The sequence below is a fragment of the Cucumis sativus genome, chromosome 3, assembly GCF_000004075.3.
Source record: "Cucumis sativus cultivar 9930 chromosome 3, Cucumber_9930_V3, whole genome shotgun sequence".
Classification (NCBI taxonomy): Eukaryota; Viridiplantae; Streptophyta; class Magnoliopsida; order Cucurbitales; family Cucurbitaceae; genus Cucumis; species Cucumis sativus.
Genome location: NC_026657.2, coordinates 19,134,051 through 19,206,139, shown reverse-complemented (window position 1 = coordinate 19,206,139; position 72,089 = coordinate 19,134,051). Strand labels below are relative to the sequence as shown.

The following is a 72,089-nucleotide window of genomic DNA, read 5'->3' as shown; positions in this document are numbered from 1 at the left end:
CATTGATACCTTTGGTTGTTTGTTTGTTCTTCTACAAAAACAACCTAACATTTTAGTAAAAAGAATTATATTTGGAAAATTGACATAACCTACCGTGAGAAGAGTTCATATATGAGTTTTTGGTGGAGTGTACACAAAGTTAACAAATATTGATTAACGTGGTTAATGACTTTAGCTAATTAATCTCAGATCGTTGCAGCTTCTGATTTGTAGATCCATTAGGCCCCCTTTCCAACTTGTAAATGGTAATGATATTTATTTATACTGGTTGTGATTTGAAATGTTCAGATTTACAATGGTAATTAATTTAATGTATAATTATACATTAGGGATAGTTGCAAATTTAGCAATTAAATTCAAATTAATTAAGTATATAGCACAATTTTAAAAAATTTGCAAATATAGCAAAATTTGTCAAATTCTATCAATGATATAAGTCTATCACTGATAGACCATGTTGCAAATATTGGTCTATCACTGATATACCATATGAAGTCTATCAACGATACGAGTCTATCAGTGATAGCTTTGCTATATTTGCAATTTTTTTAAAATGGTGCTATATCCTTAATTATTATTGCTAAAATAGCCATCAATTGCAATTTCCCTATACATTATAGTATAAAGTTTATAACCTTTATTATATAAATTTAATTTTGGATATGATTCAAAATTAATTTACAAGAGATATTTGAATGAGTTTAAATATTAATTTAATATAAATTGGATTCATATTAAAATTATTGGTTAGGAGAGAAACTTATATTTGAATATGATTCAAAATTTAATTTAAGTTGAATATAAAATATTTAATTTAGTTATTAATTAATTGAAGAATTGACTAATAATTTAGTTTTATCTAATTAAATCTATAAGATATCAGATAAATATTCATTCAAATAAGATATTGTACTCTTATACCTAGTCTAAACAAACTTATAGCAAGTTTAAATGATTTTATACTAAGTTTAAATGATCTTGTACCAAGTGTAAACGATCTTGTACCCTGTACCTATTCTAAACGATCTTGTACCCAATCTAAATGATCTATTAGTGACAATGCATGATTTATTTCTATCTATTTGGAATAAACAACTGATTGTTTAGATATTGTTATATGATCGTTTAAATCTTGTACCAATATTATTTAAATCTTGTACCAATATTATTTAAATCTTGTACCAAGAAGATAAAAAATGAAGAAAAATGAAGAAATTTTAGAAGAGAAAATAAAGAAATTGGTAAATATTTACATAAATAATCATAATATTGAAAACTGAATAAGAAGTAATTAGGAAGAAATTAATAATATGAAGAGGAAAATAAATCACAAAAAAGAAGAAGAAAAATAAGTAAAAAATTGTCCACACTATTAAAGGGAAACTTGAAATTTATGAAAATATTATGAATTTTTTTATTTTGTTACCCGACACGTAAATATTTTGATTTTTTTGTTATATTTATGAAAATTAACTATTAATTAATTACTAAATTAAATATCTTATATTTATTTTAATCCAAATATGAATAATATTCATATATAAATTTATCTCATAACCTATAGTTTTTATGTGTATCATGTATGTATTAAATTTTAATCCATAGTTTTAATATGAATCTAATTCACATTAAAATAATATTTGAACTTATTCAAATATTTTATTCTCTCATAAATTAATTTTGAATCATATCCAAAAAATAAATTTATCTTATAAAGTTTAATTAAAATATAAACTTTATATTATAATGTATCACCATTCATTATATTAATTCAAAGTAAATATGAACATTTCAAATTACAATCAATATATATTAACCTTACACTTTTTTGCTAGGAAGGGGTTCTAATGGATCTACGGATCAGAAACTACGACGATATTAGATTAATTTGCTAAACTAATTAATCTTATTAACCACATTAACCAATATTTGTTAACAATAACAAATAAGTTAGTCTTTTACAAGTGTTCATAACACCAGCTGGGTCAAATTACCATTTTACCCTTAGATTACTTCTAATCCTTACTAGTGCTCATCTAATGAACAATCTGTTTATGGTCCAACCAATAAAAAGAAACCCCTCTCGTGCCATAGATAAGGTAGAGCTCTTTGTTCAAGTTCCGAACACACAATTTAAAGGAATACTCATCTACTTTACATAAAGTCGGGAAGGAATGAATTTCACCTTGTGTGATTATGTTTCCAGCTCCCCACTCGATCTTGTCCCCGAAATGATAAGCATATTGAGTCGAAAAATTGACCACTCTCATCCATACAAATCAAAGGACAATCATTCACGAACAGAAGTTCATAATATACTTAGGATTAAGACGAGAAGTTACATAGGTCATCCTAATGAAATAAAAACCTAACTAGTTAACGAAGTTACTTGTAGTGGTTAATATTTCGTGATCTGGTCTTATGCAAACTCATTGCATAAGATATCCTCACTCGCGTGTCACCTACGTGAATGTATTAGATCATTGCATTTTGTATCAAATACTAAGTGAGTCGTATTCATAGTGTTACCAGAACAAGATACCTAACCTTATTCCTCATATACTATAGACTTTTTATGTTGTATCTTAAACATTGATCCCTGTATGTCTCTGCATACAGCTCAAGACTCATCAAACAACTTAGAATGTTAGTTTATTAGATTTAGACTATTAAGACAAAACTAATAATCAATAACACTTTATTGAAATGACAAAAATAACACTTAATGACGGTCAACGAATTACATTTACTATCTACGAGTTTTATGACAAAAAATCGAATACGTAATTGGCCAACAATTGTTATAGAAAAATGGTAGATGAAAGTTAGCCGACAATGATCATCGAAAACAGTCAATGAAAGTTGACATGCAACGATTATTGAAAAATGGTTGACGAAATTTGGCCGACAAAAGTCACTAAAATACGATCGACAAAAGTTGGTCGACAATGGTCACCAAACAACGATCGACGAAAGTTAGTCAACAATGGTATTCAAAAAATGGCTGACAACAGTCACCAATAAAGGGTTGAAGAAAGTTCACCGGCAAAGGTGACTGAAAAACATTCAATGGTTAACGAACACTGGCTAATAACAATAACTGAAAAATATTCAATGAAAGTTAGTCAACAATGCTCATTGAAAAAGATAGATGAAAGTTGGATAGCAACGATCACAAAAAAAAAAAAAAAAATCGATAAAAAAATATTAGCTAGAAATGGTCACTAAAAAACTTTCAATGAAAGTTGACTGACAATGCTCGCCAAGAAATAGTCGACGAAAGTTGACTAGCAATAGTCACTGAAAAATGGTCAACAAAACTTAGTCGACGATAGTTATAGAACAAAAATCAACGAAAGGGTTGGCCATGGTTACTGAAAGAAGTTGATGGAGTTGTCTGATGACAATGAAGGAAAACAATGACTTAAGGTTGATAACAATAGTTTTTAGAGTTTGACAGATAATTGTCACTGAAAAACATTTGTCAAAAGTTGGTCGACAATGATCATCGAAAAATGGTTGTCGAAAGTTGGCCATCGGAGGTCATCGAAAAGTAGTTCTTGGAGGTTGGTAGAAAATTGTTGTAGAGGAAATGGTACAGGAAAGTTGATAGTTAGTGGCAAAAAAAAAAAACAAAAACAATAGTGTTCCGTCGACGATCAACAGTGGTCGTGTAACGCCCAAGATTAGGAGGGAGACATGAATGAACCGGTATCACATCTGAATGAGAGGGTTCCAAAGGACATGAAAGTAATATTAAGAAATATTTAAAAGAATTAAAAATTAATACCTATACCAACAAGGTGTATCTTCCTTTTCGGTGGCTTAATCATAAAAACGGTAAAGTTAAGTGTGTTTAGCTTGGAGCAGTTCTATGTTTGGTGATCATCTTAGAAATATTTCTAGGATGCATGTAAGTGAGGACAAGTGGTAGTTGATCACTAAATCGACTCTAGTTTGATTTTTAGGTAAACAAGTCCAACAATATATGGAAAGGTTTTGGTGAAGGAATTAAAGAACAAAAAAGGAAGGGTAATTGTGTGTTTTTTCAATAGGGGTGAAGAGTTTATTTTAATAGTGGAGGGGAGAATTAATGTAAAAGTAAATTTGATGTGGAAACAAAATAAGGAAAAGTAAGAGTGTAGGATGAAGGGATGAAGGGATGAAGGGATGAAGGGATGAAGGGAACGTTATTGGAGAGTGGGGACCGACAACAAACCTGAACCCAACCCGACATCGTCGCAACGCAGCCGCCGGCTAAACTTCTGAGCCAAAAGAATAAGAAAGAAAGAAAAAAAAAAAAGGAAAAAAAACTTTTGGAAAGCGACCTCTAACCGCTTCCCATTTCCCTCCACTTCCACCCCCTCAATGCCACATCACCACATGTATCCTTCACCTCCCATTTTTGGGCCTTCTCCCTTCTCTCTCCACTCTCCTCCTCAACCCCATCCAAACAAATATTTCTAATATATTCAAATCAAAAACATCATGCTACTTTACCCCCTTTCCTCCAAACAATAATAACCATGACCAACTAAAACAACTCGAGTTTAGCTCAACTCTTGTCCACAACCAAAATTGGATAGAGTTATTTAAATTTGAGCAATGCATTTATATTATTATTAATTAAAAATGTCTTTTATTTATTTATTGAAAAATCTTATTTCTCCATCTATGTTTATGCAAATGTTGTTTTCCTTTTCTCTCTCTTCTTTTGCTGCTAAATTTGCCATTCCTCTTCCATAACTTTCTCCTTCTCCACAATATTCTCCATTTTTTCCTTTACTAACTTTTTCAATGTTTCTGTATGTTTTTAACACGATTGCAGCAGTTGACCCATATGAAATGGCCAAAACACATAACATTCACTCTTTTATTCAATACATGGCCATGGTTGGGATGAACAACACCTATCAACTAACATCAACTTCCATTCCTTGTCAATGTAACCTTCAAAAGGTCTCTCTTCCAACCATCTATTAAAACATCCTTTGTCCTTAATTCTTCAGTCAGATTTCAATCTTACAAATATGCATGTTAGATAAAATAATATCAATTTCCTTCTATATTCTTCTGTAAATCATTTTTTTCTAAAAGAAAATGTTGGTGATTAACTTTTATGAAACCGTAAGTTCTACACTTTAGTTACAAGTTAACAATTTATTTTATAAACTTTAACAAGTAATGGTTTTTTTTTTTGGTACTATTCAACTTCTTCTAACAAATATTTAGTCTCTAACATGTAAAATGTTATTATTATATTTAATGAAAATTGTTACGCATGTACATGATTAGACGGACACTTAATTTTTAATATTGTACATTTCATTTTCAACTATATTGTAACTCTTGATGTAGTTACAATTAGTTTATATTTGTAATTTATAGTATATATAAAAGAATTGACGTGAACAAATTTTTTAGCCCAATTTTTCTTTTCATTATAACTTTTTTAGTATTGCTTTAGTGGCAATTTTGTTATTCATATAGATTTAATGTTTGAGGTCATTTTCTTTGTAACTTTTAATGTTTGTTTTAGTGGAAATGATTTTTTTTAACTTTTTCATCTTTTTTTTTATAATTTTTCTTAAAATTTTAAATTTTTTCTCTCCAATTAATTATGTCAATTTAAATTTATCAAAATCCATTCACATTCCTCTCTCTCCCTTAAGCTTCCATCTCCCAACTATTCATGTTCCATTATCTCATATTAACAATTTTGTATCTCTTTCAACCTTTCAAATTCTTTCTCTTTAAATGAGTATAAATATCTCATTCTTTTTTTTTTTCATTCACGTTCACAAGATACAACAAAATGCTAAGAATAAAGAAGAAATCAAATCATGCTTTTTTATTCTCTTCTAATTTATTTAAAAAAAAATTGTTGTCTATTTCATTCACTGGTTTATTTATAGTACACAATAAAAGTTAGAGAAACATGAACCACCAACTTACACGTACATATATCTATGCTCTTTATGTTTAAATTATGTAATGTTAAAAAATATATTTTTTTATTTAACAATGGAAATCTTGTACATATTTTTTTCTTTATTTAATTTTTTTATTAAAGTTATTTTATTAATAAAATAGTTGAGTGACTTATACTTTGATGATTTTGTTAAAACAATGTAAGTATTGGTGGAATTTATTAAGTATACATAAAAGAGTAATAAAATGTATAAAACAAGAAATATTAAGTTATTCTTTTAATTTTTTACCTACAAAATCATTAAAAAAAATTATGATATAATAAGAGTTAAGTTGTTGAAGTACAAATTAATGATTTACCTAATGACATATTTTTAGCATAAAAAAAGAAAAAAAGAAAAAAAAGAAAAAAATTATAATATTATTATGATATTTATTTTAGAAAATTACCAAAAATAAAATTATTTTTAAGACTATAAAGAGTTGGATGAGTTTTTAAAAACATGATTTTTAGGACAAACAAACATGTAAAAAGTCTATATTGGCCTTAAGTTTAAAAACCTCCTAAAAATCAACTTTATACCATTATTCTCCTCCTCCCCCACTCTTTTTCTTCTTGCATGCGACTGCTTAATGAACCGAAAAGTTTAAACGATAACCATTGATCACATACTTCATATGGCAGCGCACAGACTATTGGAGGAAGTTGGCTGGTCGTGTGGTACAAAATTTAGGGCAGGGCGTGACATATTAGATGAGACATCTCTAAGATAGTCTTTAAGAAATATGAAGATTACAAAGAGATATGAGTTGTAAAATAATCATCGAGAAATCATTGAGATTACAATGAGAGATATGGATGGCACCAAAAGAGATGCAACAACAAATATGGATGACACCGAAAATACACTAAGAGATGCACCAAGCGAGATGTGTAGTTGGATAAAAATATAAAAGGTATTTTGTGCATTAAGATTGCTTGAATCAATCACCAAATCACCAAATTTAGAAGTGATTTCTCAAAACCATCAAATTAATCCTTTGAATAATTGCACAACTTTAGAAGTTTTGCAATCCTTGCTGTAATTTGATTCCAACGGTACTCTTAGCTTTGAGATAGATCTTCTACAAACACTATGACATTTTTCTCATCGTCAGCTATTTGGACTCCGAATCTTGAATACAAAGCATGGAAAAGATAGGATCGTCTTATTTCCTCTTTGCTTCTTGGCTCGATGAGTGATGAAATCCGCAATTAGATGCTACACTATATGCCTACAAAAGAAATTTGGAAAATTCTACAAGGTATTTTCTCATCTCACTATTTAACTCAAACAATGCAATTTAAAAACAAATTTTAAACTATAAAAAATGGTTATTCCATCGAAAGAGTACTTCATGAAGATACAAAAATTTGTAGATGCCCTTACATCTATTGATAAACCTGTATATCTAGAGATGACCATATCCTGTATATTTTTATCGAGTTGGGATCTGAATATCAATCTATGATATCTATTATATCTACTCTTACTGGTTCACCCTTTGTACAAGATGTTATTTCTCTCTTACTCACTTAGGCATCGAATAATGTGAATAAAATTAATATTGAAAATTCTCTACCTGGTGTGGTCGTTGCTACTTAACTACCTGAAAAAGAAGGGGAAACGTCTGCAAGACGAAATCAAAGTAACAATGCTCAGTCCTCTCATTACAATGACCATCATTATAATCAGTATAACCAACGTGGTAGTCGTGGTGGAGGACGATCAAACAGAGGAGGTAAACGAGGTCAAAACAACCTCAATTTTAAAATTATACCAAGATTGGACATATTGCTGACTGCTATTTTTTTCACCATGTTCTATAGTCCAATCCATCAACTTCTTCTCAAAACTCTACTATTTAAATGTTTACTAATATGTCTGGTCATCCAAAGATGTCAACTGTGGTTACATCCTCATATCTAAACTTAGATAGCAATTGGTATCCTAATATGAGAGCCACAAATCATCTTACTCATAGTCCGAATAACATATCTACTGAATTTGAGTATAGTAGAGGAAATCATATCTATCCAGCAAATGGGTCAAATTTGTCAATTCACCATTATGGTTCCTTAGCTTTTAAATCATCTAGTACCCCTTCAAAATCACTTGTTCTTAATAGTCTATTTCATGTTTTATCAATTACTAAAAACCTGATTAGTGTGTCTCAATTTTCCAAGAATAATAATGTTTTCTTTGAATTTCACCTTCATGTTTGGTATGTTAAGGATTGGGATACTGGGCAAACGCTTCTTCAAGGTTTGCTCCATGATGGACTTTATTGGTTTGATATCACACCATGCCGAGGAAAGGAAGAGGACAAGATATGTCGCGCACTACCATGGATGCGAAAGCTCACTCAATCAATCAGGATGCAATAAGAGAAAGGGGAGAAATGCTACTTGAGAAAGTTGCGTAAACGTTAAGAAAGTTAGGAAAGAAGTTTAGTATCGAAAGGTTGAAGACGTTGGGAGCTACGACCTTCGAAGGAACTACAAACTCAGCAGATGCGGAATAGTGGTTGAGTTTGGTTGAGAAGTGCTTTGGAGTAATGGAATGTCCTGGGAAAGGAAGGTAAAGTTGGCAACGTGCTTGTTTCAAGAAAATGGCGAGGATTGTTGGATCCTTGATTGTTTTCACTCGTGTGCTATAATTTCTCAAGTGTTATATATGCTCTTAGAATTAATATTAATGGTTCTTCGTTATAGACTAAAGAGCGACTGAATAGGGCCATGTGATAAAAGGCGCACTCCTATTCATGCGTTGCTAACGTGATAGTCAAACTTTGTCTTGTAAGTTTTCCTCTCTATCGTCTAAGTATAAGCGAAGAGAGGTTTTCTAGTAAGTCCAAGGTTGACTACAGAAAATTTTGGCTCCTAGTTTATCTAATCACTTATTAAACCGTGCATTATACAATACACAGTAAAAATATGAACAAAATACTAAGTATCTTAACTATTTACACGGTGGTATAGAGTAATGAAATATGAACTCAGCGTAGACATGGTGAGGAAAGAAAATTGAATCAACTTCTTGTGATAAACGATGCTCCAATAACTCAAGGCGATACAAATCATTTATTAACTAAGAATTAAAGTGAGCAACCTCTCAGCACTTTAGTCATACTTTCTCGCCTTTCGGGATGCAAATACTCATAGTTAAGTTATGCTTTGTATCTACTCATCTTGAATGTACTAACAGTAGCTACTCCTTAATTAAGATGGACACCTTTTAGTGCTTTCACCTCACACATTAACCTCTTAGTAATGTTTGTAAAGGATGAGCTTGACGACATGAATGCATTGCTACATTCTTCTCGCCACTTACTTAGCTAAAAGTGGTTCTCACTTGTTTAATGATTACAATCTATACCATGCCCTTCTCTCGAATGAACAAGGTTACGATACTGACGCTTAACTAAGCAACACTCTTACTGCATTCATTATGATTCTCAGAGTATCAAAAACATAATTTATTACTATTTAGTTAACCAACTACGTAGAAAAGAAATATGGGAAAGTGGAAGAGGAAATGCATTATTTTCGTAAATAATATGTTAGGCTTTTCAGCCATGAAGATCTGCTTACAAAACAACACAATATAAAAATTACAAAATGGAAATAACAGATGTCTTACGTCGCAGAGTTTGATCTCTCATCCTCTTTGGATTTGATTTTTGCCTATATTTGAGGGGGAAAATGGAAATGATGAATCTCTCTTTCTCTCTTTTATTTTAGGCTCTCACTTAGAACTCAAAGTAAGAGAGAAGGGTGGACAATGTGAGAAGCTTGCTTTTCCGGCCAAATGTGCACACCTTGTTCTAGAGTGAAAAGCTCTATTTATATACAAAGATTGAAGAGGTTGGTTGGGTCTCCTTACGTATAATGTGCTATTCGTTGAGCTTCACTCTTCTTCGCTTAGAATCTTGCGATATGAGCATTGAAACATAGTCGAACAGGGATAAAATTTTTTGCATTAAGCTTTCTGCTGAATAATCAAATCACATAACTTTTCTCTATGTTTTCTTCTATTTTCATGTGGTAAGACTTCACTATTTTACTTAAAAGGCTATACTAACTTGTATTTCTACAAGTTATCAATCCTACATGCGACAAGCATAGAAGGTGCAAAATTTATCACGTGGGAAGGATTTTTGAAAGGATTCAAGGAGAATTTTTATCCTCGTTCGTTTGTTGATGCAAAGAGGAGGGAATTCTTATGTTTAGAGCAAGGTGATGTGACTATCTCAAAGTATGAAAGGAAATTCATGAAACTCACGAAGTATGTGATGTCCTTTGTAATGGATAAAGAAGTAAAGTGTAAGCATTTTGAAGGAGGTCTAAGGACGGCCATCCGAGTGCCAGTGACGACAAGCGCGAATTGTTTTGACTTCTCCAAGTTGGTGGAAGTAGCCATGCATATTGAAAGAGAATTGGATGAGGACAAGAATAGTTCTAAGGAAAAGAGATTAGACACAAAAATGGGCGTAGTAAAGAGAGGCTATGAAGGGTTTGGTAAGCAAGCTAAATTTGGTTTTGGTTGTGGATCGCATTGGATCGACGATAAAGAAGTTCTTTGAGTGTGGTAAGCAAAACTTGGGAATAGCTTCTCACTCTGTTCACCAAGTTTCGCGAGAAGGTCTTATGTTGTACAAATGAAAGAGAACTATGGAGAAGAATTTTAAGGATAAAATTCCAAAAATGAAGGACTAGTTATGAGGTCGTGATTTACGTGAAGGGTTTTAAACAGAGAATAGGTGATGCAAAGAGAAAAGCGCGAGTTACCAACCTAGAAGATGGTAAGTGGAGCGTTAAGAATGATTGGCGAGAAGGAAGCATGTGTTGGATGCCAAGAACGAGGCGTTTAGCGTGGTACTGCGAGAACAAGTATCTGCACCCTAGCAAATGAGGCGAGGAAGTAAATGTCTTATTAAGATGACTTGATAACTCATTGTGGGAAAGTGAACGACTGTGACTTTTTAGGAAGAGAAAAGAACGGTCAAGAGATTTAAGAGTTTGGTTTCCCAAAGAGAAAAGGTGTGCATCTCAAGAGAAAGTCAAATACCAACTGATGGTTAGGCTACATGTTAGAGTTTGGGTTGGCTACATAGTGCGGTGAGTTAGTGAGGTGATACTTGTAAAGCGTAGAAGTAACCCTTGGATGAGAAAGGCCACTATAAATAGGCCTAAAAGCTAAAGAAAGAAGAGAAGTTTTATCCAGAGGTGTTACATTTTTTTTTTATAAAAGTGAGAAGAAAGAGTTTTGAATGTTGATCAACCAGTTGGAGGAACCGTTATTGGAAGGGAGGAGAAAGTCAAAAGCCAAGATAGAAAGAGTTGAGGCTAAGTATTTTTCGTGAGTGATAAAAATATGGTTTATAAGTTTTGTTTCTGTAAGTGACCCTTGTAAAACTGAAATGATTGTGAGTGACAAAATAAGATTTTAATGTAATTTCTAAGATAATATTAAGGGGGTGCTTGGCCCTAGAACTACGGAGGAGTGAAGTGGGTTATGTTAGCACATTCCACATTTGGGGGAGGATTATGGAAAACATAGGATTAGGTTTTCCATAATCCTTCATTTCTCTCTTTTTCACTATTTCACTCATTCCTCACTCCTTCTCCAATCCTTATCACTCCTTCCCCTAATCCTCCCCCAAACACATACTATCATAGCACTACTATCATAGCACTACTATCATAATCCTTTCCCCAATCGCATACTCTCATAACACTACCTATCGTAATGATTTCCTCAAAACACATACTATCAAAACATTATCTATCATAATCCTTTTCCATACACATACTATCATAACCCTACCTATCATAATCTTTTCTCTAAATGCATACTATCATAACACTAGGACTATTATAATACTAAGATTATCATAACACTAACCCTCCCAAAAATCACTCCTTCTCCTAGACGCCCTCTAAATGTTTTCTATGAATAAATATAACTATTTTTCTGTAAGTGATAAAATGATTTATAAGCATTGTTGTGAATGATTCTCGTAATAATCGAATGTTTTGTGAAAGCTTTATGATGAATAAACGTTTGTGACTGACAAATGGGATTTCAAATGTGATTTTTAGACCATTGTTTATGACTCTCATTTTGAAAAAGAGATTATTTATAAATGTGGTTTTGTAAGCAATTTTTCCTCTGTGATTATGTTTGTGAGATGCCTTTGTTATTTTATGATAATATGTGCTAAGAGTAAGCTATGAGTTATTGTTCCTTGTTGTATCCTCCTGGTTTGGCGTTGTGGTATGGTTGATCTATCGCACGATGTTGTTGAAAATTTTAGGTAACTCGTGTAATGCTAGTTGGGTGTGAATCTCAGGTTTAGGCGAGGGAAGAATCTCAGGTCAAGAAATTTGTGATGTGTTCTTATTGCTAGACACTGGAAGTCCCAGGTAACTCACGTGATGCTGGTTGAGTATGAATACCATGTCTTGGAAATGAGAGAATTCAGGGTCTAAGCAAGTTGTGATGAGACGTTGGTTGAGTGTGAATTCCAAGTATGAGAATGTTTGAATATGATGGGATGCTGGCGAAAATCCCAGGTAACTGCCTGAAGTTTTTTGAGTGTGAATCTCAAGTCTAAGCAAATTAGGGAGAATTCCAGGTCTCATAGTTGAGCTTGTTGCGAATGACTTAAGCACACGGTGCTTGTGACTGATAACTTGTAGACATACAAGTTACTGTAGTCTTTTATGTAAAATAATGAAGCTTAATCGCATGAGAATAGAAGAAAACAAAGGAAAAAGTAGACGATTTGATTAATCTATGAATAACATAATACAAAAGAATCACACCCCTGTTAAGTGTTCTAATCATAGGATTTTAGGGAAAAGAAATGGAGCTTGGCGATATAACGTCTATGCGAGGAGCCGCATTCAACTACTCAATGACAAGAAAGTTTTTTAAGCTAGTGGATATGAAGAACTAGAAAACAAAATAGGTTGACTTGAAAACCAGGAAAATGACAAAAGGATGTCTGCACAAAGCTGATACAGCTTCTTAAAGGCATGAATGATGTGTGGCATCCTGTCAACATCAATCCTCGCTTATAAATAGAGCCTCTCACTTCTGAACAATGTGTGTAGAAAATTGCCCAGAAGCAAGTCCATCACATCGTCCATCTTCTCCTTTCTTTTATGTTCGAGGTGAGAGCTTAGAACAAGAGAGAGGGAGAGTTCATCTCTTCCAGCTTTCCCTTTTTGAACTTGATCATGAAATCATTCAAACATAGTGTAACTTGAAATAACTGTTTATAAACATTTATCATAAACCATAACTTGAAATAACTGTTGGAATTCATGCATGTCCTAAAACTCATAGTTTGTAATCATATTCTATTCAATAAAATCGTTATTGATATTATAATCTTAAAACCAATAAACTAAGGACCCGAGGCTATTATTGAGTAAACTTGAACTTTATGTAGATATAAATGTGGATCAAGTTTGAGTATATAGCCTGAATAGTCTATAGTATACGAATACGGTTAGGCACCTTATTCTGGGGACACTATGAATGTGGCACGCTTTGTAGTTAGTACAAGCGATGTGATCCTAAATCGTTCATGTAGATACATGGAAGTAGGGGCATCTTGTGTAAAGAGTTTACATAAGACTAGAACCATGAAATAGTCACTTTTAGGTTATAACACCGTTAACTTTGTAAAACTGACTATTTTGTTTAAAGATATCAAATGTACCTTAATCTTAATCTTGAGCTAACTATGAACATATGTTCACATGAAATTATCCTTAGATCTGCATAGGTGAGGGTGACTGAATGGCGCTGACCTAATAAGCCTATCATTTCAGGGGTAAGACCAGGTGGATGGCTAGAGACATAGAAAACGGAATTCACTCCTACCCACTTTAGGGTTAGTAGATAGGTTGTTCCCTTAAAGACTGAATCCAGGTCTTGAACAAGGGGCCCCACCCTCTCATTGGCCCAAGAGAGATTCGGTTTATAGGTTAAACCTAAAACCAATTATTCAATAGTGGATTAGTGGGACTTAAGAAGAAAGATATAATCTCGGGGGTAAAACGGTATTTTGACTCAGCAGAGGTTATGAACATCCTGTGAACAATTAACTTACTTATCATAGTTATATCATATGGACACAAATATATCTAAAATGAGGGGAGTGCTACTACAGGACTTTAGTTGAATGACCGGTTAGTTAACGAAGATTGATTAACTCGGACTAAAGAATTTAGATAGTTAATCTCGGATCGTTGGAGCCCATGATCTATAGGTCTATTAGGTTCTCCCGCTAGCTCATAAGGAATCAACTTAAAACATTATAATGGACTAATTTGAACTGTTTGAATCAAGTAAAGAGAGAGAAATCAACAAATATATTTGATATAGCCGTCAGTTATAACTTAAGGTAGAACTTCAAGTTTAAATGTGATTTAAATATGAATATGGATTCATATTTGGAAGCTCGAAATTGATGAAAAATGTCAAAGATGTAAAAAGTCAAAATGTTGACTTTTGACTTTGAAATTTTAAACTTTGACTGACTTTATATTCAAATATGATTTGAATTTTGAAAAAATGAATGTGGATTCATACTCAAGAGGTCAAAACTAGTCAAGACGGATAAAATGGTAAAAGTCAAAATGTTGACTTTTTGACATTTTTAATGTAAAATTACCATATTACCCTTGGAAGAACATTGTATGTAATTAACAAATGGCTTCATGCATGTGAGACACCTACTTGGTCATATGCCAAGTGTGGAGAATGGAAGCTCACTCACTACATGCAATTTTTGCTTGTAGTTTGCTTATAAAAGGAATGGATTGGAAATGAAAACTTAGTGTTTTTTTTTTTTTTTGTTAAAAATTGATTTTGTAATGTGGAATTGCAAAATCAAACCAAAATTTCTTTTCTCTCCACAAGTTCTAAAGCGCCAAGTTCATCCTCCTAAATCCATCTCTCTCTCTATTTTCTCCACCGTTTGAATTTCACAACTCGGTTCTAAGTTCGAAGAATAGCGGGTCAACACTAGTGGTAGTCTCGACATTGATTTTGTAAGGAGACTGTGAAGAGTATGTAAGGAGATTACAATAATAGAAAAGCATCAAAGGTGAGTTTTTCTATTAACCCTATGTTGTTTCATTTTAGGGTTGTAATGCATGTTAATCAATAAAGTGTTTGGTTGTAATTAGAGTAAAATCTGATCTTTATTCCGCTGCGCATGTCTTTCGTTTCCCACAATAACAACCTGAAATCATGTTCATAATTCATTTTACAAGCTATTGCTTGTAAAACTTGAACTCATGTTTAACAATAACATTTAGAAATCGATGTGTTACTCACAAGCTATTGCTTGTGGAGCTTGGAAACATTATTAATAAATACTTTAGAAATTAATCATGGTGTTACTCATGGATACAAGACGAAATCCTTGGCTTATAAATTTGCCCGATCTTTTCTTGACCTGAAAATATGGTGAAATAATCCAATTAATTCCCTTTCACCGAGAAAATAACAATAGAGTACTTAAACTTTCCAAAATTATCTAGAAAGACCCAAAATAATGTCATGACACTGCTAGCGTGCACTAGGTGGGCGACAAGGCCTTGACCGTGTCTGGCATCCCGCGAAACCCTCCTCGCGTGCACCCTTGACCGCTTGCATCTCGCACATAGATCATGCATCCAACATTAATCCATGCTTAAAATAACCTCTATGACCTCAAAACGAACACTCATCTCACTTAATCTTACCTTGTCACTTGGCCGGCCTCTAACATGGCCAGAAACTTATAATTCGTGTAGAAAAACAAACCGATTTTAAAAATCATAACATAAAATCCATAACTTCTTTAATAAAACTTTCTTCTACAACGTTGCTCTAAATTGTCTTAAATTTCTTACATCAAATTTGCAAAGAAAAATTCCAAGTAATGAGTCTTGTAGCCCTCTAGAAGTGCACCTTGCTCAAATTCTTCTAGAAAATGACCTCCTCGCCTAATCTTTAACCAATCACCGACCTTCTCGAATCCAAATTGATTACCATCCCTTTCTCACAAAGTAGACTCAATTTTTGAACTTTCGAGACCAATTTAAGTGATTTTGCACAAGTAAGTTGTAAGAAACTCAATGTTGAAGCTACCTATTTATAGAAGTCCTTGCATGAGATTAAGGTGACACTGAATCTTGATTAGACTCACCTCTTAAGCTCCCATTTACACCTCATCATCTCCTCCACGTCTTCCTTGGCTGCAAAAATGCATGTTTGTATGGTTAAGAAACCTGGATTAGTCCTTAACCGATTGCTTACAACATGACACATACTTGTCTTAATCGCATAGCCAACCTCTATGGCCTTCTCGCATAGCTTGGTCGCCCAACTAACCTATTAATTGCCTAGCCTTGCTTCCTCACCTAACAAGTCTTCCTCGCGTGACTAACCTCTCAAGGCATACTTCTTCTTCGAATAGCCATGTTTTTCACCCATGTCTTCTCGCCAAACATACTTCTCGTCCAAGCTTACTTGCTCGCCTAACCCATGCCTAGATAGCCTCTTTCGAGGTTATCTCGCCTAACTTCAAGCTTCAGGCATAACCCTTGCACCAAACATCAAAGCATGTCAAATGCCTAAGTTTAGAGGTTCTCAAACCTCATCTTGTCACCTAATGACACTTCTTTATAGGTTTTTTTGGCCTTCCTTTACCATCCACATTAATGGAAAACGATACATACACAACGGAAATACGAATCAAAATTACTCTAATTGCCACTAAACTATTTAGTAATTAACATGCTTAAAAAGTTCTAATTAAAGCAAATTAGGGTTAAAAAAAAAAGTACCCTCGTAGCTTCTCGATTTCTCAATAACTTCTCATGAACACGAATCGAAACCACCATTAGTGTTGACATGCTATTCTTTGGACTAAGAAGTGAGTTGTGGGACTTGAAATGTGGAGAGATTTGAAAGAGAGATATGGAAATTGGATGAGGGAATTAGGTTGAAGATTTGGGAGAGAAAACCAATTGGTATGATTTTGTAAAAAAAATATCATATAAATTTTTTTAAAATTCTTTTAATAATTGAAAAAAGATATTTAAATAGTCTCATTACATGCAACTATTGCATGTACTTGTTCACCCAAATTCGACACCTCACTTTCCACTTACAATTAAAGGAATTAGTCCCCTTGCATTTTATATTCAACTATTGCATGACTCATCACCATGAGCTTCCACTTAGCCCACTAAGAGTTAGTGGGATTATCCAACAAAATGTTGGATTTTTTCACTCACTTTAGTCAAGGGGAAAAAATGGTCATTTGACAATTTAAGTCAAAGTCAAACTTTGACTTTTAAAAGTCAAAAGTCAACATTTTGACTTTTTATGATTTTGTTCGTCTTGATTAATTTCCACCTCTCGAGCATAAATCTGCATTAGTTTTTCTAAAATTCAAATCACATTTGAATATAAAATCGGTTAAAGTTTCACTTTTCAAAGTCAAAAGTCATTTTGACTTTTAACAACTTTGACTACTTTCATCAATCCTGAGCTTCCGAATATGAATCCTTATTCATATTTAGAATATTTAAATCCTATTTAAACATAAAGTTCTATCTCAAACTTATAACTGATGATTATATCACATATAATTCGTCGATTTCTGTCTCTTTACCTAATTCGAACAATTCGAATTATTTCAACATATTGTTCTAAGTTATTTCCATATGAGCTAGCATGTGAACCTAATAGACCTATAGATCATAAGCTTTAAAGATCCGAGATTAGCTGGCTAAATCTTTTAGACCGAGCTAATCAACATTTATTAACTAAGGGGTAATTCCACTAAAGTCTCGTAGTTGCACTCCCCTCACTATAGATTTTGTGTCCATCTGATATAATCATGATCACAAAGTTAATCCTTCACAGGTTGTTCATAATCTCGACTGGGTCAAAATATCGTTTTACCCCCGAGATTACATCTTACTCCTCGAGTCCTACTTATCAGCTATTGAACAATTGGTTTAAGGTCCAACTTATAAATTGAATTCCTCTTGGGCCAATAAGAGGGTGGAGCCCCTTGTTCAAGACTTGGATTCAGCCCTTAAGAGAACAATCTATCTACTATCCGTAAAGCAGGTAGGAGTGAATTTCATCTTGCACTCTATGTACCTAGTCTTACCCCTGAAATGGGAGGCTTATTGGTCTAGTGTCGTTAAGCTGCCCTCACCTTGCAAATCTAAGGATAATTTTGTGTGAACATAAATTCATAGTTAGGTTAGGATTAAGATTAAGTTACCTAGGTCATCAATAATCAAAATAGTTAGTTTTATATAGTCAACGGTGTTATAACTTAAAAGTGACTATTTCATGGTTCTAGTCTTATGTAAACTTTATACATAGGATGCCCACACTTTCATGTTTCTACATAATAAACTCAAGATCACATCGTTTATACTAACTACAAAGCGGGTCGCATCCATAGTGTTCCCAAAATAAGACGCTCAACCTTATTCGTACACTATAGACCATTTGAGTCATATAGTCGAACTTGATGCACATTTATGTCTCTAGATAAAGTTCAAGTCTATACTAGATAGCCTAAGAATCTTAGTTTATTGGATTCAAGATTATAATATTCTTATCTTCACTAATAAATCCTCAATAACCACTTTATTGAATATGATCTAATTTTTAACTATAAACTATGAATTTTAGGACATAAATTCCAACACACATAACCTCTAAACATCCAATGTCAAACCTTTTGATACTCTTTTTCTCAAAACTAAACCTAAATTCCAAGTATTTTCACAGTCTTTTTATTTTTTCTTATAAATTTTACTTTCTTCTGTCCTTGACAACTTAATAATTTCCAAACCACATACATGATCGTGTTGATATAATCTAAATAATCATGTACTGATGCACCCAATTTAGTCTTGTACAAGATTGTGTACCAATATCGTTTAAATTTGGTACAAGATCGTTTAGCTATTGCTATACAATCGTTTAACTATTGGTACACGATCGTATATCATGCTCATTTAGAGGAAGACTATTTGCGCGTGTGTAACCAATTAATTGTTTGTTGACTGAGGTATTTTTCGTATTTCACGTTATGGACTTATGGGCTTTTTTTATTTTCAATTGTTCTTTGCAATGTAACTATTTTATCAATTTATTATATTTTTTAAAAGAACCAAATTTTAAAATGATATGTTTATACTTTTTTTTCTAATAGTTACATATCCTACAGAAAATTCATTGTAAAGAAACAAACAAGACATCACAAATGATAATAAAATGAAAATGAAATAAAGGAATTAAATAATAGCAACAATCCTTTTCTTTCTCTTATTTTTCAAGGCCTTTATGAGAGAGAATAAGGTTGAACAATGTAATCTTGAAAACCGTTGTGTGAAATGTGGATCTTTCATATAAGTTAAAAAGGACTTTGTGTTCTTAGAATTTTGGATTTTTTTAGGGTTTTTCTCCAATTCTTTAATCTAAATTCCTAGGTTTCATCTGGATGGTGGTTTGGGTTTTTTTTATTATTTATTTTTGGAGGAGAAAGAAAGGAGGAGTTTGTTAGTTTTGGAGGGTAGCTCTTCTTTAGGGGTTTTGGATGAGGATGAAGAAATGTGGAAGTTGTAAATTGCTAGTTTATTGCAAAATTCACATGTTGATTCAAAATAATTAAAAAGGGATCGATAACATTATAGGTGGCTACAACTGCCTAGCTTAATTTATGTCTCATTACAGCCGTTCCAATTTTGAATTCTTTTTATTTAACTCCTCCATTTATGGTTTATTTATGTAACTAAACTTTTACTATCGATCCATATGTTGATAATGGTCTAAGGTACCATCGTCTAGCTTGATTTTTAACTAAATTTTTCAATATATTTTTGTGAATATGAGCTAAATTATTTTTATTGTGATTTCAATTATATTTTCAAAAGATATTATTCATATTGTTGGACGCTTGTGTGGTCTTTATAACGTACGCTTTCAATTGATGTGTAATTTTCTTTGTTAGGTTGTATGCTAATCCCAAAGTGACAACAAGTTAGGTTTGCTTACTAATCTAATTGGATAAATATTGTTCTAATCAACTTAGAATTTAACCAAACAATTGTTGGATAATTAGGTGCTAAAATTTTTTCAAAATATTCAATCTAACTTCCTAAACTTAATGTAATTAGGTCGAATTGAAATTTGTATGCTTCTCGTTGGATCAACTCGTATTAGTTAGTTGTTGAACACAATTTATTTAGCTTTTCTTGTTAAATTAGTTAAGGTATACCAATTACTTAATTCGGTGACAAGAATTCAAGGATCGAGTACTTTAAATTGGAAAATATCTACACAACTCAAGCTAGGCTGTCTATCTTATTTATTTAAAGCTTTTAATTTTTTTCATTTATTTTATGCAATTTTATTCTTTTGCATTATCAATCTTACAAAACCCTCCCATACGTTACCTTGACCTACAAATTATACAATCGAGAAAATGTTCGATCTGATCTTGTCACTCGTACTACTTAGCACTATAGGTAGCATTCACTTATATAATATAAATTTAATTTGATTGACAATTTATAGGCGACACAAAAAGTTTATATCAATTTTATTTAGCTTTTTTCAAATAACACATAATCTTACCCAAATTTTATATATTTCAAATTTCCTTCAAATTTGGATATCTTTAATAAATATTATACCCAGATCTTATCTTATTAAATATGATAGACCAAATTTTGTTTAACAAGGTTTGAGAGTTGAAATTTATGTCCTAAAACTCATAGTTTGCAGTTTAAAATAATATTTTATTCAATTAAAGAATTATCGGTGAAATTGAATACTATAATATTGAATCGAATAAAATAAGGTTTTAAGGCTATCTGGAGTAGACTTGAGCTTTATGTAGAGATATAAACATGGATCAAGTTCGAGTATATATATATCCTAAATAATCTAGTATATGAATAAGGTTGTGCACTTCATTCTAAAAACACTATCGATGCAATCCGTTTTGTAGTTAGTACAAATGATGTGATTTTGAATCAGACATGAAAGTGGAGACATCCTATGTAAAAAGTTTACATAAAATTGGATGTGAGGCCATTCCTGAATAACAGGTGATTTGGTTAAACAATCGTATAAGAATGCAAACGAGCGTGTAAGACAAGCTAGACGATCGTATAAGAAAAATATAAAGATAAAAGATCGTGTAAAAGAGATAGAACAATTGTATAAGAAAATAGATGATCATGTAACAAGTTAAACAATTGTATAAAAGGTTAAATGATAGCGTAGAATGTTAAACGACCATCTAGAAAATTAAAGAGGTTCTTGAGGTTAATTACTAAATCAGTGGGGTGGTCCAGATGTCATGGCATGGGAAGACTAGAATTATGACTCATAGGTTTACTGTGTTTACCCTTTACCTTAAAATTTTCCTTTTAAATTTTTTGTTTTTGCTTTTTTTTGTTTGCAATTGAGCCCAGATTTCTTAACAATAATTATTGAGAAATTATGGCCCATGGGTGTAGTATGTTTACCCTGATAATTTAGGGTGAGTTTACACATAAAGTGATTTTATTTGTTTAGATGATCTAAGGAGACACATGGTTTATAGAGAAGGAGACACATGGTTTATAGAGTTTTTTTAGTTACTATCTTTTAATGTATTTAGAATGTTTTTTTTGTTATTTTCTTAATATCTAGAAAGTGTCTTATAAATATCAAACTTTAAATGTTCAATATCAAATCAATTATATACCTTTTTAGGTACTTATGTTTTATATTGGACACATCTCGCATACATCTTGCACATTTCAAACTTTTACTATGCATTTCAAAATCAAATTTCTACCTCTAAGTCCATTTAGGTACTTGTGTTTTTTTAGATTTTTAAGTTTTCTAATTTGTAAATTGATCTTAGCCTGAAAATGAAAGAGTGAATTATTATTATTATTTTTTTGCTTTGCTTCTTTAGATTATTGTTATTGATTGATTTTATGTTGGGTGATTTACAGATAATTTAGATGGTTTAAAATATGATTTAACCAGTTTTTAGTGACAACTTTTTATTGTGCTACTGCCTCATACCTTTTTCACAACTCCTAAACAAGCGTAAAAGCACTCAAAAGAGAACTTAAGAGAGGTAGAAAATTTGATATTGGAACGCATAGTAAAAGTTTCGAGTGTGCCAGATGTGTGCGAGATAATACATATGTGCTTAAAAGACTCCCTAAACATGCGTAAAAATACTCTAAAGAACTTAAGAAAGGTAGAAATTTGATTTTGGAAAACATAGTAAAAGTTTGGAATGTGCTAGATGTGTATGAGATGTGTGTGAGATGTGTGCGAGATAATACATATGTGCCTAAAAGGCTTCCTAAACATGCATAAAAGCACACCAAAGAACTAAGAGAGGTAGAAATGTGATTTTTAAACACATAGTAAAATTTGGAATGTGCGAGATGTGTGCAAGATAATACATATGTACCTAAAAGGCTTACTAAACATAAAAAAAATCAAACCAACCCAATCAAATTTATATCCTCATCAACCGATACTTGTTTGGCCAGAATGGAAGGAAGAGAAGTTAAGAAGCCTAGAACTCAGGTCATCTCAGGGTTGAGATCAATTGAGATTGGGCTATTGGGCTATGAGATCAGTTAGTTCGATTTCTATAGTTCGTATTGGTTTTTCGAGTGTCGATGCTAACCCCTACTCTTAAGTTCTTTGGAGTGCCACACATGTTTAGGAAGCCTTTTAGGTACCTATATATGTTATCTCGCAGGCATCTAGCACATATCTCACATGTATCTCACACTCATCTCGTAGTCTCGCACACATCTTGTACGTATCTCACACATCTTGCAGTTTCACACATACATCTCGCACATTCCAAACTTTTACTATGCATTCCAAAATCAAATTCTTAGCTCTCTTAAGTTCTTTGGAGTGCTTTTACACATGTTTAAGAGTTGTAAAACGGGTATAAGATGGTAACACACGATAAAAAGTTGTATCTAAAAACTAGTTAAAACGTGTTTTAAACCATCTAAATAACCTTTAAATCACCCAAACATAAAATCAACCAATAACAATAATCTCAAGAAGTAAAGAAAAATAATAATAATAATAATAATTCACCCTTCCATTTTGGAGCTAAGATCGATTTACAAATTAGAAAACTTAAAAACCTAAAAAAACCAACAAAAATAGAAAACGAATACATCAATAGCAACAACAAAAATCAATAAACAACCTAGAAATTATCTCCTAAAACCAAAATAAAGATTAAGTTTTTGCTGATGTTTGAAGATGAAGTATCATCCAAATTGTCGAAATTGTAGTGGATGATGTCTAAGTTGCCAACTCCATCCAATAGTTTTTGTGCCACCATATGAAGTGTGTGGTCACTGGTTACTGTTCAAGAAGAAAAAGTGAGGGAGATGGAGAATAATTGTATAAATTTGATTTTTAGGATTTTTTTTAATTTAAGGGCAATGTAGACTTTTCACATGCTTGTTTGTCCCAAAAATCATCTTTTTAAAAACTCATCCTTAACTCTTCATACCCTCAAAATAATCTTATTTTTGGTAATTTTCCAACTTGAAGAAAATGTAACAAAGTTTAAAGATAAAATTATTACCTTTTAAGATGTAGTGATCAGATCTAAGAAATTGAAAAAGTAAATTTCTTAAAGAACTATTGCCATAATTACCCATGTGAAAACGATCTAAATAAATCTAACATGAAAATTGGATCCTTTTGTTGATTATTTTTTATGTTGTGAGCACTTCCAAGTCCATAATAAAAAAATGCAAAGTGTTTGACGAGCAGAAGAAGAAGCTCAATCTAGTTGCATCTAAAAAAATTACATTGTATTGCTAACGTTGTATTAATTTTCCAAAGAAGAAAATTATAAATTTTGACATATTTGTTGTTAACGTTCCTCTTTTACCTTTAATAATAAAGATAAGGATAACAATAATGGTATGAAAAAAATTGTAATTCTAAGTAAATATAATTAAAATCAATTCAATTACCCCAACAAAAGGTAAACTCAATTTATACTCTTAAATTCTCACTCGTTTTATCAATTTAACTAAAAACTTGTATGAATGTATCAATATAAAATCTTTATGATTTTTTATAAACATATGAGACCTATAATTTTGTAAATTAAAATTTTAAATTTACACAAGCAAATCAATTAATATCAATTCGTTTAATCTATAAATTTAACTTAAAAATTAAAGAGTTTGCATAAGGACAATTATCAAAAAAAAAAAAAAAAAAAAAAAAAGTAATATGGGTACATGTGTAAATAGATTTGTCTTTTTCAGTAAGTTTTCTTATATGGTCACTGCAAGAAATAAAAAATCTCCTAATGGAGCACTACGCGTCAGGACAAACGACGCTCTAAGAAAAAGGGTTATAATGATGCATTGAGGACAACGTCGGCATTGATCATCAATGATGACGTACAATGAAGACGTCACAATATCATGAGGCTTCCATGATGCAATGCATGACGACGTCGTGAAAGCATTTTATTTTAAAAAATCATATTACCTTTTTGCAACGCCATGCATACATGTTATCGTTGCTCCAATAACAACAATGTGGGAGAGCAAAGCGTGGCGAAAAGTGGTAAACATTATTAAAAAGGTGGATCAACTGCGACATCTACATGATGGCGTTGGGATTGGCTAGCTATGCCGACATACGTTGACCACGTTGGAAAAAACCTAACATTTAAATCATTATGACAAACCTTTTGTCGGTATAAGGGTTAACGACATTGCAAGATAGTATGACGATTTGACTGATTTTGAAAACTTTATGACGACACCATAAGTGACTGCACGACATTTGTTAGAGAACTAATGACGTAGTTACTCATGGCGTCGTGAGAAGTTGGTTCTCACAACGTTTTCGAGGTGCGTCTCGAAAACCCTAGTTCTTTTAATGTTTCGTGTTCACATAACACATAACAACGAATAAAAGAAGAAAAGAGATAGATGAAAGAGAGACCGAGACGTCAGCTGTGCTGTCTGTTCGTCGTCATCCGTCGAGTGCTTGCCAGTCGCCATCTCCCATCCTCCTATCGTCGAATGTTGTATTTTATTTTTCTATCATTTCTAAATAAATATATATTAATGTATGTATATTATATATTGTATGTATAATTTGTAGATTATATATATATTGTACGTGTATTGTATGTGTAGATTGTATAACGTATGTAGGTTTATTATAAAATTTATTTTATGAATAAGTTAAATTAAATTAAAATTAAAATTGTTATTGTACGTATGTTTATTATAGATTGTAAATTGAAATTGTTATCGTTTTTAAATTAAAATGTATATCAAATTATATGTGTGAATGAAATTTTTTAAATTGTAATATGTTAGGGTTTAAATTATTGAAATTGTGATAATAATTAGTGACATTGTGATTCTGATTGTTACGATGATATTTAAATGAATTGAAATGGTTGAATTCATGAATTTGATGAAATTTCTAAATTGTTTAAATACTTGAAAAAATTTATTGGTTGGTTGTGGTTGTGTGGTACTCTCATATGTTTAATTAATTTTGGTTTATTATTCTTAAGTACTACCATGCTAATTTTCGTGCCAGTTTCGATGATATTGATGATCTTTTTTATTTTAGTGCCTAGGAGTTTAATAAGATAGGGGGTTCGTCATCAGTGGGCGATGCATCATGTTAGTCACCGTTACATAAACAATTAATTGCATAAGCCTGAAGTTTTATTTACAAAATTATTATGTTTTCACAGATGGCTCTCAAACAACTCACACTCCTAAGAGATGCGAGAACTCAAGTAACCTGGAGTTGGAACGATATATGTTGCACAAAAAAATGGAAGATTCTCATATCGATCACTCTAGCATAGGATAAGTCGATCTCACCACACATTGTTCGCTTCAGTTGCACCATCGACGTGGTAACGCGAGATATTTTCCAGTTTGCTTTCTTAAGTGAATTGACGTTAAACCAGAGTATATCGAGCTCATGAAGGACTCTTTACAGGTAAGTTTTAAAATCACGCATACATATATGTTAATTATCTATGTATATATATAGAATCATAATACCTGTGTACTTTGCTTTTATAGCAATTTTTCGTGCTGAATTTCACAGATTTAACACTTAATCGATTCGTTAGACAGCAAATGTTCACCAACTAGAAAGAGTTTAGGGGTAGAACCATCACGATTTCAAGAAGTTTAGTATCCGGAATAGGGAACGTGCCAACCCACCACAAAATTGAAGAATTATGTGGAATATTGACACTTCCTAAGTGATCACTACCTTACTCGACAATTTCAAATTATTTAGAACTTTTAATGTTCTCAAACGACAATTCATTTTTTTATGTAACATTTTGATTGTTTGCGTGTAGAAGCAATCAATAATGAATAGGGTTGCTAGAGCAAAAATGTTTGCATGTTGAAGAATTATGACGCGTTTTATGATATGGTGCCAACAGGAATCGATGGAGGCACGATCTATCTAATTGGAGATGGAAATGTGACAACTGATTTGTCATCAAATTTATGGTCTTATAAGAATGGATTAAATGGAGAAATGAAGCAAATTTACAACCCGATGTTCTCACAAAGAACAAATTGGATTCCGCTAAATCAAAAATCTATTGGAAGGCGAATGACATGGTACAAGACTAGCTTTAAGACACCTGCTGGAATTGACCCAGTAGTCTTGGACATGCAAGGAATGGGAAAAGGCCAAGCATGGGTAAATGGGCAAAGCATAGGCCGATTTTGGCCATCTTTCATTGCTGGCAATGATAGTTGCAGCGCAACATGTGACTACAGAGGTGCATACAACCCTAGCAAATGTGTGGAAAATTGTGGAAATCCTTCTCAAAGATGGTATCATGTTCCAAGATCATTTCTTTCAAGCGACACAAACACATTGATTTTACCACAACAAGTTCAGTTCAAACAATCACAATAGGAACTATATGTGGAAATGCTAATGAAGGAAGCACCTTAGAGTTGTCTTGTCAGGGAGGACATGTCATCTCTGAAATCCAATTTGTGCTAACTACGGAAATGTTGTTCGTTTAAGAAAGGTTCATGGGATGTGACAAACATTGCTCTTATAAAAAGATTGCATTGCATGGAAAGTTGTTCAATCGTGTATCTGCAAAGTCATTTGGATTAGGCGATGCTACAAATTTATCTGCAAGATTGGCAGTTCAAGCACTATGTGCACAAAATTGATTAATGGTGTAATATACATACATGAATAAATATTAATTTTTTTTTTAACGAACTATGTATCTTTATTTTCTTTGTTTTTTCACAGTATATATAAAAACACCGTCAATAGACCACAATCAATCTTTTTGCATGAGTTTATCATAGTAATTAATATAATATGATATAATATAATATATGTGATCCGTAATCTTATTCTCAACAACCCTTTAATTAACATATAGAATCCAAACTGATGCAATCTTTGCGAAAACAAATCAGAAACCTTAAACCACATGTTCATCGCCTGCGAGAATGCTCAAGACCTTTGGAATAGGACTGATAATCTGCTTCTTTGGCAGAACTCCCATGAGAGCATCAAATCCTTATGCAAGGAGATTTGTTCTATATCAACCAGAAGAACAAAAAAAGGGGTCATTGCTTTCAACTTTATTGCTGTTTTATTGTGGACAATTTGGCTAGAAAGAAATCAAATGTTACTTCCTATTATTCTGTTGATTATCTCTTTTTCCATTCCCTCTAGGTTGACTTGGATTTATTTATCTTCACTGTTTCAACCATCACACACACACACCGAAGTATAAATTAAAGAAGTATTTTAAATTGTGAAATAATATTTTCACTAAACAATTAGCATATGTAATTTCAACATGAATTTTAATTAATAATTAGTTTTAATGCTAACTAAGTGTAACCAAGATGATTAAAATCCACCATTTAAAAGAGGTTGTTAAATAAACATCTTGATGTCATCTTTGCGTTTGATGTAAACATAATATCTACCTATCTATTTACATTTAATTATCTATTTACAAATGGAGTGGCCGGTGTTGGAGATCTTCGCAGGCGTCGAATAAGTGGGCGACGAAGGAGATGCTGGCGACGGAGGACGATGGAAATGGCAACAGAGGACGACGCAAACGCAGTTGACGACGAAAGGCGTGAAGAGAACGTGAAGAGACGACGCAAATGCAAATGTGAAGGTGAAGAGAATGTGAAGGTTGGCGTGAAGGTGAAGCAAACGAAGCAGTCATACCGCGAACGCGAAGAATGCGTGAAGAGGTGGAGCCGTGGTGAAGAGAGCTAATAAGGGAAAGGTGTCGGGATGCTTTTTAATATTTTTTTTAAAGTTTTCTCTCATGCTAAAAATAAAAAAGGTGTATATATTTTTATACTTGAGTTTCAAACGAGTCAAATAAAAATGTTAACTATACTTGATGTTTTTTCCGTGTCAAGTAAATTTAACTATACTTGACGCGAAAGAAACGTCGAGTAAAAGCTAACATGAGATAGTTCGAAAAATTCGCGAAAACTTTGCTTTTTCCAAGTATACTTGACGTTTTTTCTTTAAACTGATCAATACTTGGCATTTTTTTTCTAATGAAAACGTCAAGTATGTAAAAGTTGTTAGTGTCAAGTAAAGTAGATTTTGTAGTAGTGAAACCAAATGTGAAAAATGAAAAATAGAATCTTATGTTTTTTTAGGGGAAAAACACACAACTTTGTTAGTTGCGTATAACAGCTGTAATTCGGCAAAATGTTATTTAAGGATAAGGCAAACTAGGATTCTCCAATTTCAAAGGATGCAACTCATATCAAAAAAAAAATTTGTCAGCGCTTTTCTATGTTAAGAATTGATTCAACAACTTGAACACAAATATACGTAGGAAAGAACTCTCACCTTATCACAATGTATTCTATATAAATAAACACATCGATTGAGAAAAACAAATAAACCAAGGACACAAGTTGTGGCCGGATAAAGGATGTTTAAGCTTCAATGGCTTGTTGCAACTCTAGCTTGCTTGACTTTTTGCATAGGAGATAATGTTTCATATGATTCAAATGCGTTAATTATCAATGGAGAACGGCGCATTATCTTCTCAGGCTCAATTCATTATCCACGCAGCACTGAAGCAATGTGGCCTGATCTCATTCAAAAAGCTAAAGATGGTGGACTTGATGCAATTGAGACATACATTTTCTGGGATCGTCACGAGCCACAACGACGAAAATATGATTTCTCTGGACGTTTAGATTTTATTAAATTCTTCCAACTTATCCAAGACGCTGGACTTTATGTTGTCATGAGGATTGGTCCTTACGTGTGTGCCGAGTGGAACTACGGAGGCTTTCCAGTGTGGTTGCACAATATGCCAGGAATCCAACTACGAACTAACAATCAAGTTTACAAGAATGAAATGCAAACTTTCACGACAAAGATAGTAAATATGTGTAAACAAGCCAATCTCTTTGCTTCACAAGGAGGGCCAATAATATTAGCTCAAATCGAGAATGAGTATGGAAATGTGATGACACCAGCTTATGGAGATGAGATGCAGGAAAAGCATACATCAATTGGTGTGCTCAAATGGCCGAATCTCTCAATATTGGCGTTCCATGGATCATGTGCCAACAAAGTGATGCCCCACAACCTATGATTAATACATGCAATGGATTCTATTGTGATAACTTTACTCCAAACAATCCTAAGAGCCCAAAAATGTTCACTGAAAATTGGGTGGGATGGTTCAAGAAATGGGGCGACAAAGACCCTTATAGAACTGCAGAAGATGTAGCATTTTCTGTGGCAAGATTTTTTCAATCTGGTGGTGTGTTCAACAATTATTACATGTATCATGGAGGCACCAACTTTGGAAGGACATCGGGAGGTCCATTCATCACTACATCTTACGACTACAACGCCCCACTTGATGAATATGGGAACTTGAATCAACCTAAATGGGGGCATCTCAAACAACTCCATGCATCAATCAAGTTAGGAGAGAAGATTCTCACTAACAGCACACGCTCAAACCAAAACTTTGGTAGCTCTGTAACTTTAACGAAATTTTCTAACCCAACAACTGGGGAGAGGTTTTGCTTTTTAAGCAACACAGATGGAAAAAATGATGCCACCATAGATCTACAAGAAGATGGAAAATATTTTGTACCAGCTTGGTCTGTGAGCATTCTTGATGGTTGCAACAAGGAGGTTTACAACACTGCAAAAGTAAATTCTCAGACATCTATGTTTGTGAAGGAGCAAAATGAGAAGGAAAATGCACAACTGTCATGGGCTTGGGCTCCAGAACCTATGAAAGACACACTGCAAGGAAATGGTAAATTTGCGGCAAACCTTCTTTTGGAACAAAAAAGGGTCACAGTTGATTTTAGCGATTACTTCTGGTACATGACGAAGGTTGACACTAACGGAACATCTTCACTTCAAAATGTGACTCTCCAAGTAAATACAAAGGGTCATGTGCTTCATGCTTTCGTCAATAAAAGATACATTGGGTCGAAATGGGGGAGTAATGGCCAGAGTTTTGTGTTTGAGAAACCCATTCTACTAAAATCGGGAATCAACACAATAACTCTTTTGAGTGCCACAGTTGGGTTGAAGAATTATGACGCGTTTTATGATATGGTGCCAACAGGAATCGATGGAGGCCCGATCTATCTAATTGGAGATGGAAATGTGACAACTGATTTGTCATCAAATTTATGGTCTTATAAGGTTGGATTAAATGGAGAAATGAAGCAAATTTACAACCCGATGTTCTCACAAAGAACAAATTGGATTCCGCTAAATCAAAAATCTATTGGAAGGCGAATGACATGGTACAAGACTAGCTTTAAGACACCTGCTGGAATTGCCAGTAGTCTTGACATGCAAGTAGAATGGAATGGAAAAGGCCAAGCATGGGTAAATGGGCAAAGCATAGGCCGATTTTGGCCATCTTTCATTGCTGGCAATGATAGTTGCAGCGCAACATGTGACTACAGAGGTGCATACAACCCTAGCAAATGTGTGGAAAATTGTGGAAATCCTTCTCAAAGATGGTATCATGTTCCAAGATCATTTCTTTCAAGCGACACAAACACATTGATTTTATTTGAAGAAATTGGTGGAAATCCACAACAAGTGTCAGTTCAAACAATCACAATAGGAACTATATGTGGAAATGCACTTAGAGTTGTCTTGTCAGGGAGGACATGTCATCTCTGAAATCCAATTTGCTAGCTACGGAAATCCAGGGGGAAAATGTGGTTCGTTTAAGAAAGGTTCATGGGATGTGACAAACATTGCTCTTATTCTTGAAAAAGCTTGCATTGGCATGGAAAGTTGTTCAATCGATGTATCTGCAAAGTCATTTGGATTAGGCGATGCTACAAATTTATCTGCAAGATTGGCAGTTCAAGCACTATGTGCACAAAATTGATTAATGGTGTAATATACATACATGAATAAATATTAAATTTTTTTTTAACGAACTATGTATCTTTATTTCTTTGTTTTTCACAGTATATGATTTCTTATTCACAAACGTATAAGAAACTATAAAAACACCGTCAATAGACCACAATCAATCTTTTTGAATCATGAGTTTTGCTTGATGTTATCATAGTAATTAATATAATATGATATAATATATGTGATCCGTAATCTTATTCTCAACAACCCTTTAATTAACATATAGTATCAACATGGTCATGATCTCCATTCTCCAATCCAAACTGATGCAATCTTTGCGAAAACAAATCAGAAACCTTAAACCACATGTTCATCGCCTGCGAGAATGCTCAAGACCTTTGGAATAGGACTGATAATCTGCTTCTTTGGCAGAACTCCCATGAGAGCATCAAATCCTTATGCAAGGAGATTTGTTCTATATCAACCAGAAGAACAAAAAAAGGGGTCATTGCTTTCAACTTTATTGCTGTTTTATTGTGGACAATTTGGCTAGAAAGAAATCAAATGTTACTTCCTATTATTCTGTTGATTATCTCTTTTTCCATTCCCTCTAGGTTGACTTGGATTTATTTATCTTCACTGTTTCAACCATCACACAGCACACACCGTGAAGTATAAATTAAAGAAGTATTTTAAATTGTGAAATAATATTTTCACTAAACAATTAGCATATGTAATTTCAACATGAATTTTAATTAATAATTAGTTTTAATGCTAACTAAGTGTAACCAAGATGATTAAAATCCACCATTTAAAAGAGGTTGTTAAATAAACATCTTGATGTCATCTTTGCGTTTGATGTAAACATAATATCTACCTATCTATTTACATTTAATTATCTATTTACAAATGGAGTGGCCGGTGTTGGAGATCTTCGCAGGCGTCGAATAAGTGGGCGACGAAGGAGATGCTGGCGACGGAGGACGATGGAAATGGCAACAGAGGACGACGCAAACGCAGTTGACGACGAAAGGCGTGAAGAGAACGTGAAGAGACGACGCAAATGTGAAGGTGAAGAGAATGCGAAGGTTGGCGTGAAGGTGAAGCAAACGAAGCAGTCATACCGCGAACGCGAAGAATGCGTGAAGAGGTGGAGCCGTGGTGAAGAGAGCTAATAAGGGAAAGGTGTCGGGATGCTTTTTAATATTTTTTTTAAAGTTTTCTCTCATGCTAAAAATAAAAAAGGTGTATATATTTTTATACTTGAGTTTCAAACGAGTCAAATAAAAATGTTAACTATACTTGATGTTTTTTCCGTGTCAAGTAAATTTAACTATACTTGACGCGAAAGAAACGTCGAGTAAAAGCTAACATGAGATAGTTCGAAAAATTCGCGAAAACTTTGCTTTTTCCAAGTATACTTGACGTTTTTTCTTTAAACTGATCAATACTTGGCATTTTTTTTCTAATGAAAACGTCAAGTATGTAAAAGTTGTTAGTGTCAAGTAAAGTAGATTTTGTAGTAGTGAAACCAAATGTGAAAAATGAAAAATAGAATCTTATGTTTTTTTAGGGGAAAAACACACAACTTTGTTAGTTGCGTATAACAGCTGTAATTCGGCAAAATGTTATTTAAGGATAAGGCAAACTAGGATTCTCCAATTTCAAAGGATGCAACTCATATCAAAAAAAAATTTGTCAGCGCTTTTCTATGTTAAGAATTGATTCAACAACTTGAACACAAATATACGTAGGAAAGAACTCTCACCTTATCACAATGTATTCTATATAAATAAACACATCGATTGAGAAAAACAAATAAACCAAGGACACAAGTTGTGGCCGGATAAAGGATGTTTAAGCTTCAATGGCTTGTTGCAACTCTAGCTTGCTTGACTTTTTGCATAGGAGATAATGTTTCATATGATTCAAATGCGTTAATTATCAATGGAGAACGGCGCATTATCTTCTCAGGCTCAATTCATTATCCACGCAGCACTGAAGCAATGTGGCCTGATCTCATTCAAAAAGCTAAAGATGGTGGACTTGATGCAATTGAGACATACATTTTCTGGGATCGTCACGAGCCACAACGACGAAAATATGATTTCTCTGGACGTTTAGATTTTATTAAATTCTTCCAACTTATCCAAGACGCTGGACTTTATGTTGTCATGAGGATTGGTCCTTACGTGTGTGCCGAGTGGAACTACGGAGGCTTTCCAGTGTGGTTGCACAATATGCCAGGAATCCAACTACGAACTAACAATCAAGTTTACAAGAATGAAATGCAAACTTTCACGACAAAGATAGTAAATATGTGTAAACAAGCCAATCTCTTTGCTTCACAAGGAGGGCCAATAATATTAGCTCAAATCGAGAATGAGTATGGAAATGTGATGACACCAGCTTATGGAGATGCAGGAAAAGCATACATCAATTGGTGTGCTCAAATGGCCGAATCTCTCAATATTGGCGTTCCATGGATCATGTGCCAACAAAGTGATGCCCCACAACCTATGATTAATACATGCAATGGATTCTATTGTGATAACTTTACTCCAAACAATCCTAAGAGCCCAAAAATGTTCACTGAAAATTGGGTGGGATGGTTCAAGAAATGGGGCGACAAAGACCCTTATAGAACTGCAGAAGATGTAGCATTTTCTGTGGCAAGATTTTTTCAATCTGGTGGTGTGTTCAACAATTATTACATGTATCATGGAGGCACCAACTTTGGAAGGACATCGGGAGGTCCATTCATCACTACATCTTACGACTACAACGCCCCACTTGATGAATATGGGAACTTGAATCAACCTAAATGGGGGCATCTCAAACAACTCCATGCATCAATCAAGTTAGGAGAGAAGATTCTCACTAACAGCACACGCTCAAACCAAAACTTTGGTAGCTCTGTAACTTTAACGAAATTTTCTAACCCAACAACTGGGGAGAGGTTTTGCTTTTTAAGCAACACAGATGGAAAAAATGATGCCACCATAGATCTACAAGAAGATGGAAAATATTTTGTACCAGCTTGGTCTGTGAGCATTCTTGATGGTTGCAACAAGGAGGTTTACAACACTGCAAAAGTAAATTCTCAGACATCTATGTTTGTGAAGGAGCAAAATGAGAAGGAAAATGCACAACTGTCATGGGCTTGGGCTCCAGAACCTATGAAAGACACACTGCAAGGAAATGGTAAATTTGCGGCAAACCTTCTTTTGGAACAAAAAAGGGTCACAGTTGATTTTAGCGATTACTTCTGGTACATGACGAAGGTTGACACTAACGGAACATCTTCACTTCAAAATGTGACTCTCCAAGTAAATACAAAGGGTCATGTGCTTCATGCTTTCGTCAATAAAAGATACATTGGGTCGAAATGGGGGAGTAATGGCCAGAGTTTTGTGTTTGAGAAACCCATTCTACTAAAATCGGGAATCAACACAATAACTCTTTTGAGTGCCACAGTTGGGTTGAAGAATTATGACGCGTTTTATGATATGGTGCCAACAGGAATCGATGGAGGCCCGATCTATCTAATTGGAGATGGAAATGTGACAACTGATTTGTCATCAAATTTATGGTCTTATAAGGTTGGATTAAATGGAGAAATGAAGCAAATTTACAACCCGATGTTCTCACAAAGAACAAATTGGATTCCGCTAAATCAAAAATCTATTGGAAGGCGAATGACATGGTACAAGACTAGCTTTAAGACACCTGCTGGAATTGACCCAGTAGTCTTGGACATGCAAGGAATGGGAAAAGGCCAAGCATGGGTAAATGGGCAAAGCATAGGCCGATTTTGGCCATCTTTCATTGCTGGCAATGATAGTTGCAGCGCAACATGTGACTACAGAGGTGCATACAACCCTAGCAAATGTGTGGAAAATTGTGGAAATCCTTCTCAAAGATGGTATCATGTTCCAAGATCATTTCTTTCAAGCGACACAAACACATTGATTTTATTTGAAGAAATTGGTGGAAATCCACAACAAGTGTCAGTTCAAACAATCACAATAGGAACTATATGTGGAAATGCTAATGAAGGAAGCACCTTAGAGTTGTCTTGTCAGGGAGGACATGTCATCTCTGAAATCCAATTTGCTAGCTACGGAAATCCAGGGGGAAAATGTGGTTCGTTTAAGAAAGGTTCATGGGATGTGACAAACATTGCTCTTATTCTTGAAAAAGCTTGCATTGGCATGGAAAGTTGTTCAATCGATGTATCTGCAAAGTCATTTGGATTAGGCGATGCTACAAATTTATCTGCAAGATTGGCAGTTCAAGCACTATGTGCACAAAATTGATTAATGGTGTAATATACATACATGAATAAATATTAAATTTTTTTTTTAACGAACTATGTATCTTTATTTCTTTGTTTTTCACAGTATATGATTTCTTATTCACAAACGTATAAGAAACTATAAAAACACCATCAATAGACCACAATCAATCTTTTTGAATCATGAGTTTTGCTTGATGTTATCATAGTAATTAATATAATATAATATAATATATGTGATCCGTAATCTTATTCTCAACAACCCTTTAATTAACATATAGTATCAACATGGTCATGATCTCCATTCTCCAATCCAAACTGATGCAATCTTTGCGAAAACAAATCAGAAACCTTAAACCACATGTTCATCGCCTGCGAGAATGCTCAAGACCTTTGGAATAGGACTGATAATCTGCTTCTTTGGCAGAACTCCCATGAGAGCATCAAATCCTTATGCAAGGAGATTTGTTCTATATCAACCAGAAGAACAAAAAAAGGGGTCATTGCTTTCAACTTTATTGCTGTTTTATTGTGGACAATTTGGCTAGAAAGAAATCAAATGTTACTTCCTATTATTCTGTTGATTATCTCTTTTTCCATTCCCTCTAGGTTGACTTGGATTTATTTATCTTCACTGTTTCAACCATCACACAGCACACACCGTGAAGTATAAATTAAAGAAGTATTTTAAATTGTGAAATAATATTTTCACTAAACAATTAGCATATGTAATTTCAACATGAATTTTAATTAATAATTAGTTTTAATGCTAACTAAGTGTAACCAAGATGATTAAAATCCACCATTTAAAAGAGGTTGTTAAATAAACATCTTGATGTCATCTTTGCGTTTGATGTAAACATAATATCTACCTATCTATTTACATTTAATTATCTATTTACAAATGGAGTGGCCGGTGTTGGAGATCTTCGCAGGCGTCGAATAAGTGGGCGACGAAGGAGATGCTGGCGACGGAGGACGATGGAAATGGCAACAGAGGACGACGCAAACGCAGTTGACGACGAAAGGCGTGAAGAGAACGTGAAGAGACGACGCAAATGTGAAGGTGAAGAGAATGTGAAGGTTGGCGTGAAGGTGAAGCAAACGAAGCAGTCATACCGCGAACGCGAAGAATGCGTGAAGAGGTGGAGCCGTGGTGAAGAGAGCTAATAAGGGAAAGGTGTCGGGATGCTTTTTAATATTTTTTTTAAAGTTTTCTCTCATGCTAAAAATAAAAAAGGTGTATATATTTTTATACTTGAGTTTCAAACGAGTCAAATAAAAATGTTAACTATACTTGATGTTTTTTCCGTGTCAAGTAAATTTAACTATACTTGACGCGAAAGAAACGTCGAGTAAAAGCTAACATGAGATAGTTCGAAAAATTCGCGAAAACTTTGCTTTTTCCAAGTATACTTGACGTTTTTTCTTTAAACTGATCAATACTTGGCATTTTTTTTCTAAAGAAACGTCAAGTATGTAAAAGTTGTTAGTGTCAAGTAAAGTAGATTTTGTAGTAGTGAAACCAAATGTGAAAAATGAAAAATAGAATCTTATGTTTTTTTAGGGGAAAAACACACAACTTTGTTAGTTGCGTATAACAGCTGTAATTCGGCAAAATGTTATTTAAGGATAAGGCAAACTAGGATTCTCCAATTTCAAAGGATGCAACTCATATCAAAAAAAAATTTGTCAGCGCTTTTCTATGTTAAGAATTGATTCAACAACTTGAACACAAATATACGTAGGAAAGAACTCTCACCTTATCACAATGTATTCTATATAAATAAACACATCGATTGAGAAAAACAAATAAACCAAGGACACAAGTTGTGGCCGGATAAAGGATGTTTAAGCTTCAATGGCTTGTTGCAACTCTAGCTTGCTTGACTTTTTGCATAGGAGATAATGTTTCATATGATTCAAATGCGTTAATTATCAATGGAGAACGGCGCATTATCTTCTCAGGCTCAATTCATTATCCACGCAGCACTGAAGCAATGTGGCCTGATCTCATTCAAAAAGCTAAAGATGGTGGACTTGATGCAATTGAGACATACATTTTCTGGGATCGTCACGAGCCACAACGACGAAAATATGATTTCTCTGGACGTTTAGATTTTATTAAATTCTTCCAACTTATCCAAGACGCTGGACTTTATGTTGTCATGAGGATTGGTCCTTACGTGTGTGCCGAGTGGAACTACGGAGGCTTTCCAGTGTGGTTGCACAATATGCCAGGAATCCAACTACGAACTAACAATCAAGTTTACAAGAATGAAATGCAAACTTTCACGACAAAGATAGTAAATATGTGTAAACAAGCCAATCTCTTTGCTTCACAAGGAGGGCCAATAATATTAGCTCAAATCGAGAATGAGTATGGAAATGTGATGACACCAGCTTATGGAGATGCAGGAAAAGCATACATCAATTGGTGTGCTCAAATGGCCGAATCTCTCAATATTGGCGTTCCATGGATCATGTGCCAACAAAGTGATGCCCCACAACCTATGATTAATACATGCAATGGATTCTATTGTGATAACTTTACTCCAAACAATCCTAAGAGCCCAAAAATGTTCACTGAAAATTGGGTGGGATGGTTCAAGAAATGGGGCGACAAAGACCCTTATAGAACTGCAGAAGATGTAGCATTTTCTGTGGCAAGATTTTTTCAATCTGGTGTGTGTTCAACAATTATTACATGTATCATGGAGGCACCAACTTTGGAAGGACATCGGGAGGTCCATTCATCACTACATCTTACGACTACAACGCCCCACTTGATGAATATGGGAACTTGAATCAACCTAAATGGGGGCATCTCAAACAACTCCATGCATCAATCAAGTTAGGAGAGAAGATTCTCACTAACAGCACACGCTCAAACCAAAACTTTGGTAGCTCTGTAACTTTAACGAAATTTTCTAACCCAACAACTGGGGAGAGGTTTTGCTTTTTAAGCAACACAGATGGAAAAAATGATGCCACCATAGATCTACAAGAAGATGGAAAATATTTTGTACCAGCTTGGTCTGTGAGCATTCTTGATGGTTGCAACAAGGAGGTTTACAACACTGCAAAAGTAAATTCTCAGACATCTATGTTTGTGAAGGAGCAAAATGAGAAGGAAAATGCACAACTGTCATGGGCTTGGGCTCCAGAACCTATGAAAGACACACTGCAAGGAAATGGTAAATTTGCGGCAAACCTTCTTTTGGAACAAAAAAGGGTCACAGTTGATTTTAGCGATTACTTCTGGTACATGACGAAGGTTGACACTAACGGAACATCTTCACTTCAAAATGTGACTCTCCAAGTAAATACAAAGGGTCATGTGCTTCATGCTTTCGTCAATAAAAGATACATTGGGTCGAAATGGGGGAGTAATGGCCAGAGTTTTGTGTTTGAGAAACCCATTCTACTAAAATCGGGAATCAACACAATAACTCTTTTGAGTGCCACAGTTGGGTTGAAGAATTATGACGCGTTTTATGATATGGTGCCAACAGGAATCGATGGAGGCCCGATCTATCTAATTGGAGATGGAAATGTGACAACTGATTTGTCATCAAATTTATGGTCTTATAAGGTTGGATTAAATGGAGAAATGAAGCAAATTTACAACCCGATGTTCTCACAAAGAACAAATTGGATTCCGCTAAATCAAAAATCTATTGGAAGGCGAATGACATGGTACAAGACTAGCTTTAAGACACCTGCTGGAATTGACCCAGTAGTCTTGGACATGCAAGGAATGGGAAAAGGCCAAGCATGGGTAAATGGGCAAAGCATAGGCCGATTTTGGCCATCTTTCATTGCTGGCAATGATAGTTGCAGCGCAACATGTGACTACAGAGGTGCATACAACCCTAGCAAATGTGTGGAAAATTGTGGAAATCCTTCTCAAAGATGGTATCATGTTCCAAGATCATTTCTTTCAAGCGACACAAACACATTGATTTTATTTGAAGAAATTGGTGGAAATCCACAACAAGTGTCAGTTCAAACAATCACAATAGGAACTATATGTGGAAATGCTAATGAAGGAAGCACCTTAGAGTTGTCTTGTCAGGGAGGACATGTCATCTCTGAAATCCAATTTGCTAGCTACGGAAATCCAGGGGGAAAATGTGGTTCGTTTAAGAAAGGTTCATGGGATGTGACAAACATTGCTCTTATTCTTGAAAAAGCTTGCATTGGCATGGAAAGTTGTTCAATCGATGTATCTGCAAAGTCATTTGGATTAGGCGATGCTACAAATTTATCTGCAAGATTGGCAGTTCAAGCACTATGTGCACAAAATTGATTAATGGTGTAATATACATACATGAATAAATATTAAATTTTTTTTTTAACGAACTATGTATCTTTATTTCTTTGTTTTTCACAGTATATGATTTCTTATTCACAAACGTATAAGAAACTATAAAAACACCGTCAATAGACCACAATCAATCTTTTTGAATCATGAGTTTTGCTTGATGTTATCATAGTAATTAATATAATATGATATAATATAATATATGTGATCCGTAATCTTATTCTCAACAACCCTTTAATTAACATATAGTATCAACATGGTCATGATCTCCATTCTCCAATCCAAACTGATGCAATCTTTGCGAAAACAAATCAGAAACCTTAAACCACATGTTCATCGCCTGCGAGAATGCTCAAGACCTTTGGAATAGGACTGATAATCTGCTTCTTTGGCAGAACTCCCATGAGAGCATCAAATCCTTATGCAAGGAGATTTGTTCTATATCAACCAGAAGAACAAAAAAAGGGGTCATTGCTTTCAACTTTATTGCTGTTTTATTGTGGACAATTTGGCTAGAAAGAAATCAAATGTTACTTCCTATTATTCTGTTGATTATCTCTTTTTCCATTCCCTCTAGGTTGACTTGGATTTATTTATCTTCACTGTTTCAACCATCACACAGCACACACCGTGAAGTATAAATTAAAGAAGTATTTTAAATTGTGAAATAATATTTTCACTAAACAATTAGCATATGTAATTTCAACATGAATTTTAATTAATAATTAGTTTTAATGCTAACTAAGTGTAACCAAGATGATTAAAATCCACCATTTAAAAGAGGTTGTTAAATAAACATCTTGATGTCATCTTTGCGTTTGATGTAAACATAATATCTACCTATCTATTTACATTTAATTATCTATTTACAAATGGAGTGGCCGGTGTTGGAGATCTTCGCAGGCGTCGAATAAGTGGGCGACGAAGGAGATGCTGGCGACGGAGGACGATGGAAATGGCAACAGAGGACGACGCAAACGCAGTTGACGACGAAAGGCGTGAAGAGAACGTGAAGAGACGACGCAAATGTGAAGGTGAAGAGAATGTGAAGGTTGGCGTGAAGGTGAAGCAAACGAAGCAGTCATACCGCGAACGCGAAGAATGCGTGAAGAGGTGGAGCCGTGGTGAAGAGAGCTAATAAGGGAAAGGTGTCGGGATGCTTTTTAATATTTTTTTTAAAGTTTTCTCTCATGCTAAAAATAAAAAAGGTGTATATATTTTTATACTTGAGTTTCAAACGAGTCAAATAAAAATGTTAACTATACTTGATGTTTTTTCCGTGTCAAGTAAATTTAACTATACTTGACGCGAAAGAAACGTCGAGTAAAAGCTAACATGAGATAGTTCGAAAAATTCGCGAAAACTTTGCTTTTTCCAAGTATACTTGACGTTTTTTCTTTAAACTGATCAATACTTGGCATTTTTTTTCTAATGAAAACGTCAAGTATGTAAAAGTTGTTAGTGTCAAGTAAAGTAGATTTTGTAGTAGTGAAACCAAATGTGAAAAATGAAAAATAGAATCTTATGTTTTTTTAGGGGAAAAACACACAACTTTGTTAGTTGCGTATAACAGCTGTAATTCGGCAAAATGTTATTTAAGGATAAGGCAAACTAGGATTCTCCAATTTCAAAGGATGCAACTCATATCAAAAAAAAATTTGTCAGCGCTTTTCTATGTTAAGAATTGATTCAACAACTTGAACACAAATATACGTAGGAAAGAACTCTCACCTTATCACAATGTATTCTATATAAATAAACACATCGATTGAGAAAAACAAATAAACCAAGGACACAAGTTGTGGCCGGATAAAGGATGTTTAAGCTTCAATGGCTTGTTGCAACTCTAGCTTGCTTGACTTTTTGCATAGGAGATAATGTTTCATATGATTCAAATGCGTTAATTATCAATGGAGAACGGCGCATTATCTTCTCAGGCTCAATTCATTATCCACGCAGCACTGAAGCAATGTGGCCTGATCTCATTCAAAAAGCTAAAGATGGTGGACTTGATGCAATTGAGACATACATTTTCTGGGATCGTCACGAGCCACAACGACGAAAATATGATTTCTCTGGACGTTTAGATTTTATTAAATTCTTCCAACTTATCCAAGACGCTGGACTTTATGTTGTCATGAGGATTGGTCCTTACGTGTGTGCCGAGTGGAACTACGGAGGCTTTCCAGTGTGGTTGCACAATATGCCAGGAATCCAACTACGAACTAACAATCAAGTTTACAAGAATGAAATGCAAACTTTCACGACAAAGATAGTAAATATGTGTAAACAAGCCAATCTCTTTGCTTCACAAGGAGGGCCAATAATATTAGCTCAAATCGAGAATGAGTATGGAAATGTGATGACACCAGCTTATGGAGATGCAGGAAAAGCATACATCAATTGGTGTGCTCAAATGGCCGAATCTCTCAATATTGGCGTTCCATGGATCATGTGCCAACAAAGTGATGCCCCACAACCTATGATTAATACATGCAATGGATTCTATTGTGATAACTTTACTCCAAACAATCCTAAGAGCCCAAAAATGTTCACTGAAAATTGGGTGGGATGGTTCAAGAAATGGGGCGACAAAGACCCTTATAGAACTGCAGAAGATGTAGCATTTTCTGTGGCAAGATTTTTTCAATCTGGTGGTGTGTTCAACAATTATTACATGTATCATGGAGGCACCAACTTTGGAAGGACATCGGGAGGTCCATTCATCACTACATCTTACGACTACAACGCCCCACTTGATGAATATGGGAACTTGAATCAACCTAAATGGGGGCATCTCAAACAACTCCATGCATCAATCAAGTTAGGAGAGAAGATTCTCACTAACAGCACACGCTCAAACCAAAACTTTGGTAGCTCTGTAACTTTAACGAAATTTTCTAACCCAACAACTGGGGAGAGGTTTTGCTTTTTAAGCAACACAGATGGAAAAAATGATGCCACCATAGATCTACAAGAAGATGGAAAATATTTTGTACCAGCTTGGTCTGTGAGCATTCTTGATGGTTGCAACAAGGAGGTTTACAACACTGCAAAAGTAAATTCTCAGACATCTATGTTTGTGAAGGAGCAAAATGAGAAGGAAAATGCACAACTGTCATGGGCTTGGGCTCCAGAACCTATGAAAGACACACTGCAAGGAAATGGTAAATTTGCGGCAAACCTTCTTTTGGAACAAAAAAGGGTCACAGTTGATTTTAGCGATTACTTCTGGTACATGACGAAGGTTGACACTAACGGAACATCTTCACTTCAAAATGTGACTCTCCAAGTAAATACAAAGGGTCATGTGCTTCATGCTTTCGTCAATAAAAGATACATTGGGTCGAAATGGGGGAGTAATGGCCAGAGTTTTGTGTTTGAGAAACCCATTCTACTAAAATCGGGAATCAACACAATAACTCTTTTGAGTGCCACAGTTGGGTTGAAGAATTATGACGCGTTTTATGATATGGTGCCAACAGGAATCGATGGAGGCCCGATCTATCTAATTGGAGATGGAAATGTGACAACTGATTTGTCATCAAATTTATGGTCTTATAAGGTTGGATTAAATGGAGAAATGAAGCAAATTTACAACCCGATGTTCTCACAAAGAACAAATTGGATTCCGCTAAATCAAAAATCTATTGGAAGGCGAATGACATGGTACAAGACTAGCTTTAAGACACCTGCTGGAATTGACCCAGTAGTCTTGGACATGCAAGGAATGGGAAAAGGCCAAGCATGGGTAAATGGGCAAAGCATAGGCCGATTTTGGCCATCTTTCATTGCTGGCAATGATAGTTGCAGCGCAACATGTGACTACAGAGGTGCATACAACCCTAGCAAATGTGTGGAAAATTGTGGAAATCCTTCTCAAAGATGGTATCATGTTCCAAGATCATTTCTTTCAAGCGACACAAACACATTGATTTTATTTGAAGAAATTGGTGGAAATCCACAACAAGTGTCAGTTCAAACAATCACAATAGGAACTATATGTGGAAATGCTAATGAAGGAAGCACCTTAGAGTTGTCTTGTCAGGGAGGACATGTCATCTCTGAAATCCAATTTGCTAGCTACGGAAATCCAGGGGGAAAATGTGGTTCGTTTAAGAAAGGTTCATGGGATGTGACAAACATTGCTCTTATTCTTGAAAAAGCTTGCATTGGCATGGAAAGTTGTTCAATCGATGTATCTGCAAAGTCATTTGGATTAGGCGATGCTACAAATTTATCTGCAAGATTGGCAGTTCAAGCACTATGTGCACAAAATTGATTAATGGTGTAATATACATACATGAATAAATATAAATTTTTTTTTTAACGAACTATGTATCTTTATTTCTTTGTTTTTCACAGTATATGATTTCTTATTCACAAACGTATAAGAAACTATAAAAACACCGTCAATAGACCACAATCAATCTTTTTGAATCATGAGTTTTGCTTGATGTTATCATAGTAATTAATATAATATGATATAAATATATGTGATCCGTAATCTTATTCTCAACAACCCTTTAATTAACATATAGTATCAACATGGTCATGATCTCCATTCTCCAATCCAAACTGATGCAATCTTTGCGAAAACAAATCAGAAACCTTAAACCACATGTTCATCGCCTGCGAGAATGCTCAAGACCTTTGGAATAGGACTGATAATCTGCTTCTTTGGCAGAACTCCCATGAGAGCATCAAATCCTTATGCAAGGAGATTTGTTCTATATCAACCAGAAGAACAAAAAAAGGGGTCATTGCTTTCAACTTTATTGCTGTTTTATTGTGGACAATTTGGCTAGAAAGAAATCAAATGTTACTTCCTATTATTCTGTTGATTATCTCTTTTTCCATTCCCTCTAGGTTGACTTGGATTTATTTATCTTCACTGTTTCAACCATCACACAGCACACACCGTGAAGTATAAATTAAAGAAGTATTTTAAATTGTGAAATAATATTTTCACTAAACAATTAGCATATGTAATTTCAACATGAATTTTAATTAATAATTAGTTTTAATGCTAACTAAGTGTAACCAAGATGATTAAAATCCACCATTTAAAAGAGGTTGTTAAATAAACATCTTGATGTCATCTTTGCGTTTGATGTAAACATAATATCTACCTATCTATTTACATTTAATTATCTATTTACAAATGGAGTGGCCGGTGTTGGAGATCTTCGCAGGCGTCGAATAAGTGGGCGACGGAGGACGATGGAAATGGCAACAGAGGACGACGCAAACGCAGTTGACGACGAAAGGCGTGAAGAGAACGTGAAGAGACGACGCAAATGTGAAGGTGAAGAGAATGCGAAGGTTGGCGTGAAGGTGAAGCAAACGAAGCAGTCATACCGCGAACGCGAAGAATGCGTGAAGAGGTGGAGCCGTGGTGAAGAGAGCTAATAAGGGAAAGGTGTCGGGATGCTTTTTAATATTTTTTTTAAAGTTTTCTCTCATGCTAAAAATAAAAAAGGTGTATATATTTTTATACTTGAGTTTCAAACGAGTCAAATAAAAATGTTAACTATACTTGATGTTTTTTCCGTGTCAAGTAAATTTAACTATACTTGACGCGAAAGAAACGTCGAGTAAAAGCTAACATGAGATAGTTCGAAAAATTCGCGAAAACTTTGCTTTTTCCAAGTATACTTGACGTTTTTTCTTTAAACTGATCAATACTTGGCATTTTTTTTCTAATGAAAACGTCAAGTATGTAAAAGTTGTTAGTGTCAAGTAAAGTAGATTTTGTAGTAGTGAAACCAAATGTGAAAAATGAAAAATAGAATCTTATGTTTTTTTAGGGGAAAAACACACAACTTTGTTAGTTGCGTATAACAGCTGTAATTCGGCAAAATGTTATTTAAGGATAAGGCAAACTAGGATTCTCCAATTTCAAAGGATGCAACTCATATCAAAAAAAAATTTGTCAGCGCTTTTCTATGTTAAGAATTGATTCAACAACTTGAACACAAATATACGTAGGAAAGAACTCTCACCTTATCACAATGTATTCTATATAAATAAACACATCGATTGAGAAAAACAAATAAACCAAGGACACAAGTTGTGGCCGGATAAAGGATGTTTAAGCTTCAATGGCTTGTTGCAACTCTAGCTTGCTTGACTTTTTGCATAGGAGATAATGTTTCATATGATTCAAATGCGTTAATTATCAATGGAGAACGGCGCATTATCTTCTCAGGCTCAATTCATTATCCACGCAGCACTGAAGCAATGTGGCCTGATCTCATTCAAAAAGCTAAAGATGGTGGACTTGATGCAATTGAGACATACATTTTCTGGGATCGTCACGAGCCACAACGACGAAAATATGATTTCTCTGGACGTTTAGATTTTATTAAATTCTTCCAACTTATCCAAGACGCTGGACTTTATGTTGTCATGAGGATTGGTCCTTACGTGGTGAGTGCCGAGTAACTACGGAGGCTTTCCAGTGTGGTTGCACAATATGCCAGGAATCCAACTACGAACTAACAATCAAGTTTACAAGAATGAAATGCAAACTTTCACGACAAAGATAGTAAATATGTGTAAACAAGCCAATCTCTTTGCTTCACAAGGAGGGCCAATAATATTAGCTCAAATCGAGAATGAGTATGGAAATGTGATGACACCAGCTTATGGAGATGCAGGAAAAGCATACATCAATTGGTGTGCTCAAATGGCCGAATCTCTCAATATTGGCGTTCCATGGATCATGTGCCAACAAAGTGATGCCCCACAACCTATGATTAATACATGCAATGGATTCTATTGTGATAACTTTACTCCAAACAATCCTAAGAGCCCAAAAATGTTCACTGAAAATTGGGTGGGATGGTTCAAGAAATGGGGCGACAAAGACCCTTATAGAACTGCAGAAGATGTAGCATTTTCTGTGGCAAGATTTTTTCAATCTGGTGGTGTGTTCAACAATTATTACATGTATCATGGAGGCACCAACTTTGGAAGGACATCGGGAGGTCCATTCATCACTACATCTTACGACTACAACGCCCCACTTGATGAATATGGGAACTTGAATCAACCTAAATGGGGGCATCTCAAACAACTCCATGCATCAATCAAGTTAGGAGAGAAGATTCTCACTAACAGCACACGCTCAAACCAAAACTTTGGTAGCTCTGTAACTTTAACGAAATTTTTAACCCAACAACTGGGGAGAGGTTTTGCTTTTTAAGCAACACAGATGGAAAAAATGATGCCACCATAGATCTACAAGAAGATGGAAAATATTTTGTACCAGCTTGGTCTGTGAGCATTCTTGATGGTTGCAACAAGGAGGTTTACAACACTGCAAAAGTAAATTCTCAGACATCTATGTTTGTGAAGGAGCAAAATGAGAAGGAAAATGCACAACTGTCATGGGCTTGGGCTCCAGAACCTATGAAAGACACACTGCAAGGAAATGGTAAATTTGCGGCAAACCTTCTTTTGGAACAAAAAAGGGTCACAGTTGATTTTAGCGATTACTTCTGGTACATGACGAAGGTTGACACTAACGGAACATCTTCACTTCAAAATGTGACTCTCCAAGTAAATACAAAGGGTCATGTGCTTCATGCTTTCGTCAATAAAAGATACATTGGGTCGAAATGGGGGAGTAATGGCCAGAGTTTTGTGTTTGAGAAACCCATTCTACTAAAATCGGGAATCAACACAATAACTCTTTTGAGTGCCACAGTTGGGTTGAAGAATTATGACGCGTTTTATGATATGGTGCCAACAGGAATCGATGGAGGCCCGATCTATCTAATTGGAGATGGAAATGTGACAACTGATTTGTCATCAAATTTATGGTCTTATAAGGTTGGATTAAATGGAGAAATGAAGCAAATTTACAACCCGATGTTCTCACAAAGAACAAATTGGATTCCGCTAAATCAAAAATCTATTGGAAGGCGAATGACATGGTACAAGACTAGCTTTAAGACACCTGCTGGAATTGACCCAGTAGTCTTGGACATGCAAGGAATGGGAAAAGGCCAAGCATGGGTAAATGGGCAAAGCATAGGCCGATTTTGGCCATCTTTCATTGCTGGCAATGATAGTTGCAGCGCAACATGTGACTACAGAGGTGCATACAACCCTAGCAAATGTGTGGAAAATTGTGGAAATCCTTCTCAAAGATGGTATCATGTTCCAAGATCATTTCTTTCAAGCGACACAAACACATTGATTTTATTTGAAGAAATTGGTGGAAATCCACAACAAGTGTCAGTTCAAACAATCACAATAGGAACTATATGTGGAAATGCTAATGAAGGAAGCACCTTAGAGTTGTCTTGTCAGGGAGGACATGTCATCTCTGAAATCCAATTTGCTAGCTACGGAAATCCAGGGGGAAAATGTGGTTCGTTTAAGAAAGGTTCATGGGATGTGACAAACATTGCTCTTATTCTTGAAAAAGCTTGCATTGGCATGGAAAGTTGTTCAATCGATGTATCTGCAAAGTCATTTGGATTAGGCGATGCTACAAATTTATCTGCAAGATTGGCAGTTCAAGCACTATGTGCACAAAATTGATTAATGGTGTAATATACATACATGAATAAATATTAAATTTTTTTTTTAACGAACTATGTATCTTTATTTCTTTGTTTTTCACAGTATATGATTTCTTATTCACAAACGTATAAGAAACTATAAAAACACCGTCAATAGACCACAATCAATCTTTTTGAATCATGAGTTTTGCTTGATGTTATCATAGTAATTAATATAATATGATATAATATATGTGATCCGTAATCTTATTCTCAACAACCCTTTAATTAACATATAGTATCAACATGGTCATGATCTCCATTCTCCAATCCAAACTGATGCAATCTTTGCGAAAACAAATCAGAAACCTTAAACCATCATCGCCTGCGAGAATGCTCAAGACCTTTGGAATAGGACTGATAATCTGCTTCTTTGGCAGAACTCCCATGAGAGCATCAAATCCTTATGCAAGGAGATTTGTTCTATATCAACCAGAAGAACAAAAAAAGGGGTCATTGCTTTCAACTTTATTGCTGTTTTATTGTGGACAATTTGGCTAGAAAGAAATCAAATGTTACTTCCTATTATTCTGTTGATTATCTCTTTTTCCATTCCCTCTAGGTTGACTTGGATTTATTTATCTTCACTGTTTCAACCATCACACAGCACACACCGTGAAGTATAAATTAAAGAAGTATTTTAAATTGTGAAATAATATTTTCACTAAACAATTAGCATATGTAATTTCAACATGAATTTTAATTAATAATTAGTTTTAATGCTAACTAAGTGTAACCAAGATGATTAAAATCCACCATTTAAAAGAGGTTGTTAAATAAACATCTTGATGTCATCTTTGCGTTTGATGTAAACATAATATCTACCTATCTATTTACATTTAATTATCTATTTACAAATGGAGTGGCCGGTGTTGGAGATCTTCGCAGGCGTCGAATAAGTGGGCGACGAAGGAGATGCTGGCGACGGAGGACGATGGAAATGGCAACAGAGGACGACGCAAACGCAGTTGACGACGAAAGGCGTGAAGAGAACGTGACGAGCAAATGTGAAGGTGAAGAGAATGCGAAGGTTGGCGTGAAGGTGAAGCAAACGAAGCAGTCATACCGCGAACGCGAAGAATGCGTGAAGAGGTGGAGCCGTGGTGAAGAGAGCTAATAAGGGAAAGGTGTCGGGATGCTTTTTAATATTTTTTTTAAAGTTTTCTCTCATGCTAAAAATAAAAAAGGTGTATATATTTTTATACTTGAGTTTCAAACGAGTCAAATAAAAATGTTAACTATACTTGATGTTTTTTCCGTGTCAAGTAAATTTAACTATACTTGACGCGAAAGAAACGTCGAGTAAAAGCTAACATGAGATAGTTCGAAAAATTCGCGAAAACTTTGCTTTTTCCAAGTATACTTGACGTTTTTTCTTTAAACTGATCAATACTTGGCATTTTTTTTCTAATGAAAACGTCAAGTATGTAAAAGTTGTTAGTGTCAAGTAAAGTAGATTTTGTAGTAGTGAAACCAAATGTGAAAAATGAAAAATAGAATCTTATGTTTTTTTAGGGGAAAAACACACAACTTTGTTAGTTGCGTATAACAGCTGTAATTCGGCAAAATGTTATTTAAGGATAAGGCAAACTAGGATTCTCCAATTTCAAAGGATGCAACTCATATCAAAAAAAAATTTGTCAGCGCTTTTCTATGTTAAGAATTGATTCAACAACTTGAACACAAATATACGTAGGAAAGAACTCTCACCTTATCACAATGTATTCTATATAAATAAACACATCGATTGAGAAAAACAAATAAACCAAGGACACAAGTTGTGGCCGGATAAAGGATGTTTAAGCTTCAATGGCTTGTTGCAACTCTAGCTTGCTTGACTTTTTGCATAGGAGATAATGTTTCATATGATTCAAATGCGTTAATTATCAATGGAGAACGGCGCATTATCTTCTCAGGCTCAATTCATTATCCACGCAGCACTGAAGCAATGTGGCCTGATCTCATTCAAAAAGCTAAAGATGGTGGACTTGATGCAATTGAGACATACATTTTCTGGGATCGTCACGAGCCACAACGACGAAAATATGATTTCTCTGGACGTTTAGATTTTATTAAATTCTTCCAACTTATCCAAGACGCTGGACTTTATGTTGTCATGAGGATTGGTCCTTACGTGTGTGCCGAGTGGAACTACGGAGGCTTTCCAGTGTGGTTGCACAATATGCCAGGAATCCAACTACGAACTAACAATCAAGTTTACAAGAATGAAATGCAAACTTTCACGACAAAGATAGTAAATATGTGTAAACAAGCCAATCTCTTTGCTTCACAAGGAGGGCCAATAATATTAGCTCAAATCGAGAATGAGTATGGAAATGTGATGACACCAGCTTATGGAGATGCAGGAAAAGCATACATCAATTGGTGTGCTCAAATGGCCGAATCTCTCAATATTGGCGTTCCATGGATCATGTGCCAACAAAGTGATGCCCCACAACCTATGATTAATACATGCAATGGATTCTATTGTGATAACTTTACTCCAAACAATCCTAAGAGCCCAAAAATGTTCACTGAAAATTGGGTGGGATGGTTCAAGAAATGGGGCGACAAAGACCCTTATAGAACTGCAGAAGATGTAGCATTTTCTGTGGCAAGATTTTTTCAATCTGGTGGTGTGTTCAACAATTATTACATGTATCATGGAGGCACCAACTTTGGAAGGACATCGGGAGGTCCATTCATCACTACATCTTACGACTACAACGCCCCACTTGATGAATATGGGAACTTGAATCAACCTAAATGGGGGCATCTCAAACAACTCCATGCATCAATCAAGTTAGGAGAGAAGATTCTCACTAACAGCACACGCTCAAACCAAAACTTTGGTAGCTCTGTAACTTTAACGAAATTTTCTAACCCAACAACTGGGGAGAGGTTTTGCTTTTTAAGCAACACAGATGGAAAAAATGATGCCACCATAGATCTACAAGAAGATGGAAAATATTTTGTACCAGCTTGGTCTGTGAGCATTCTTGATGGTTGCAACAAGGAGGTTTACAACACTGCAAAAGTAAATTCTCAGACATCTATGTTTGTGAAGGAGCAAAATGAGAAGGAAAATGCACAACTGTCATGGGCTTGGGCTCCAGAACCTATGAAAGACACACTGCAAGGAAATGGTAAATTTGCGGCAAACCTTCTTTTGGAACAAAAAAGGGTCACAGTTGATTTTAGCGATTACTTCTGGTACATGACGAAGGTTGACACTAACGGAACATCTTCACTTCAAAATGTGACTCTCCAAGTAAATACAAAGGGTCATGTGCTTCATGCTTTCGTCAATAAAAGATACATTGGGTCGAAATGGGGGAGTAATGGCCAGAGTTTTGTGTTTGAGAAACCCATTCTACTAAAATCGGGAATCAACACAATAACTCTTTTGAGTGCCACAGTTGGGTTGAAGAATTATGACGCGTTTTATGATATGGTGCCAACAGGAATCGATGGAGGCCCGATCTATCTAATTGGAGATGGAAATGTGACAACTGATTTGTCATCAAATTTATGGTCTTATAAGGTTGGATTAAATGGAGAAATGAAGCAAATTTACAACCCGATGTTCTCACAAAGAACAAATTGGATTCCGCTAAATCAAAAATCTATTGGAAGGCGAATGACATGGTACAAGACTAGCTTTAAGACACCTGCTGGAATTGACCCAGTAGTCTTGGACATGCAAGGAATGGGAAAAGGCCAAGCATGGGTAAATGGGCAAAGCATAGGCCGATTTTGGCCATCTTTCATTGCTGGCAATGATAGTTGCAGCGCAACATGTGACTACAGAGGTGCATACAACCCTAGCAAATGTGTGGAAAATTGTGGAAATCCTTCTCAAAGATGGTATCATGTTCCAAGATCATTTCTTTCAAGCGACACAAACACATTGATTTTATTTGAAGAAATTGGTGGAAATCCACAACAAGTGTCAGTTCAAACAATCACAATAGGAACTATATGTGGAAATGCTAATGAAGGAAGCACCTTAGAGTTGTCTTGTCAGGGAGGACATGTCATCTCTGAAATCCAATTTGCTAGCTACGGAAATCCAGGGGGAAAATGTGGTTCGTTTAAGAAAGGTTCATGGGATGTGACAAACATTGCTCTTATTCTTGAAAAAGCTTGCATTGGCATGGAAAGTTGTTCAATCGATGTATCTGCAAAGTCATTTGGATTAGGCGATGCTACAAATTTATCTGCAAGATTGGCAGTTCAAGCACTATGTGCACAAAATTGATTAATGGTGTAATATACATACATGAATAAATATTAAATTTTTTTTTAACGAACTATGTATCTTTATTTCTTTGTTTTTCACAGTATATGATTTCTTATTCACAAACGTATAAGAAACTATAAAAACACCGTCAATAGACCACAATCAATCTTTTTGAATCATGAGTTTTGCTTGATGTTATCATAGTAATTAATATAATATGATATAATATATGTGATCCGTAATCTTATTCTCAACAACCCTTTAATTAACATATAGTATCAACATGGTCATGATCTCCATTCTCCAATCCAAACTGATGCAATCTTTGCGAAAACAAATCAGAAACCTTAAACCACATGTTCATCGCCTGCGAGAATGCTCAAGACCTTTGGAATAGGACTGATAATCTGCTTCTTTGGCAGAACTCCCATGAGAGCATCAAATCCTTATGCAAGGAGATTTGTTCTATATCAACCAGAAGAACAAAAAAAGGGGTCATTGCTTTCAACTTTATTGCTGTTTTATTGTGGACAATTTGGCTAGAAAGAAATCAAATGTTACTTCCTATTATTCTGTTGATTATCTCTTTTTCCATTCCCTCTAGGTTGACTTGGATTTATTTATCTTCACTGTTTCAACCATCACACAGCACACACCGTGAAGTATAAATTAAAGAAGTATTTTAAATTGTGAAATAATATTTTCACTAAACAATTAGCATATGTAATTTCAACATGAATTTTAATTAATAATTAGTTTTAATGCTAACTAAGTGTAACCAAGATGATTAAAATCCACCATTTAAAAGAGGTTGTTAAATAAACATCTTGATGTCATCTTTGCGTTTGATGTAAACATAATATCTACCTATCTATTTACATTTAATTATCTATTTACAAATGGAGTGGCCGGTGTTGGAGATCTTCGCAGGCGTCGAATAAGTGGGCGACGAAGGAGATGCTGGCGACGGAGGACGATGGAAATGGCAACAGAGGACGACGCAAACGCAGTTGACGACGAAAGGCGTGAAGAGAACGTGAAGAGACGACGCAAATGTGAAGGTGAAGAGAATGCGAAGGTTGGCGTGAAGGTGAAGCAAACGAAGCAGTCATACCGCGAACGCGAAGAATGCGTGAAGAGGTGGAGCCGTGGTGAAGAGAGCTAATAAGGGAAAGGTGTCGGGATGCTTTTTAATATTTTTTTTAAAGTTTTCTCTCATGCTAAAAATAAAAAAGGTGTATATATTTTTATACTTGAGTTTCAAACGAGTCAAATAAAAATGTTAACTATACTTGATGTTTTTTCCGTGTCAAGTAAATTTAACTATACTTGACGCGAAAGAAACGTCGAGTAAAAGCTAACATGAGATAGTTCGAAAAATTCGCGAAAACTTTGCTTTTTCCAAGTATACTTGACGTTTTTTCTTTAAACTGATCAATACTTGGCATTTTTTTTTCTAATGAAAACGTCAAGTATGTAAAAGTTGTTAGTGTCAAGTAAAGTAGATTTTGTAGTAGTGAAACCAAATGTGAAAAATGAAAAATAGAATCTTATGTTTTTTTAGGGGAAAAACACACAACTTTGTTAGTTGCGTATAACAGCTGTAATTCGGCAAAATGTTATTTAAGGATAAGGCAAACTAGGATTCTCCAATTTCAAAGGATGCAACTCATATCAAAAAAAAATTTGTCAGCGTTTTCTATGTTCTTGATTCATTTAAGAATTGATTCAACAACTTGAACACAAATATACGTAGGAAAGAACTCTCACCTTATCACAATGTATTCTATATAAATAAACACATCGATTGAGAAAAACAAATAAACCAAGGACACAAGTTGTGGCCGGATAAAGGATGTTTAAGCTTCAATGGCTTGTTGCAACTCTAGCTTGCTTGACTTTTTGCATAGGAGATAATGTTTCATATGATTCAAATGCGTTAATTATCAATGGAGAACGGCGCATTATCTTCTCAGGCTCAATTCATTATCCACGCAGCACTGAAGCAATGTGGCCTGATCTCATTCAAAAAGCTAAAGATGGTGGACTTGATGCAATTGAGACATACATTTTCTGGGATCGTCACGAGCCACAACGACGAAAATATGATTTCTCTGGACGTTTAGATTTTATTAAATTCTTCCAACTTATCCAAGACGCTGGACTTTATGTTGTCATGAGGATTGGTCCTTACGTGTGTGCCGAGTGGAACTACGGAGGCTTTCCAGTGTGGTTGCACAATATGCCAGGAATCCAACTACGAACTAACAATCAAGTTTACAAGAATGAAATGCAAACTTTCACGACAAAGATAGTAAATATGTGTAAACAAGCCAATCTCTTTGCTTCACAAGGAGGGCCAATAATATTAGCTCAAATCGAGAATGAGTATGGAAATGTGATGACACCAGCTTATGGAGATGCAGGAAAAGCATACATCAATTGGTGTGCTCAAATGGCCGAATCTCTCAATATTGGCGTTCCATGGATCATGTGCCAACAAAGTGATGCCCACAACCTATGATTAATACATGCAATGGATTCTATTGTGATAACTTTACTCCAAACAATCCTAAGAGCCCAAAAATGTTCACTGAAAATTGGGTGGGATGGTTCAAGAAATGGGGCGACAAAGACCCTTATAGAACTGCAGAAGATGTAGCATTTTCTGTGGCAAGATTTTTTCAATCTGGTGGTGTGTTCAACAATTATTACATGTATCATGGAGGCACCAACTTTGGAAGGACATCGGGAGGTCCATTCATCACTACATCTTACGACTACAACGCCCCACTTGATGAATATGGGAACTTGAATCAACCTAAATGGGGGCATCTCAAACAACTCCATGCATCAATCAAGTTAGGAGAGAAGATTCTCACTAACAGCACACGCTCAAACCAAAACTTTGGTAGCTCTGTAACTTTAACGAAATTTTCTAACCCAACAACTGGGGAGAGGTTTTGCTTTTTAAGCAACACAGATGGAAAAAATGATGCCACCATAGATCTACAAGAAGATGGAAAATATTTTGTACCAGCTTGGTCTGTGAGCATTCTTGATGGTTGCAACAAGGAGGTTTACAACACTGCAAAAGTAAATTCTCAGACATCTATGTTTGTGAAGGAGCAAAATGAGAAGGAAAATGCACAACTGTCATGGGCTTGGGCTCCAGAACCTATGAAAGACACACTGCAAGGAAATGGTAAATTTGCGGCAAACCTTCTTTTGGAACAAAAAAGGGTCACAGTTGATTTTAGCGATTACTTCTGGTACATGACGAAGGTTGACACTAACGGAACATCTTCACTTCAAAATGTGACTCTCCAAGTAAATACAAAGGGTCATGTGCTTCATGCTTTCGTCAATAAAAGATACATTGGGTCGAAATGGGGGAGTAATGGCCAGAGTTTTGTGTTTGAGAAACCCATTCTACTAAAATCGGGAATCAACACAATAACTCTTTTGAGTGCCACAGTTGGGTTGAAGAATTATGACGCGTTTTATGATATGGTGCCAACAGGAATCGATGGAGGCCCGATCTATCTAATTGGAGATGGAAATGTGACAACTGATTTGTCATCAAATTTATGGTCTTATAAGGTTGGATTAAATGGAGAAATGAAGCAAATTTACAACCCGATGTTCTCACAAAGAACAAATTGGATTCCGCTAAATCAAAAATCTATTGGAAGGCGAATGACATGGTACAAGACTAGCTTTAAGACACCTGCTGGAATTGACCCAGTAGTCTTGGACATGCAAGGAATGGGAAAAGGCCAAGCATGGGTAAATGGGCAAAGCATAGGCCGATTTTGGCCATCTTTCATTGCTGGCAATGATAGTTGCAGCGCAACATGTGACTACAGAGGTGCATACAACCCTAGCAAATGTGTGGAAAATTGTGGAAATCCTTCTCAAAGATGGTATCATGTTCCAAGATCATTTCTTTCAAGCGACACAAACACATTGATTTTATTTGAAGAAATTGGTGGAAATCCACAACAAGTGTCAGTTCAAACAATCACAATAGGAACTATATGTGGAAATGCTAATGAAGGAAGCACCTTAGAGTTGTCTTGTCAGGGAGGACATGTCATCTCTGAAATCCAATTTGCTAGCTACGGAAATCCAGGGGGAAAATGTGGTTCGTTTAAGAAAGGTTCATGGGATGTGACAAACATTGCTCTTATTCTTGAAAAAGCTTGCATTGGCATGGAAAGTTGTTCAATCGATGTATCTGCAAAGTCATTTGGATTAGGCGATGCTACAAATTTATCTGCAAGATTGGCAGTTCAAGCACTATGTGCACAAAATTGATTAATGGTGTAATATACATACATGAATAAATATTAAATTTTTTTTTAACGAACTATGTATCTTTATTTCTTTGTTTTTCACAGTATATGATTTCTTATTCACAAACGTATAAGAAACTATAAAAACACCGTCAATAGACCACAATCAATCTTTTTGAATCATGAGTTTTGCTTGATGTTATCATAGTAATTAATATATATATGATATAATATATGTGATCCGTAATCTTATTCTCAACAACCCTTTAATTAACATATAGTATCAACATGGTCATGATCTCCATTCTCCAATCCAAACTGATGCAATCTTTGCGAAAACAAATCAGAAACCTTAAACCACATGTTCATCGCCTGCGAGAATGCTCAAGACCTTTGGAATAGGACTGATAATCTGCTTCTTTGGCAGAACTCCCATGAGAGCATCAAATCCTTATGCAAGGAGATTTGTTCTATATCAACCAGAAGAAAAAAAAAGGGGTCATTGCTTTCAACTTTATTGCTGTTTTATTGTGGACAATTTGGCTAGAAAGAAATCAAATGTTACTTCCTATTATTCTGTTGATTATCTCTTTTTCCATTCCCTCTAGGTTGACTTGGATTTATTTATCTTCACTGTTTCAACCATCACACAGCACACACCGTGAAGTATAAATTAAAGAAGTATTTTAAATTGTGAAATAATATTTTCACTAAACAATTAGCATATGTAATTTCAACATGAATTTTAATTAATAATTAGTTTTAATGCTAACTAAGTGTAACCAAGATGATTAAAATCCACCATTTAAAAGAGGTTGTTAAATAAACATCTTGATGTCATCTTTGCGTTTGATGTAAACATAATATCTACCTATCTATTTACATTTAATTATCTATTTACAAATGGAGTGGCCGGTGTTGGAGATCTTCGCAGGCGTCGAATAAGTGGGCGACGAAGGAGATGCTGGCGACGGAGGACGATGGAAATGGCAACAGAGGACGACGCAAACGCAGTTGACGACGAAAAGAGAACGTGAAGAGACGACGCAAATGTGAAGGTGAAGAGAATGTGAAGGTTGGCGTGAAGGTGAAGCAAACGAAGCAGTCATACCGCGAACGCGAAGAATGCGTGAAGAGGTGGAGCCGTGGTGAAGAGAGCTAATAAGGGAAAGGTGTCGGGATGCTTTTTAATATTTTTTTTAAAGTTTTCTCTCATGCTAAAAATAAAAAAGGTGTATATATTTTTATACTTGAGTTTCAAACGAGTCAAATAAAAATGTTAACTATACTTGATGTTTTTTCCGTGTCAAGTAAATTTAACTATACTTGACGCGAAAGAAACGTCGAGTAAAAGCTAACATGAGATAGTTCGAAAAATTCGCGAAAACTTTGCTTTTTCCAAGTATACTTGACGTTTTTTCTTTAAACTGATCAATACTTGGCATTTTTTTTCTAATGAAAACGTCAAGTATGTAAAAGTTGTTAGTGTCAAGTAAAGTAGATTTTGTAGTAGTGAAACCAAATGTGAAAAATGAAAAATAGAATCTTATGTTTTTTTAGGGGAAAAACACACAACTTTGTTAGTTGCGTATAACAGCTGTAATTCGGCAAAATGTTATTTAAGGATAAGGCAAACTAGGATTCTCCAATTTCAAAGGATGCAACTCATATCAAAAAAAAATTTGTCAGCGCTTTTCTATGTTAAGAATTGATTCAACAACTTGAACACAAATATACGTAGGAAAGAACTCTCACCTTATCACAATGTATTCTATATAAATAAACACATCGATTGAGAAAAACAAATAAACCAAGGACACAAGTTGTGGCCGGATAAAGGATGTTTAAGCTTCAATGGCTTGTTGCAACTCTAGCTTGCTTGACTTTTTGCATAGGAGATAATGTTTCATATGATTCAAATGCGTTAATTATCAATGGAGAACGGCGCATTATCTTCTCAGGCTCAATTCATTATCCACGCAGCACTGAAGCAATGTGGCCTGATCTCATTCAAAAAGCTAAAGATGGTGGACTTGATGCAATTGAGACATACATTTTCTGGGATCGTCACGAGCCACAACGACGAAAATATGATTTCTCTGGACGTTTAGATTTTATTAAATTCTTCCAACTTATCCAAGACGCTGGACTTTATGTTGTCATGAGGATTGGTCCTTACGTGTGTGCCGAGTGGAACTACGGAGGCTTTCCAGTGTGGTTGCACAATATGCCAGGAATCCAACTACGAACTAACAATCAAGTTTACAAGAATGAAATGCAAACTTTCACGACAAAGATAGTAAATATGTGTAAACAAGCCAATCTCTTTGCTTCACAAGGAGGGCCAATAATATTAGCTCAAATCGAGAATGAGTATGGAAATGTGATGACACCAGCTTATGGAGATGCAGGAAAAGCATACATCAATTGGTGTGCTCAAATGGCCGAATCTCTCAATATTGGCGTTCCATGGATCATGTGCCAACAAAGTGATGCCCCACAACCTATGATTAATACATGCAATGGATTCTATTGTGATAACTTTACTCCAAACAATCCTAAGAGCCCAAAAATGTTCACTGAAAATTGGGTGGGATGGTTCAAGAAATGGGGCGACAAAGACCCTTATAGAACTGCAGAAGATGTAGCATTTTCTGTGGCAAGATTTTTTCAATCTGGTGGTGTGTTCAACAATTATTACATGTATCATGGAGGCACCAACTTTGGAAGGACATCGGGAGGTCCATTCATCACTACATCTTACGACTACAACGCCCCACTTGATGAATATGGGAACTTGAATCAACCTAAATGGGGGCATCTCAAACAACTCCATGCATCAATCAAGTTAGGAGAGAAGATTCTCACTAACAGCACACGCTCAAACCAAAACTTTGGTAGCTCTGTAACTTTAACGAAATTTTCTAACCCAACAACTGGGGAGAGGTTTTGCTTTTTAAGCAACACAGATGGAAAAAATGATGCCACCATAGATCTACAAGAAGATGGAAAATATTTTGTACCAGCTTGGTCTGTGAGCATTCTTGATGGTTGCAACAAGGAGGTTTACAACACTGCAAAAGTAAATTCTCAGACATCTATGTTTGTGTGAAGGAGCAAAATGAGAAGGAAAATGCACAACTGTCATGGGCTTGGGCTCCAGAACCTATGAAAGACACACTGCAAGGAAATGGTAAATTTGCGGCAAACCTTCTTTTGGAACAAAAAAGGGTCACAGTTGATTTTAGCGATTACTTCTGGTACATGACGAAGGTTGACACTAACGGAACATCTTCACTTCAAAATGTGACTCTCCAAGTAAATACAAAGGGTCATGTGCTTCATGCTTTCGTCAATAAAAGATACATTGGGTCGAAATGGGGGAGTAATGGCCAGAGTTTTGTGTTTGAGAAACCCATTCTACTAAAATCGGGAATCAACACAATAACTCTTTTGAGTGCCACAGTTGGGTTGAAGAATTATGACGCGTTTTATGATATGGTGCCAACAGGAATCGATGGAGGCCCGATCTATCTAATTGGAGATGGAAATGTGACAACTGATTTGTCATCAAATTTATGGTCTTATAAGGTTGGATTAAATGGAGAAATGAAGCAAATTTACAACCCGATGTTCTCACAAAGAACAAATTGGATTCCGCTAAATCAAAAATCTATTGGAAGGCGAATGACATGGTACAAGACTAGCTTTAAGACACCTGCTGGAATTGACCCAGTAGTCTTGGACATGCAAGGAATGGGAAAAGGCCAAGCATGGGTAAATGGGCAAAGCATAGGCCGATTTTGGCCATCTTTCATTGCTGGCAATGATAGTTGCAGCGCAACATGTGACTACAGAGGTGCATACAACCCTAGCAAATGTGTGGAAAATTGTGGAAATCCTTCTCAAAGATGGTATCATGTTCCAAGATCATTTCTTTCAAGCGACACAAACACATTGATTTTATTTGAAGAAATTGGTGGAAATCCACAACAAGTGTCAGTTCAAACAATCACAATAGGAACTATATGTGGAAATGCTAATGAAGGAAGCACCTTAGAGTTGTCTTGTCAGGGAGGACATGTCATCTCTGAAATCCAATTTGCTAGCTACGGAAATCCAGGGGGAAAATGTGGTTCGTTTAAGAAAGGTTCATGGGATGTGACAAACATTGCTCTTATTCTTGAAAAAGCTTGCATTGGCATGGAAAGTTGTTCAATCGATGTATCTGCAAAGTCATTTGGATTAGGCGATGCTACAAATTTATCTGCAAGATTGGCAGTTCAAGCACTATGTGCACAAAATTGATTAATGGTGTAATATACATACATGAATAAATATTAAATTTTTTTTTTAACGAACTATGTATCTTTATTTCTTTGTTTTTCACAGTATATGATTTCTTATTCACAAACGTATAAGAAACTATAAAAACACCGTCAATAGACCACAATCAATCTTTTTGAATCATGAGTTTTGCTTGATGTTATCATAGTAATTAATATAATATGATATAATATATGTGATCCGTAATCTTATTCTCAACAACCCTTTAATTAACATATAGTATCAACATGGTCATGATCTCCATTCTCCAATCCAAACTGATGCAATCTTTGCGAAAACAAATCAGAAACCTTAAACCACATGTTCATCGCCTGCGAGAATGCTCAAGACCTTTGGAATAGGACTGATAATCTGCTTCTTTGGCAGAACTCCCATGAGAGCATCAAATCCTTATGCAAGGAGATTTGTTCTATATCAACCAGAAGAACAAAAAAAGGGGTCATTGCTTTCAACTTTATTGCTGTTTTATTGTGGACAATTTGGCTAGAAAGAAATCAAATGTTACTTCCTATTATTCTGTTGATTATCTCTTTTTCCATTCCCTCTAGGTTGACTTGGATTTATTTATCTTCACTGTTTCAACCATCACACAGCACACACCGTGAAGTATAAATTAAAGAAGTATTTTAAATTGTGAAATAATATTTTCACTAAACAATTAGCATATGTAATTTCAACATGAATTTTAATTAATAATTAGTTTTAATGCTAACTAAGTGTAACCAAGATGATTAAAATCCACCATTTAAAAGAGGTTGTTAAATAAACATCTTGATGTCATCTTTGCGTTTGATGTAAACATAATATCTACCTATCTATTTACATTTAATTATCTATTTACAAATGGAGTGGCCGGTGTTGGAGATCTTCGCAGGCGTCGAATAAGTGGGCGACGAAGGAGATGCTGGCGACGGAGGACGATGGAAATGGCAACAGAGGACGACGCAAACGCAGTTGACGACGAAAGGCGTGAAGAGAACGTGAAGAGACGACGCAAATGTGAAGGTGAAGAGAATGCGAAGGTTGGCGTGAAGGTGAAGCAAACGAAGCAGTCATACCGCGAACGCGAAGAATGCGTGAAGAGGTGGAGCCGTGGTGAAGAGAGCTAATAAGGGAAAGGTGTCGGGATGCTTTTTAATATTTTTTTTAAAGTTTTCTCTCATGCTAAAAATAAAAAAGGTGTATATATTTTTATACTTGAGTTTCAAACGAGTCAAATAAAAATGTTAACTATACTTGATGTTTTTTCCGTGTCAAGTAAATTTAACTATACTTGACGCGAAAGAAACGTCGAGTAAAAGCTAACATGAGATAGTTCGAAAAATTCGCGAAAACTTTGCTTTTTCCAAGTATACTTGACGTTTTTTCTTTAAACTGATCAATACTTGACATTTTTTTTCTAATGAAAACGTCAAGTATGTAAAAGTTGTTAGTGTCAAGTAAAGTAGATTTTTTAGTAGTGATTCATCAGCTTATTGAAAAAATCTAGGGGGAAATTGAAATGTTCACTATTTTGATTTTTTAGAATGATCTCATTTGTTTCCAATTCAAACGTCCAAAATCTGTTGGGTGGATCTTGGCATCTTGGTGGAAAACCTATGCTCCTCCGTAAATGGACTCCAAGTATTCCCTGAATTCTTTCTTTTCGTTTTTGTTCTTGTTTGGATCAAACTTGGTAGAATTCCTATGGTGTTGTGGACAAAATCAGGATTGGCTGTTGTTACTAGTGTTGTAGGAAAATCTTTGTCTTTAGATCTAGCTACTAAGGAAAGACGAAGATTTTTATATGCGAGAGTATGTGTTGAATTAAATGTGAACTCACATATTCCACTGAAATTATAGTTAACCCTAATTATAGTTAACCTTAGGGGAGTGCATTTCATTGGCGTGAGGATGTTCATGATATTATTTAGCTTGTTTTCTTTCTATTTTTGTTTTGTCTGCTTGTCCCCGGGCTGTGGGGTTGTTATTCTTTGTATTTGTTTCCCTTCTTTGTGTTGTGGGGTTGTTTTGACTTTTTATGTTCTTATTGCTCTTAATTTTGTTGTTCTTTCTTTTGGTACTTTGAATTCTTTCTGTTTTTGTGAGCATTGTCTACTCCTGTGTCTTGGCTTCAGGCTATGAGGTCCTCCTTGTTGTTGTATTATAAGATTACCTTTTAAAAAAAAAACAAAATGATATAATTACTACCATCATAATAAATACCAAAAAAAAAAACTTGAACAATGAGAATTCATATCTCACTTATTAACCATTCTTCACCATATACTCTAAGTCTCTAACACTCTAACCCATTATTGAAATATATTATTAAGAAAAAGAACTCCATCCATTGAAGTTTGTACTTGTTCATCTCTAAGTTGTTCACAATATCTAATATATATTTGATCGTTCACTTTTGTGTTTAATTTGACAGATAACTATCCACTTTTAAGGTTTGTTTTGCATTTAGATTAAATGAATAATGGAACGAAAATCATGAATTTGATTTTATGAAGTCAAAAATCAAACTCACTTATATAAAGAAGTAAATCAAATTTCATAAAATTCAAACTAAAATGTTAATTTGGTCCAAAATTAGAATTCCAACCCAAAATAATTAAAATTATAAAACATTTATGTAATGTATTGTATATAAATAATTTGGCGAGACAAATAAATCTAAATTTCATTCATTTTCATCCATTTTTTTGGTCTCCAAATTCAGTTTCTTAGATTTCCTTATTTTATATTTCAATGGAAAAAACCGAGAAGAAAAACTCCTAAAATTTCTCAAACTTTCAAACCTCATGAAAAGTAAATATTTAAATATATGATTTATTTATGAATCTTATTCATATTATTATTATTTGAATCATATTCAAATATTTACTCCTCTCATAAAAACTTTATATTATAATATATCAAATACATTATAATAATTGTATCATATATAATTTATTCTCTTTAATCAATTTCAACAATTCAAATTTAAATCAAAAGAAATTCGATTCTCATTTATCCTTATTGAGCTAATAAGGGACCTTATAAACCTATAAATTGAAGCTCTAATGATATGAGATTAATTAATTAAACTCTTTAATTAAATTAATCGTCATTCATTAATTATCAGTTGTTCCACTAAAGACTAATAGTTGCACTTTTCTTACTGTAGATATATTTTTGTGTCCATTAGATATAACCAATCAATAGTGCAATCTTCATTCACAAATTTCTCGTAAGTACAGCTAGGCCAAAAACTACGTTTTGCCTAACTAAACTCCTATCGGACCAAGAGAGAGTGTGGTGCGACATTGTTCAAACCTTTAAGAAAGCAATAATTTTTCCTACTTACTAGCTATAGAGAATGAGTGAATTCCTTCTTATGTAGCTGTGTTCCACACTTTCCGGAAGGACCAAGCACAAGATCTAAAGCATCAAAGATTCAACAATCCTTCATTCTTCATGTACAAGAATGGTTAGGGTTGGTTCACCGTGAATTTCATGAACCACATACTAATACAAGAGACGAATGATTATTTGAAGATTTGAAGGTCAATGTTTTCTATATTGAAGTTGACTATGGGGTAGACATTAAGATTCCTTTAAACCAACAATTTGAAGACTTCTTGACTTATTTAATATCACATTTTTATTGTATTTTCATTTGTTTTAATTTAACAAGTTAGGGTAACTACCATTAATAGTTTAATATTAAAGATGGTGATTGGAAATTAGTTGTTTGAAGATAAAAAGATTGGTTAATGTTTTAAAGACTTTTGGTATTTTCATTAATTATGATAGAACCTCTACAAGCCTATATAATGCTTTTATCCTTTCATTTGTAAGTTAGGACAAGACTTTTGATAAATGCAATTTGAAATCTTATTTTGAGAGTTTTTCCTTAATTTGCAATTCTTGTGATAGAATGCGTATGAGTCATTCAATCTAACCCCGATCAAGTTTGATTGTGGAGTGATTCAATTTAGAACAAGATTTCCAAATATTGCTTTTAGATCTTCGATTCCAAATAGACCAGCCTATAGAGTTCACTCCTGGGGCTACCATTCCAATTAGACCAGTCTATAGAGCAAATCCAGCTGAGACAAAAAATAATTCAAAGGCAAATGGAGGAGCTCATGGAGAAAGGGTATGTATGAGAAAGCTTGAGCCAATGTTCTGTTCCGGTTTTATTAGTGCCAAAGAAGGATGGGAACTTGGTGCATGTATGTGGACTGTAGGGCCATCAACAAAATCACTGTAAAGTATTGTTATCCTATTCCTAGGCTAGATAATATGGTTGATGAATTGCATGGTTCATGTTTCTTTACAAATATTGATTTGAAGTCAAGGGGATGAATGGAAAACTGCCTTCAAAACTAAATTTGGTTTGTATGAATGGCTTGTTATGCCTTTTGGTTTAACTAATGCTCCTAGTACATCTATGCGTTTGATGAATCATGTTTTAAGAGAATTTTTGGGAAAATTTGTTGTTTACTTTGATGATATTTTGATTTATTCAAAGACTTTTATTGATCATGAGAAGCATGTTAGGGCAACTTTAATTACATTTAGACAAGAGAAGCTTTATGCTAACTTAAGCAAGTGTAATTTTTTAATGGAAAAGGTCAACTTTCTTGGCTTCATAGTGGATAAGAATTGAGTCGAAGTAGATGAAGAGAAAGTTAAGGCAATTAGAGAATGACCAACACTCAAAAATCCAAGTGGGGTTAGGAGTTGTCATGATCTTGCTAGTTTCTATAGAAGATTCATAAAGGACTTTAGTACTATAGCTGCACCATTGAATGATTTAGTGAAAAAGCATGTTGTCTTTGAATGGGGAGAAAAGCAAGAGAATGCCTTTGAAGAACTTAAAGAAAAATTGACTAATGCACCATTACTTGTTTTGCCTAATTTTGATAAAACATTTAAAATTGAGTGTGATGCAAGTGTTAGAAAGAGACATGCGCAGCGGAAAAAAAGAATCGAAAATTATCCTAATTGCACCTATTTAACATGCAACCCTAAACTAAAAGAATTAGGGTTTAGGAAATGTTATACCTTTGTAGCTATTCAAATATGAACGTCTATACCTCTCACGAAATCAAATGGACCACCACTAGTAGTCACCTACTATCCTTTGGATGAAGAACCGGGTTGTGGGACCCGATTGAAGAAGGAACCAAGATAGAGAATTTTAGAGAGATTAAATTTGGAAGGGAGATTTTTTTTTTTTTTTTTTTCCTTTTTGCTGCGAGAGAGGTGAAGAATAATAATTTAGTAAAAGATAGTTTTTTAAAATTTTTAACAAAATTCCAAAAGTTTTTGAAACCAAAGATTCAAAACTAACTTATAAAGAAATTACATGCAAAATGCATGCAATTTAATTCATCATAACTCAACACCTCACAATACACTAACCTTTAATGAAATTATTCACTATTTCAATTTCTATTAATGGACTTGGTGTCATCACCATGAGCCTCCACATAGCCCACTAAGAGTTAGTGGGATTATCCAACAAAATTTTAAATTTTTTCACTAACTTTAGTCAAGGGGTAAAATGGTCACTTGACCATTCAAGTCAAAGTCAAACTTTGACTTTTCCCAAGTAAAAAGTCAACATTTTGACTTTTTACAATTTTGACCGTCTTGACTAAATTCGACCTCCCGTGCATGAATTCGCATTTATTTTCTCAAAATTCAAATAACATTTGAATCTATAGCCAACCAAAGTTTAACTTTTCAAAGTCAAAAGTCGACATTTTGATTTTTTACAACTTTGATTATTTCCATCATTTTCAAGCTTCCAAGTATGAATCCATATTCATATTTATAATATTTAAATCTTATTTAAACATAAAGCTATATTTCTAATCTGAAATCTGACGGCTATATCACATATACTTGTCAATTTTTCTCTCTTCTCTCAATTCGAACAATTCGAGTTATTCCATCACACTGTTCTAAATTTATTCCATATGAGCTAGCAAGGTAACCTAATGAACCTAGAGATCATGGGCTCTAACGATTCAAGATTAACTGGCTAAACTCTTTTAGACTGAGTTAATCAACATTCGTAAACTAATAGGTCATTCTACTAGAGTCTCGCAGTGGCACTCCCCTCACTGTAGATATATTTGTGTCCATTTGATAAAACCATTATTAGTAAGTTAACCATTCATAGGTTGTTCGTAACCTCGGCTGACTCAAAATACCATTTTACCCCCGAGACTACATCTTGCTCCTTAAGTCCCACTAATCCACTATTGAACAATTGATTTAAGGTCCAACCTATAAATTTAATCCATCTCGAGCCAATGAGAGGGTGGGACCCTTTGTTCAAGACTTGGATTCAATGCTTAAGAGAACAACCTATCTACTAACCCTAAAGCGGGTAGGAGTGAATTTCCTCTTGCATCCTATGTCCCCAGCTATCCATCCAATCTTACCCCTGAAATGAGAGACTTATTGGGCCAACGCTGATGAGTTGTCCTCACCTATGCAAATCTAAGGATAATCTCGTGTGAACAGGAGTTCATAGTTAGCTCAGGATTAAGATTAAGTTACTTAGGTCATCAATAAACGAGATAGTCAATTTTAAACAGTAAATGGTGTTATAACAGAAAAGTGGCTATTTCATAGTTCAGTCTAAAGTACTTACATAAGACATAAGATGCTCCCACTTTCATGTCTCTACATGAACGATTCAGGATCACCTCGTTTGTACTAACTACAAAGCGGGCCGCATTCATAGTTTCTCTGATTAAGGCGCCCAACCTTTATTCATATACTATAGACTATTTAGGCTATATACTCGAACTTAATCCACGTCTATTTCTCTACATAAAGTTCAAGTTTACTAAAAAATAGCATCAGGATTTAGTTTATTGGATTTAAGATTATAATTTTTAATTTCTCAATAACTATTTTATTGAATAGGATATGATTGCAAACTATGAGTTTTAGGACATAAAAATCCAATAGCAAGTGGGTTGGGCATAAGTGCTATTTTGATGCAAGACGGAAAGCCTTTAATATATTTTAGTGAAAAACTGAGTGGGGCAAGTTTGAACTACCCTACTTATGCTAAAGAATTGTTTGCTCTATATCATGCCTTGTAGGTATGGCAACATTACCTATAGCCAAGAGAATTTGTAATTCACACTGATCATGAAAGCTTGAATCACCTTAAGGAACAAAGCAAACTGAATCGTAGGCACGCAAAGTGGATTGAGTTCATTGAAACATTTTCCTATGTAATCAAATATAAGCAAGGTAAAGACAATGTAGTAGCCGATGCTTTGTCAGGAAGGTACAATCTCTTTACTTCTCTTAGTGCAAAAATTCTTGGATTTGAACATGTTAAGGAGTTATATAGAGATGAAACTGATTTTGGAATGATTTATTCATCTTGTCTTGATGGAAAAGTTGTTGACGATTATTATGTGTTTCGTGATTTTTTGTTCAAGAAAAGTAAGTTTTGTGTTCCTAAGTGTTCTGTAAGAGAATTACTTGTTAAAGAAGCTCATGGGGGTGGGTTAATGGGGCATTTTGGAATTCATAAAACCTATGACATGTTACATGAATATTTCTTTTGGTCTAAAATGAAACATGATGTTCATAATATTTGTAGTCAATGTTTTAAATGTAAAGAGGCTAAATCTAGATCACAACCCAATGGATTACATACTCCCTTGATTCTTGAATGTGCCTAATGAACCTTGGACTGACATATCTATGGATTTTGTTCTTGGTTTGCCACGGACTAAAAAGGGTAAGGATAATATTTTTGTTGTTGTGGACAGATTTAGTAAAATAGCACATTTTATACCATGTAACAAAACTAATGATCATGCTAAGTATGTGGCTTACTTGTTCTTTAGAGGTTGTAAGGTTGCATGGAATTCCTAAAACTATTGTTAGTGATAGGGATGTAAAATTTTAAGCCATTTTTGGAAAATGTTGTGGAGTAAATTGGGAACAAAGTTGTTGTTTTCAACTACGTGTCATCCTCAAACTAATGGACAAATCAAAGTGATTAATAGAACCTTGGGTTCTTTACTTCAGGCAATTATTTCAAAGAACGTTAAGTTTTGAAAGGATTCTTTACAATTTGTTGAATTTGCATATAATAGAATGATTCATAGTACAACTCATTGTTCTCCTTTTGAAGTTGTCACTAGAAGAAATTTGACATTTAGTGTCGATTTAAAACCGAAATTAATGGCCTTTAGTGTCAGTTGACAACTGACATCTATGCTAACATTATTAAAAGTCTTTAATGTCGTTCTTAAACCGACATTAGTGAGACCTTTAATGTCGTTTTTAAACCGACATTTTTTATGGTGTTATTGAAAGTCTTTAATGTCGGTTGACTAACTGACATCAAAGAACCCAACAATGTCATTTAAGTTTTCTTTCAAGGTCCATTTTTACAAATTTAATTTTATTAAATTGTTGCATTATTATCTATCTTTTTATTTCACCAAATAGTCAAAAACCGACGTCTTGAATTGATAAATATTTGTTCTTAAGCCAACAAATAAATAAAATTAATATTATTTTGTAAACTATAATATTTATCTTTTTACATATGTATATACATAATGAAATCTTAATATTGGGTTATATATACATTCTACAACAATTACATGAAACAAAATCTTAATACAAGACTTAAATAAGAAAATCCTAAACGCCTTCTCAGTCTTCAACCTTCAACAATCGCTTGGCTATCAACACAATCGCTTAGGTTTCAACCCGATATGACTTCAATCATTCTACAAACAATACCTAATCAAACATTTAATCTTTACAATTTTAACAAGGCAGATTTGAAAAAAAAAAAGTGGAGTAAAAACGTTTCTGAACACTATCATATAATTCAAGTAAAAGATAAAAACGTTTGAAACTAAATCGATTAGCCAAATATATGTAACAAAAGACTGCTAGTATTGGTAAAATTAAATAGAATAAATACATGGAAGATCCACAACAAAAGATCTTTTCATGGAGTTCACTGACTCGAGCAATATCTTTTAGAAAAATAAACAATAGAACATGAGTCAAATCAACTCAAACATTTCAAAAACAGTCAAATATTATAAACTCAATGTCTATCTGTACCAAACAATCCAGATATTTCTATCAAAACTTGCTCTTATTTCTTAGTTCAATGATATACACCAAACAAAAAAAAAATTAATCATACCAAATAGAGATTAAACAAAGTATAAAACTACGAGACAGATACTTGAAGAAGACAGTTTCAAATTTATTTTTTACTAAAGGCTAGGGAAACTAGACACTTTCTTATACTGAAGACAGTTCCAAATTTATTCCCTACTACTGATTGATCATGACAAACAATAATGGGGCTTATCTTTGGTTATCAAATAATCACATTGAAATTGATATGTTCATACCAATATTCACATGATGCTTTTAGAATTACCTTTTTTCTTCAGATCTCATCCAAACAGTTACCAGATCCCTGTTATTTGCTAATTGGACAAGTCAAAACAATAGAGCGTTTGCATTGAAATTTTTTCCAAAAACATATAAAATTCGAGGTCTAGTCTCTCTAAGATCATGAAAGGTTTTTATCCCTCATGTTCATCAAAAAATTTCACCAGGATTATCGTTTTTCTTATGCTAATTCATTTCATCAAAGACTTTTCATGGTGCTAATTATCTTTCATCTAAAATGGTATGTTCTATATGCTTTTGCTTAATTTTTTTTGGCTATTGATCAATAAATGTTATTTGATTTGAGGCTTGACTGAAAAAAGAGTGAGACTCAGATTAAAACATTATTTCGCATGTCTGTCTCTAAATCTTGAAACGAGAGTAAGAGGTAGAAATACACAACTTACTTGAACTAAACATCTAAGCATTCCCTTACGTCTTCAATTTAATCTACTTATCATGCTAATCATAGAAGTTTAAAAAAAAAAAAGTAAACAGTGTAAAATCCACAATTATTCCCTAAAAATCTCCACATTAATATACCAGTTCTTTGAATACTATAAAATGCTAAACAGAAAATATCAGTACATACCTTTGTCAAATAATGGATGTTGAGCAAGATATGTAATATCATCAGAACGATCATTTGACTGAATCATGCTAAGAAATTCAAACAATTGTAATAACCTCTTGTTTCCATCTTCATAATGGATGTACTTTTTCACAAGGAAGATATCAGAGTATCAACTGGAGTCGAAGAACGAGCCTACATATAAGAGAAAAAGTACAATCCACAGCTCTAACACAATCACAAACATAAAAAAAAATATATGGTTATTAAAGATAGCAAAGCAACTTATGATACTCTGTAAAAACCTGTGGTATACAACATAATGAAATGAAAAAGCCTATGAAGGAAGGTGAATGCTTCATTAGAATAGCATATAGAATATGCAATTAAAACACATACAAAATGCAAATAGCTACTGTAAAGAAACAAAAACATCGAGCATTAAAGGGAAAAAACACTCAAAATGAAACTTACCCTTATCAGTTCAAAGCTTCGA

The 72,089-nt window shown here is 34.4% G+C and overlaps 3 protein-coding genes, 1 long non-coding RNA gene and 5 pseudogenes across 6 annotated transcripts in view; 8 read left to right on the top strand and 1 right to left on the bottom strand.

Moving 5' to 3' along the window:
* Positions 1-28,272: 28,272 nt before the first annotated feature.
* On the top strand, positions 28,273-31,518 carry LOC116402611 (annotated as a pseudogene).
* A 663-nt stretch (positions 31,519-32,181) lies between these two features.
* Positions 32,182-35,908, top strand: LOC116402593 (beta-galactosidase 15-like). The gene has a single exon (XM_031882103.1). It carries the CDS (start codon positions 33,338-33,340, stop codon positions 35,801-35,803), a length of 2,466 nt encoding a protein of 821 aa, XP_031737963.1. The 5' UTR covers positions 32,182-33,337; the 3' UTR covers positions 35,804-35,908.
* Positions 35,909-37,348: 1,440 nt separating this feature from the next.
* Positions 37,349-40,409, top strand: LOC116402612 (annotated as a pseudogene).
* Positions 40,410-40,768: 359 nt separating this feature from the next.
* On the top strand, positions 40,769-44,396 carry LOC116402597 (beta-galactosidase 15-like). The gene has a single exon (XM_031882105.1). It carries the CDS (start codon positions 41,925-41,927, stop codon positions 44,388-44,390), a length of 2,466 nt encoding a protein of 821 aa, XP_031737965.1. The 5' UTR covers positions 40,769-41,924; the 3' UTR covers positions 44,391-44,396.
* An 899-nt stretch (positions 44,397-45,295) lies between these two features.
* On the top strand, positions 45,296-48,993 carry LOC116402598 (annotated as a pseudogene).
* Positions 48,994-49,697: 704 nt separating this feature from the next.
* Positions 49,698-52,951, top strand: LOC116402601 (beta-galactosidase 15-like). The gene has a single exon (XM_031882106.1). The coding sequence runs from the start codon at positions 50,480-50,482 to the stop codon at positions 52,943-52,945; it is 2,466 nt and encodes an 821-aa protein (XP_031737966.1). The 5' UTR covers positions 49,698-50,479; the 3' UTR covers positions 52,946-52,951.
* Positions 52,952-54,669: 1,718 nt separating this feature from the next.
* Positions 54,670-57,253, top strand: LOC116402619 (annotated as a pseudogene).
* Positions 57,254-58,282: 1,029 nt separating this feature from the next.
* Positions 58,283-61,863, top strand: LOC116402605 (annotated as a pseudogene).
* An 8,309-nt stretch (positions 61,864-70,172) lies between these two features.
* Positions 70,173-72,089, bottom strand: part of LOC105434887 — a 4,265-nt gene continuing 2,348 nt past the window's right edge. Inside the window, exons 2-3 of one of the 3 annotated variants that reach the window (XR_004215612.1) lie at positions 71,615-72,089; positions 70,173-70,347 (exon numbers count right to left, since the gene is read on the bottom strand). The exon at positions 71,615-72,089 is cut by the window's right edge and continues 1,166 nt beyond it. This is a non-coding gene — a long non-coding RNA (uncharacterized LOC105434887). The other 2 variants (XR_004215613.1, XR_004215611.1) reach the window with 2 other exon arrangements.

Excerpts from the sequence above, each read along its gene's own strand:
- LOC116402593 (XM_031882103.1), top strand. The coding sequence starts at position 33,338 with ATGTTTAAGCTTCAATGGCTTGTTGCAACTCTAGCTTGCTTGACTTTT.
- LOC116402597 (XM_031882105.1), top strand. The coding sequence starts at position 41,925 with ATGTTTAAGCTTCAATGGCTTGTTGCAACTCTAGCTTGCTTGACTTTT.
- LOC116402601 (XM_031882106.1), top strand. The coding sequence starts at position 50,480 with ATGTTTAAGCTTCAATGGCTTGTTGCAACTCTAGCTTGCTTGACTTTT.